The sequence below is a fragment of the Leucoraja erinacea genome, chromosome 5 (assembly GCF_028641065.1).
Source record: "Leucoraja erinacea ecotype New England chromosome 5, Leri_hhj_1, whole genome shotgun sequence".
Taxonomy (NCBI): Eukaryota; Metazoa; Chordata; class Chondrichthyes; order Rajiformes; family Rajidae; genus Leucoraja; species Leucoraja erinaceus.
The window spans coordinates 81,527,088-81,589,648 of NC_073381.1; the positions used below are offsets into that span (position 1 = coordinate 81,527,088).

Here is a 62,561-nt window from a genome sequence, read left to right on the forward strand (position 1 = left end):
AGCACAGGCAGGTGGGACTAGTGTAGCTGGGACATGTTGGCTGGTATAGACAAGTTGGGTTAAAGGGCCCGTGTCCACACTGTATCATTCTTTGAACCTGTGACTTGATTGTGATCATGTGTAGTCATTTCTTTGTGAATAGCACGCAACAAAAAGCTTTTCACTGTACTTCAGTACATGTGTCAATAATAACCAAACTAAACCTTGATGCCACATTGTCAAATGTTGCCTCGGACAACATTTACCATATTTTAGAATCATCTCTTTTGCTCCAATGCCAAATTGTAACATTAGCATAAAGCTTAGTGGAAATGTAATACCTCATTGTTTTAATTAGAGTATGAATATCTTAGCAATCAATTGACACCAATTTTTAAGAGATATACTGCACAAACCAGAGAATCTTTCTAATCAGGATTAGAATCTTTTGAAGCAAACGTGACAATAAATTGTAAACTTCACTAATGCTACATTCGTACTACAAACTTCAATGCTGATCACTGGTATTACTAGTTACTTAATTGAGGGAAAATGGAAGCTAAGTAGTTAGATCTAAATTTTAACAACTATTTAAACGTCTTCATGTCTCAAGGCATCAATTTTCATATAGCTCAAATTTTCCAATGACAGTCATATCTTTTCATAGTTCTTGCACAAGCAGATTAAAAGCAAGAGTTTCAAATTGAATAGCTGCACGAGGATAGAACTATTAACATCACAAAGAAGGCAACTACATTGATTGAAGTATAATGCATGTTCTTGCATTTTTTATTCGCATTTACAAATTAGGTAATGTACATTGGTAACAATTTCAGTTACCCAAATCACAGTTTATACTCAGAGCCAAGAGTTGCCATTAAAAAATAAAAAAAAAATACGAGCACATACATAGCTAGCATTGACCAATTTTAATAGATGGTATAGCTCAAAGGTATTTACAGGTTATCTTAACATAGTGTATAGTTTTTGGTGGGAAATGCATCAATGACTTCAATCTCAAAAAATAAATTCACCATAGAAGCATGAAATTTGTCTGAGCACACCTCAAATACCAAATGAATCAGATTAAGGCTCTAAAGCTTCAAATGTGAAAATGACACAGTGGGTCAGACTTTCCAACTTTGGCACTCGTGTTAAATTCTAACTGAACAAGATTGAAATACAATCTCTGGTAACCATCCATGAATGAGTTTGGATGGCTTCTCTTTAGCTCCAAGAATAGAAACTCTGCACAAAATTACTTTGAGTTCTCCACAGGTCACAGTGTAAAATATAAAAGGAACAGCAGGTGCAGGAGCAGCTTACCTTCCCAGATAATGAAATTGAGTACACTTTATTCAGGCTCAACCCCTCATCCTTACAAAGAGCATTTGCAAAGAGAACATTTGTTATTAGGTTATTTGCATCATGAATTATGTGTTTTCTAAAAATATTAGTTTGTAAATGCTGCATTCGTCCTTCCCCAGTGTAGATCAGCAGTCTTGTACACTGCTGCTACTACTACAGAGAGTAAACATTTACGACAAAATGCTATGATGTTACACACAACAGCTAGAGAAACACAAACACGTAACAGTAACCAGCACAAGCCAGTTTCTAAAGAACCATATCAATGTCCTATTGCTCTACATCTTCCTTTAGATACAAGATGCAAAGTCCCAGCCTTTTCTGGCTTGATCTGCATTTTTCCTTGCAGGAACACAACTTTTTTTCTGCTACAAACGCTGCTGGGATGGCTTCATAACAACAGATGCATCAAGATCACGGCCATTGTTATACTGCTCCCATAAAACCTAAAAAGGAATGAAAACAAGAGTTATGGACCTGTACTCGCTGGAGTTTAGAAGAATGAGAGGGAACCTCATTGAAATGTACAGAATAGTGAAAGGTTTGGATGGAGTGGACGTGGAGAGGATGTTTCCACTAGAATCTTGGACTAGGTCATAACCTCACAATTAAAGGGCGTCCTTTAGAAAGATCAGAAGGAATTTCTTTAGTTAGAAGGTGGTGAATCTGTGGAATTCTTTGCCACAGGCTGTGGAGGCTATCAATGGATATTTTTAAAGCAGAGATAGATACATTCTTGTTTAAGAAGGAACTGCAGATGCTGGAAAATCGAAGGTAGACAAAAATGCTGGAGAAATTCAGCGGGTGAGGCAGCATCTATGGAGCGAAGGAAATAGGCAACGTTTCGGGTCGAAACCCTTCTTTAGTTTGAAGGAGGGTTTCAACCCAAAACGTTGCCCATTTCCTTAGTTCCATAGATGATGCCTCACCCGCTGAGTTTCTCCAGCATTTTTGTCTACCATAGATACATTCTTAATTAGTACAGGTGTCAGGGGCTATAGGGAGAAGGCAGGAGAATGAGTTTAGGAGGGAGAGATAGATCAGCCAAGATTGAATGGTGGAGTAGACTTGATGGGCCGAATGGCATAACTCTACTCATATTACTTATGACCTTATGAGCAGCGTATTTTGAATACATTAAACCTCAATATGGCGAAACAGAATTAATTACATAGTTAATACATAATCTCTCTGAAAGCATACTGCATGCTATTATTTAGCAAAATAAAGGTTTTACAGTGATTCGGAGAAAGATTTGATAAATTACAAAGCAAGTATTCACAAATTCAATATATGCGATAAAAGAGAGGATATGACTTACTCTGGTTGCCCTTACGATGCTGTTTGGAGAATTCAAAGCTACCAACTGGCTTAAGACACGATGTACATCTTTTCTGGATTTCTCATTAGGTTCCATCACTGCACAAATTAAATACATATTTAATTGACATGTCCAATATGCAGACTCCGTTTAGCACCAATGATACATATTCCCCTTACTCTTAGAGTATATTTTAGTCTCCTCTTGAAAACTCGTCTTTTACATTTTGTGTGTCAACATCATTCAGTAGAAATGATTAATGGAATTATTCTAGTTAAATCGTTTCAAATGTGGAATTGGTTTGATGAGTTTCTGCAATTTGGGTTGACTTGCCAATTTAAAGTATTTATCAGTATTAATTTTTCCCAGAGACCAGATACCAAATTAAATGCTGCGTATGCTATATAACTGGGCCTGGTTTCTTCTTTTGACATATTAACAAAGAGACACATGCGTCAACAAAACATTGTCATTGAATGTATTCCCTTCTTTGGCCTATCATGCCTATTTATTTAGTTATTTATCTGTCAACTAGTTAACCACAGGCATCCTCTCAATTCCATTTAACTTCCCCTTTGAAGGTTAATACTGAATATTCACATTCTCAAATATTACATTTTAGACAATAACAACTCCGAAAGCAAAGATACTCTTAAAAAAAAACTTGAATCTGCATCCTTTGGTTATAGAACATGAAATTAAATTGACTTGTTGTAACTAATTGAGGATTGAGACTTACCTGGTTGTGGTTGAACTTGGAGATGTACATAACGATGATCGAGCAGCGCCGTAATTGATATTCTTTCCTTGGGATTCCGTGACAAGCATTTCTACTCAAATGAAACAATTTCAACTCATGGAGTTAGTAGGAGCCACACAATATATTTAGTCATATTAAGTACAATAATTTCTAGATTATAAACAAAGAGATGAAATGCAGACCGCAACTTTATGCAATAAGAAATTTGGTACAGAAAGTTCCTTCTCCCAACTAATTGACACAATTAGCCTGGATTATCAATACACTATAAGTGCAGATAATGTAGAGCACTGTATGTTATCTTCTAAAATACGTAACCGACATCAGACTCAAAGACAGCTAACTGTATCTTGAAAAGTTTGAGCTGTGAAGTTTATGTGACAGAAGGTACCCATTGTGCTGGTTATTCTCGACCAATTCAAAGTTAAACACAGGACTCCACACAATTGCTACAGCACAACACCTTCCTCTTGTTCATATAACTATGTTTCCCTTAAAAATGCAAGGATATCTGCTTTCACTCTACTCTATGCCAAATCATTCCAAATTCCAACACCACATTGCATCTCAACTTTTATCATCACATTTGATGACAATTTAAAATGGAGGAATTTACCAAAATACTGCTCCTCCAAAATCTACATAAATACTTTATTTAAAAAACCTAACATTTCCTCATTATCTCCTTTAGTTGAAAGGTCCTGACTCATGCACAGCCACTTGAATAAGCTTTTCAGCCGAAGTGTCATATTCATCTCACTATGCAACATGCTCTTCTCAGCATAGGTGTTCAATCAAACCAAATTTAAAAAACTGCCTCATCTAAGGAAATTGGAAATAAAATAGGATAACAAAGCAAATAATAGGATTAGGATTACTGTTTCAAAGGAGTATGAATAAGTAGTGAGGCAAATGATTCATGCGTGAAATTCAAAAAACGCATGCTTCTATATTTATGACAGGAAGGTTCAAGGTACAAAAGAAAATATTACAACATTATGTTCCAACATTAAAATGAAAATGCAGGAAATATAGTTTTAGATAGCATCTCTGGAGGAAGAAACAGACAACATTTTAGGCTGAAGACCCTTTGCCAGAATTGAGGAGAGCAAAAAAGCCTAAATTAAATTAGAGAAAGGAGGTGGAATGGAGAGGTCAAATAATTATTTCTGATATGGCAGGGCTAGAGTTGGCGTGGGAATAAAGTGTAAATCAGGTAATCCAGTTAAAAAGTGAAGGAGCAAAAACCAAAGTTGTGGCCTCCTCTACACTGGTGAAATCAAGAGTAGATTACGCAACCGTTTTGCAGACTATGTGCAGTCCACAATCGCCACTGTGAGACTCCAGGTGCATGGCTTTTTAACTGTCCTAGCCTCCCACATTTACCTGTCAGTACTCATTATTACAAAGAGTGTAAAACAGAAGAATAAGATTGCATATTATAAGGACATAATAACAGGAGCAGAATTAGGCCTTTTGGCCCATCGTCCGCCATTCAATCGTGGCGGAATAGGCGATGGGCCGACTCCACACTTTGCTACACTATATGCCATCTGTCACTTTTCTGCCACTCTCACAACCTGTCCTTCTACAGAGTCCCTGCTTTCTCTGCACTATCTGCCCTTCCACCTATTTTCGTATCATCTGCAAACTTGGCCACAAAGCCTTCAATCCCTTCATCCAAATCATTAATATACAACGGGAAGGGTAGTGGCCCCAGCACCGACAGAACTCCGCTAGTCACTGACAGCCAACCAGAAAAACCTTTAAATTCTACTTGGATAGCTTACCACCCATTGATATGAACACTGAATTTTCCAATTTCCAGTAAGCTACACACCCCAGCGTTTTTCTCCCACATCTTCAGGTGTCCTATGTTTTTTTGTTATTGATAGAAAATTACATACCTTCAGTACATCAAGCAGATCATTTTCTGCAATAGCAGGAAATTTAATTTCGTGGTTTAAGTCTGTGATAGCCTGTAGCTTGCTGATCTGGTTTGTAAGGTGCTGAAATGGAGTCTTTCCATAAGTCATGTAGTATAAGATGCAGCCTAGAGACCATACATCACTCTTTGGACTTATCTGCAATGAAGCACACAATGAAATTTGAATTATTCCACACATCACTTTTTGAAAGCAACATCTGAGATCTTGAATTTTATAATAATGTTCCACTACTTCACCAAATAAAGTAGCATGTGCACATCAGCACCAGACAGAAGTCAGTTTTACTCTCCATTCCCCCTCCATTGACAGTCAATAACCATCTGCATTACAAGAGAGTCCAACCACCTTTCTCTGATATTCAAAGACATTAATATCTCAGTCCCCTGCTATCAAAACCTTAGATGTCACCATTTATCAGAGACTCTACTGGACTAGTCAAATAAATACAACTACAAGAGCAGATCAGATGCTGAGTACACTGCAATAATTAATCATTGCCTGGCATCGCACGGTACTCAAATGCCATCAGCCCACTTGGCAGCTCTAAAGACCACCCGAAACTGCACACCACGGCTGCAGCGTGTACCCTCCACAAAATGTACTGCAGTTACTCACTTCAGTTACATCAGCAACATCGCCCAAATGAATTACCTCTAACAGCAAGGTCAAGAGTAACAGCTGCATGGGAACACCAGCCGTGCAGACTTCCCTCAAAGCTGCTTTTTTTTCAGACATGGAAATAGATTAATTCAAATCAACACGTCCAAATCCTAGAACATCTTACACAATTGTATTGCATGAAAACCTTTACTCAAATGATGACAGTGGTTCAAGAGAGTGAAGGCAGCTACCATTATTTTCACAGGGTAATTAGGAATGAGTAATAAAGAGTGATCTTACCAGGTTATGCCCGTATCTTGAAAAGTTGCAAATTTAGATTAGAATGTAAGAAACAGCAAAAGGCCTGGTACACTATACAACAAGATCATGGCTGAACTCAAGTTAAACTCTACTTCCTATAATGTTCCCCATTGATCTCAACTTCTGTCATAGACCAAAAATCTCTCAATATCATTCACAGCTCTCTGGGTTAAAATTTCCAAAGATTCACATTCTCAGAAGAAATCCTCCCTTTTTTGTCTTAAATGGGCAACTCCTTATTCTGAAAATGCATTCCCAAGTTCATAAAATCTCCTCGAGGTGAAACACCCTTTAAATCTATTTTTTCAGTCTACATTTGAAACTCTATATTCACACCTTTATAAAATGTATCATTTAAATCACTATTTTCAAATGGCTGTCGAAGAAAACCAGCTGAACCTGTAGAACGGTTTTGTGAGTGTGGTCTTATTTAAGGTCAGCCCTGCCTCCCAATATTTGTCCAAACAAACGCCACTTGTTTCTCGGCACTGCTCTCCAGTCTCAGATTTTATCTTATTCATATCACGATAACAGTGATCTACGTAGTCTGAAGAAGGGTTTCGGACTGAAATGTTGTCTATTTCCTTCGTTCCATAGATGCTGCTGCACCCGCTGAGTTTCTCCAGCATTTTTGTCTATCTACGTAGTCTCTAACCTGTTCAAGCTGTTCATTGCCATTTTCCCTTTTCTTCCCTTCCAATCTTCTGTAAATCCTTCACCTCTCACTCTGTCCTGCAAATCTCCCTTTCACAAATATCCCTCTCATTATATTTTCACCTTGTGCTACATTCTAGCCATTGGGGCTCACAAGTCCCAAACTTCATTTATCTCTCCTTATTCACCTATGAGATCAGATAATGTTTATTTCCTTTCCACTATTCCCAGATTATAAATTTATTGTAAATCAGCATTTTTTCTGATAGTATTAACTATAACACATGATAAATGGTGAAATATATATTCACATATATGGACCAAACCTATCCAAATACAGAATATACAGGAGATAGTTCTTACCTTTGACTTGTGCTTGGTTTCACCATTGGAGAACATATCCTTAATGGTTTCAGGTGCCATGAAATTTAGCGTGCCCACCTAAGAGATAATTAACATTAGTATTCTGAGAGAAGAAGAGGCAGCAGATGCTGACATCTGGAGCAATAAACAATTTGTTGGAGAAACTAAGTGGTTTGAGTATCACCTGTCAGGTGGGAAAGGGATTGTGGTCACTTTGGGTAGGGACTCTGCATCAGGACTGAGAATGGAGGGGGAAGATATCGAGCATAAAGAGAGGCGTGTCGAGAAAGGCCCAGTGGGTGATTGGTGAACAGAGCAGAGGCAAAGGAAGAGGGGCTGATGGAGTGAGGCAACGGTGGGTAAAAGAGTTGGGAGCCAGAGGCAGATGGAGCCAGAGAGGAATGGGAGGATGAAGGCAGAGATACCTATGTGGGTGATAAGCGGGAACACATAGGTTACAAACCTAATAAGTAAGGAAAGATGATAAAGGGAACACATTGTACAAAGATGTATAAACACTGAGTCGTTCAACTTCGTATTTAAGTTCTTTATTAGAAGAACACAGAGTGAATACACATACTGTTGTAGGTTCAAGCTCCAAGATGAATCTGAAAAATAATCGAACTGGCACAATAGATGACGTAGTAGAGGTGAAGGGAAGCTAAAACCAGAAACATATAGGAAGGAGATGAATGGCGGGACTGTCATATGCTGAGAGAATGGAGCGGCTGGGCTTGTATACTCTGGCATTTAGAAGGGTGAGAGTGGATCTTATTAAAACATAAGATTATTAAAGGTTTGGACACGCTGGAGGCAGGAAACATGTCCCAGATGTTGGGGGAGTCCAGAACCAGGGGCCACAGTTTAAGAATAAGGAGTAAGCCATTTAGAACAGAGACGAGGAAACACTTTTTCACACAGAGAGTGGTGAGTCTGTGGAATTCTCTGCCTATTGTTTATTGAGATGAATGGTGGATGAAATGTGTAGGTAGTAAATGGATGGAGCCAGGAGGGGGACAAAAAGGGAATGGCGGTGTGTGGTATAGGGGCATGGGAAAGACTACAGGAAAATATGGCAGGGAAGAAGATTAAAACAAATACTGGATGCTAGTTTGCTAAAATTGGAAAATTCAAACACGCACATGGACAATAGACAATAGGTGCAGGATTAGGCCATTCGGCCCTTTGAGCCAGCACCGCCAATCAATGTGATCATGGCTGATCATCCCCAATCAGTACCCCGTTCCTGCCTTCTCCCCATATCTCCCGATTCCACTATTTTTAAAGAGCCCTATCTAGCTCTCTTTTGAAAGCATCCAGAGAACCTGTCTCCACCTCCCTCTGAGGCAGAGAATTCCACAGACTCACCACTCTCTGTGAGAAAAAGTGTTTCCTCGTCTCCGTTCTAGATGGCTTACTCCTTATTCTTAAATCTTTGGATAGTAGTCAACTCAGGCAGAACATGAGGTTGTCCCTCTAGTATCTGTTGGGTCTTACCTTCGATGGAATATACCAATAATGATGGATAGGTTGGTGTGGGAATGAGTAGGGGGGTTGAAATGGCATGCAATTGGTATTCTGTGATTGGTTCACCAATCAGATTTTAAATCTACACTGTTATCTAATTGTGAATTCTATTTCTTTTCCTGTGAAATGTCTTCAAATGTTACTGTAGTTTTCAAAGAATGTGTACTTCATCAATTTGATAAACTTCCTTTTTTCCAATCAGCACTTGATGAGGTAGACATTTTTTCTTGATAATAAGAGATGAAAAATAACATTTTAATAAACTGATAAATGGCAAAATTTGAAAAAAGCCAAAACTGCACTAATACAATCACATAAGATGTGGATTCTTATTAAAAGTTAAAAACATACTTTTGGTTAAAAACACACAATCTGCATCTTCCTTCCAACAAAAGAGAAAATCTCTCATTCATTTAATCTCCTTTTGAGTCAATGGCGAATGAAATCCTATAGATTAGTTTAACCTCAAGCGAAAGAAACAAGTGCTCTAGTGCTGTGTCAGGGATAAATGTTCAATCTGCACAGGCAAATCTGGTACTGATTGACAACCCAGTCACGAGATTTGTGGGGCTATCAAGCTGTGCCACTGAGCCGTTCGTAGGGCAAGTAAATTGTGTTTCTTATAAATCATATATAGTTCTAATTGTGTGTTACAAACCACTTACAAAATTTGGGCCCAGTGAAGTCAATCAACACTTTGGAATTAGAATGTAATTACATTTTGCACAATTAGCAATTACAACCAAGGCTTTTTTTAAAATTATTATTAATGACAAGATATCAAATTCTTTGCAAAACTGTTACTCACCAAAGCATCTTTACTAATACTGGTCACATCCGGTTGTATCTCATTTGCAATGCCAAAATCTATCAACTTCAGCATTCCCTCGACCATCAGAAAATTAGCTGGTTTCAGGTCACTATGAATTATACCTAAATAATACGAGACATGGATGAATTTGTAGCAATTTTACACTACTCACAAATCATGCAGAATAAAATATAAACTCTGAGATTGAAGATGCTTAAATAGAAATGTTAACCAAGTGGCAAAAAAAATGAGGCATTTGTAGTAATAGAAATTTCCTGGAGATATTATTTACTTAATCCTGATATATGCCCAAATTGCAGAGCAAATGAAAGGAGTGCAAAGCAAATGAAAGGAGTGACAGAAAGGAAGTGGAAGATTTGTAAAGGGTACAGAAGTAGTTTGTCAGAAAACTGCCTGGATTACGGAGGTATGAGCTGCAAGTTGGACTTTTGTTTTTGGAATGGCAGATGTGGGAAATTTGATGGAAGAATATAAAATTATGAGAGACAGATAGGGTAGACAGTCAGAACCTTTTTCTCAGGATGGAAATATGAAAGATGATGAGTGCGGCAAAGTTTAAAAGAGATGCACAAGACATGACTTTTGTTGTAAGCACAGTGGTGGGTGCCTGGAATGATGGTGGAGCCAGATATGATACTGGTATTTAAGAGGCTTTCAGATAGGCACATGGATTATGCAGGGAATTGAGAGATTTGGATCACATGCAGGTAGAGATTAGTTTCACTTGGTATAATGTTTGTCATAGACACAGTAGGCCAAAGGGACTGTTCCTGTGCTCTATTGTTCCATGTCCATGTTATCAGATTAATTTCTGTGAAGGACAATTGTAAATTTAAACAGATATAAAATAGGAAACCAATAGCTTCAGTTAAGGAGAAGTGTTGTTTTTAAACAATCACAATAAATGTGTGGAAAAAGACAAATTACATTTTTGTTCAATAGTTTAAACCAGATATTTACCATGCTGATGAATTGTGTGAACAGCTTCCAACATGTTTCCCCAGTATAATTTCCGTTCCAGTGGATTGATGACCTTTTTCCTTCGCAGCAAAGTGTTCAAGTCTATATTACCACATTCCATTATCGTGTAGATATAATTATCCGTGATCTCACTGTGTTAAACAAATCAATTGAATGTTTTGAAAATACATTAAGGCAGTGTTAGACAGACATTTTTAAGGCAGAGATAGATAGAATCTTAATTAGTACGGGGATCAGGAACTATGGGTTGAAGGCAGGAGAATGGAGTTAGGAGGGAGAGATAGATCAGCCATCATTGAATGGCAGAATAGACCTGATGGGGCCAAATGGTCTAATTCTGCTCCTATCACTTACGACAGACAGTAGAGATAGGGGGAGGTGGGCGGAAGAAGGGGAGGGGATTAGTCTTAGCTTCAAGGCAAAAATTTTGAAACACATGGGTGGAGCTAAATATCATTGTTGGAAGCAATCTGTAGCTTCCTTACAGTTACCAAGCCAGAATATTAACCATCGATATAGTACAACTATAAGCTATGTCATATGTAAAATAGAGAACAAAATTTGACACTAAGTGACACCAGAATTTAACATGGCATACATGCAATGGTTTAGTAAAATAAAAACGTTTAGACAGGTTTTGGAAGGAAATGCAGACCACACGGCCTTGATGGTATTATCCACAGCCAATAAAAGTAAAACAAATGTATTTGGGAAGTTAAGATATTCATAGATTTTTAAAACAAATTTTGTGCATTTATCACTAATAGTTATATAAATTGACAGCTAAAATAGTTTGGAGAACAAATTAATTCTGTACTTGAGACTCACATATAATAATATGCCATGAAATAGACTGAGGAAATGGCATAGAGACTTAAATAAATATTATATTGAGGGGGCTTTGCAAATAAGGATTACAATATGATACACTGTGGCTTGGGATTCAAGAGGAGCACAAATGTAACTAGCGTTATAAACAAAGAAAACCACTTGGGTATGTAGAGCGAGTTGGGAAATCAAGAGATACAAGGATGGTTATGCAAAGGAAAGTACATAAAGTTTTTCACAATACAACTGAACAACAAAGTCTATGCATCTATGCGAAGCCTATTTCCTTCGCTCCATAGATGCTGCTGCACCCGCTGAGTTTCTCCAGCTTTTTTGTGTAACCTTCGATTCTCCAGCATCTGCAGTTCCCTCTTAAACAAAGTCTATGCATCTATTGTCTCAAGTTAATCAAGTTAAGAATAAAAGCTGTACAAAAAATATTTAAGAATTAACATTTCCAAGGATGAGATTAATAGAATTTGGACAACGAAAAACAAGAGATATGAAGAACTAGATGTAGACAGGCTTGAGGATTGTTCATAGCAAGTTTAAGGCGCCAACATGCCCATTCCCACAATTGGGCTTTTGTTTTTAAATGTGCTTCAGTGGCCGCCTGGACATTTCCTTGGCCCTAATCTATAAAACACACCATCTATGAACCCCTTGGCCTAGTTTTATCCTCCCATGCTTTGGAGTCTGCACTTGGCCAACCATGTTCGTGCATTGCTACTGGCCCATTTCTGTTTATTACATAATACACTGCCAAAATGCAACTCATGATACAATGTCATCAAGTTCAAAACAAAACTACTCACTAATCATAAAGCTTGATTATCTTGTCACTGTGTGGTTGTAGACGTTTCAAATATTCAATTTCATCTTTGTAACCAACTATTGACTGTTCATCTGCATCTTGCAGATTCACTTGCTTAATAGCATACAGTTGTTTCTTCTGATCTAGTACTTGGAACACCTGGTAGGAACAAAGCAGTATATTTTCCAGATAAATAATTTTTAATTATTATAATTTAAATATTCTCTATCTAGATTAAAAACTGAAATCTTAAACTAACCAAAAGCATTAGAATTGATTTGTTGGAATCGGGTGACCTTAAAAACAAGTTTGCAATACAGTCTGCTTAACATGCAAAAATACATTTTAAGACAGTCTTCGTGTTGTAAGGAAGCAACTAGTGTTCAGAGATAAAAAGGAAAAAGCCAAGATAGGATCAGGGGATTTAAGAGCTGGTGCCAAAAGCTGCTGAAAATGAAGAGTTTAATTAGAATTATTTTCAGTTCCGTTATAAATCTGGAAATTACTATTGGTCAACAAGTTGGGAGCAATAGGTAAAACAACCCTACAAAAAATGAAATACCGCTGCAATTGAAAAAAAAATAGCTGAAATCTACAGAGGGTGGAAAATGGTGATCTGGAGAAAATGACAGCAAGAAATAATTATGCTTGTGCTAGAAACAGTCAGAAGATCAGCTGAAAACTAAACAGGACAAGAGGATTAAACCTTCCTGTTTAAGACACACAATTGCACTGAAATCAGAAGCATACAGCATGAACTAGTGGGAGCCCATCCTTATTAATCCTAGTTTCCAGCACTAGGCATCTGGCCTTTATGGATGGGCAATTCATGTGCTAATGTAGACACATAAATGCTGTCAGTGACACTGCTTCAACTACTATCTCGGGCAATGTATTCCAGATACACATTGTTCTGGATGAAGATGGTCCTCTAAACCCACAGATAACCCTAAACCCTCAGATTCCCACCAAATATTTTACCTCATTCAAAATCTATGTCCTCTAGTTTAATCCACATCTGATATGGGAATAACTTCCTTCTGTCTACTCTATCTAAACCCCTCAATTTGAAATAGCCCAATGATGTCCCCTCTTAACCTCCTCTGCTCCAGGGAAAACAGACCCAGCCTCTACTCTTAATCCAAGCAACATTCTGGTGAATTTTCTCTTCTCTCTTCCAGCACTATCATATGGCGTGATAAGCAGAACTGCACGCAGTGCTCCAGCTGAAGTCTGACCTATATTTTATCAAGTTGGAACATAACGTATTCTAATCTACTCATTGCAGCCTCTGCACTTTCTTTTATCTGCACTTCCTCTAGTATTATAACACTGTATCTGCAGTTTCCTTTCTCCTTTCATCATAGCTGTTGTATTCATATATGATACGAGTTCCTGGATAGTATGCAAAACTAAGACTTTCACTGTATCTCAGTACAATAATGAACCAAAACCTGGGCTGCCACTTTCAAGAATATTTGAACCAGCCAACCAAGATCCCTCTGTCCTTCAATGTTTCCTACGATGCCATCATTCATGGTGCATATCATAGCCCCATTGCTAATCCATAAATGCACGACCCTAGAGTTATTTGGATTAAACTCGCTCTGCCATTTCTCAGTCTATTTCACCAACACAACATATCACCCTGTAGCCAAGACCACCCTCCACACGATCAACAACTCCAATTCCCATGTCATCTACAAAGTTTTTTTAACATGTCTCCTTTGTTAACATTATAATTTCTTCCTAGAGTTTAAATTCATATCTGACAAATAACCTGACAAATGGAGTGGATCAAAAGGAGGAATTAGGTATTAGAAACAGAAAATAGGTGCAGGAGTAGGCCATTCTGCCCTTCGAGCCACTCAATATGATCATGACTTGATCATCTAAAATCAGTACCCCGTTCTTGCTTCCCCCTCCGCCCCATATCCCTTGATTCCCTTAGCCTTTGAATCCCTTAGCCCCCCCTCCCCCTAACATCGAATATTGCATTCATCTAGCTTAAATTTACTACTTATTCAACCCAAGGCTATATTTTCGTACAGTTGTAACCATTTCATCCTTTTTAACGTGTAATCATTTAAAAAAGTAAGTTAATTGCTAGAGATTACCTTACTTGATCCTCCTGTTCCCAGTAATTTTATTATGGAGTAGATTTTTGTTTTAACAACAATACTTTCATTGGTGGAAAACGCCCCTGCAACCTAACCAAATAAAATAACAAGTGTTAAATTGAAGAATCAGTACAATTTAAGTTCATAATGATTCAATAATTAAAAAATGTGAAATATGGCATTACCCCCAACTGTGACAGAAATTGAGAAGATCCATATTGTTGAAACTGACCAGGTTGCTGTGGTGTTGCTAGAGTAGACGGGAAATTGGTATGATATTGTGAAACGGGTGTAAAATTGCTTGGAGTTGAAGCCCATGGCATTGCTGATCTGCTCACAATTGGTGTCTGAAAACTTGGAACAAAATCCAGAATGGTACACATTTGAGATTAAATGTAAAACAAGACACAGGGCTAGTTTTAAGCAGCAGTCGCATATATTATCAATTTAGCAGAAATGATTACCTGCTTGCATTGTGATGGGGCACTTCGGTGTTCGGTGTCTGACAAACAGACATTTTCGAAACAACAGTTTTGCCAGCACAACTAGTGGATGGAAATTTCTTTGGAGCAAGCACTACATCAGCTTTATTCAATGCTGCTTCAGTTGTCTGTGACTTTAAATCAAAAATTAATCAATAAATATAAAAATACCAACAGATCACTTCTTAATTTGTGTAGTCTCGCTTAATTAATGCTGTCATTTATAACTGTGTCTATTCACAAAACCAAATGTTAACAGAATGAAGGTTGCTCATCATTATAAAGTTAATTAATGGATCATATCATAATTATGATTGCTAATAGTTAACATCTGGACTTGATAGTTAAAGATGATCAATTATCGAATATAAAGCTTGACCTCCAATCTCAGTCTCTACATTTTGGATTTCAAAGATTAGAAAATTCTGTAAAAAAGGTTTGTGTTCTGGATTGATTAATAAAGGATAAACTCAAATGACTGGGAAAGTAAACAACCAAAAAGGTTTTTTGTTTTTTTAAAAGTGATTTTGAATGCAATGGATCAATTTATACCCAGGCGAAAGCACTTAGACATTTCTTCAAGATTAGAAAGCAACTCACAAAAGAAAAAGCCACTTACAACCATGAAGAAAAATAGAATATATTAAATTACATTTAAAATGAAAAGCATGCCAGGATTGGACATCAGAATGGCGAATAAAACCCCCCCAAATTAACTAAATAGTCTTAAGGGCAGAGATAAAGGAACCCTCTAATTATTGATACAAAGGTTGTAAAATGTACATTAAAGATAAAGGTTTAAGAAGGAACTGCAGATGCTGGAAAATCGAAGGTAGGCAAAAATGGTGGAGAAACTCAGCGGGTGAGGCAGCATATATGGAGCGAAGAAAATTGGCGATGTTTCGGGTCGAGACCCTTCTTCAGACTGATGTTGGGGTGGGGAACGACAAAGAAAGGAAGATGCGGAGATAGTGGGCTGTGGGAGAGGTGGGAAGGGGAGGGGAAAGGAGGAAAAAGCAGGGACTACCTAAAATTGGAGAAGTCAATGTTCATACCGCTGGGGTGTAAACTACCCAAGCAAAATATGAGGTGCTGCTCCTCCAATTTATGGTGGGCCTCACTCTGGCCATGGAGGAGGCCCAGGACAGAAAGGTCGGATTCGGAGTGGGAGGGGGAGTTGAAGTGCTGAGCCACCAGATCAGGTTGGTTATAGCGAACCGAGCGGAGGTGTTGGGCGAAGCGATCGCCAAGCCTACGCTTGGTCTCACCGATGTAGAGCACCGTAGGTGCGACAGAGGTTCACCTGCACGTCCTCCAACCTCATCTATTGCATCCGCTGCTCTAGGTGTCAGCTGCTCTACATCGGTGAGACCAAACATAGGCTTGGCGAAAGCTTCGCCCAACACCTCCGCTCGGTTAGCAATTGATAGTAATCATAAAAATCAACTTACCTTGTAATAGTTTAATTTAGAGATGCAGCATGGAAACAGGCCTTTTGGCCCACTGAATCCATGCCGACCATTGATTAGCCCATATTCTCATCCACTACCTACACAATTGGGACAATTTACAGTGGCTAATTAACCAACCTACAAACCCACACATCTTTGGGATGTGGGAGAAACCCAGGGCAATGAAAGTAATCAACAGTCACAAGGAAAATGTGCAAACTCCAAGTAAGCAGCATCCAAGGACAGGATTGAACTCGGGTCTCTGGCGCAGCGAGGCAGCGGTTCTACCAGCTGTGCCACTGTGCCGCCCAAGGCACCCGTTAATTGGCTGCAATTTTAAATGGCATTGACAAATGAAGGAACACATCGAAAAGTCTTTATTGCACCGAGTGAGATTCAATTCCACCAATCTCTCAAATAAAGCTTTAGTAAATTAATTTGAAATTAAGGAATAAAAATCAGGCATTAAAGTACACACACACACAGACAAATTCTTATACCTCAGGTGACAAGTGACTGAAATCAGTGCCCGATAACACTCTCCCCTTCGTGGCTTCCACAGAGCGGTCTTGTTTCTTTATCACATCAATACTGTGCAACTTGAATTCCTCCAACTCTTTCTCCTTAAGATTGTCAGATTTTACATCATATTCTTCCTTAATTTGATCAGGAACGGCTGGAAAAAAAATAATACTTATGCATTCAAGTCTAGGACATCAGAAAGTGAAATTAAAAACTGCAATATTAGTCTCACAGGAAGAGTCAACATCAATATTCTGAATATACATGTATGGCTATACTTGGAACAGGATACATTAATTTCCTGCAATGGAAACTGCAATGATTCTTAAAGGAATAAATGCATTTCCTGCCTTATTTCCTCTTCATTTTTTGTTCACGTGTTCACCATTTCACTTGTACAACTCACAGAAAAACAGTGTGCATTACTGGCAAGTTAAAAATCAATTGATTTAAAAACAGACACTCGGCACACTTAAAGGTAAAAGCAGAACATCAAAATGACGAAAGTCAATTAAAAGGTTTAACATTTTTAAAATGAATTATAAATACGTGGCATTGTGTAGTTCTTCCATGCCTATGCAACAGGCAATGCATTAAAGTTGGAGAATATGGACGGATGGAGCTTACAAATAATGAAACACAGGTGGACTTGCACACCAGCCCAAATAACTACACGAAGGAAGCAGGGCAGATTTGGAATGACCAGGAATATTTTAAGTACAGTGGACAGGCATTGCCAAATGTGAAGCAACAGGCAATTGGGCTGGCCATTTACCAAGAAAGATCTACACTAGGTTACAACGGGGACTGAAGACCTGGTACCAAATTGCAGATTAATTTATAAATCAGTCAGCCATTTCCAGTGGGTTAAATTTTAAGGACGGGAGGATTCATTCCCTCTGCTTTTATCTACAAGCAGTCGTGTACTTTTACCCTCATCCTCTTTGATTGATTTTGATTTGATAGAATTTATTGCCACACAACCAGGGTCGGTGGAATTTATTCCTTTAACACACAACCCCAATAAAAATGTAACATAAACATCCACCATAGCATTCATCGCTGTGGTGGAAGGCACAGAACTTGGCCAGTCCTCCATTTTCCCCCGTGGTCGGGACCTCCACCCTCCGCAGCCGTTGCTGCGGGCGTCCAGATGGTAAGGGACAAAGTCAAAGACACGGTAAGTCCAGGATCGGTTCTTCCCCACTGGAGACCGCGGCTTCAGGTTGGTGTAGGCCGCAGGCCGGCGGTCGAAGATTTAAGGTTCCCGCCGCGTCGCAGCCAGAAGCACCGCAGACCGCAGGGCCGGTGGTCGAAGCTCCCCTTCAGGGGTGATGGTAAGTCCATGCCGGACCCGCGGTAGAAGTTGGCCGCGGGCCAGCAGTGATGGCTTCTTCTCCCCCGGGTCCCCCACGAGGGATCCCGGGCCGCAGGCGCCGCGCCAGCTGGAGCTGTGCAGACGCGGCTTCAGGCTGCCGGCTGACCCGGGCCAGAGAAACGGAGCGCTTCCCTCCAGCGAGGGCTCACCCGCTCCACGCCGAGAGTCCACGCTTCGCCCGCCGCTGAAGCCCCGGGCGCGTCTCCGGGAAAGGCCGCGCCGATCCTTGCAGTTAGGCCACAGGGGAGGCGACCTGGAAAAAGTCGCCTCTCCTTGGAGGAGGCGGCCGAAACGGTTTCCCCCTTACCCCCCCACACCACGCCCCACACAAAACACACTAAGAAACATCAAAAACATACTTTAAAACATACTAAAAAAAATAGATCAACAGTATTGCTGTAGATCAAACAGTATTAAAATTAAAGTACTTGTTATGATATATAATGACTCTGTATCATAAGTACTTTGCACAGGGAGGTCATGGACTTTTAACAGATTTGCTTTTACTTCTCTATTGTGCCTCATTTTAAGTGGCTAACAAACCCATCACCAATGCTGCAAAGTTAAAAAAGTAGTCTTTGCCAATATACAAGTGTTTTACCAGGTCAATGAATAGTAAGAATAGGCCATTTCATCTCTCAACAACACAAGAAATCAGCAGGTGTCGGCACAAGGGCTTCAAGCCTACCTCGCTGTTCAATTTGTAGAAACAACAAACTGCAGATGTTGGTTACCTAGAAGCGCACAAAGTGCTGGAGTAATGCCCGTCCCACTTAGGAAACCTGAACGGAAACCTCTGGAGACTTTGCGCACCACCCAAAGTTTCCGTGCGGTTCCCGGAGCTTTGTGTCAGGTAAGACCTTCCACTACCTGCAGCCTCCGGCAACCAACTTCAACTAGCATCGCAACCGGTTTAGACTAAAAAATTACCGATTTTTTAAACGGCAACCTATTTTTAGTCGCCGCCAGTTTTGAATTTTTTGAAATAATCACCGGAACATAGAAGCGGAAACCACTTTCGACCTTTAGGGAGACTGACAAAAACCTCCGGGAACCGCACGGAAACCTTGGGTGGGGCGCAAAGTCTCCAGAGGTTTCCGTTCAGGTTTCCTAAGTGGGACAGGGACATAACACTGTTCTCCAGAAGGTACACAAAATTGCTGGAGAAACTCAGCGGGTGCAGCAGCATCTATGGAGTGAAGAAAATAGGCGACGTTTCGGGCCGAAACCCTTCTTCACACTATAGGAGTCTGATCTTCGATCTTACAGCATCTGCAGTTCCTTCTTGAACACTGTTCTCCAGAGATGCTGCCTGATTGTGCCACTGATAATCTATTCTAAACACCTGCTTATGAAAGCAATAATCTTTTGTTTTCAAACAAAAACATGTGGACATCTTTGCTCAATGTAATAAACTCATTCCATTTTTTTGTTGTAATCAGCTAACATAGATGACAGATGGAATGCTGCATGTTAAAATGCTTTCAAGTCAATATAAGGGCTGTTACCTTGAATTTAATCCTGAACACAATTGCCACATGCCAGAAAAATCAGAGAAATAAGACTGGCCAACTTTGCTGACATGCATTTTCCTCTCAGGATTTAAAACACGAACTGCCTCTTCTCTTCCTCTTCCATGGAAAATTCATGGAAGACGAAGAGGATTTAAGAACTGGTAGCTCTCAGATTGAGGCACACAATGATTAATATAGTATTAATCTTTCAATTTAAAAAGTAAAAAAATCCTTACAACGGTAGTTGTTAATAAACAATGAGGAACATGCAGGTTAATTAGGTTCAATCATAGGATTTTATTAAATACATACCTCTTTGCCTTTTTAAAGTAAATAATATGGAAGTATCATTTTCACTACCTTCTGTTGGACTTTGCAAATTTGGGAAATTGGCGCCACCTGAACTGTACTGAAAGTATAAAAAACATGAATTGATAATTTGTAATACCTGATTACCAGAACATAAATAGAAGTAGGCTATTCAACCCTTCCGCCTCCTCTACTTACAATAAGATCATGGCTGATGTTTTACCTCTTCGCATCATGACTTCTCCGCACTAACTCACTTTCCTATAAAAATCTATCGATCTGTCCTGAATATAGTCTGTGACGATGTGTCCAACCCCCACTCCAATACAGATTTCTGAAGACTTGCAATCCTCTGAGCAAGTCAGTTTCTCCTCAACTTCGCTGGAGAAATAGGCAGGGAAATGGCAGATGGAGTTTAATCTGACCAAGTACAAGGTGTTGCACTTTGGGAGGTCAGATACAAGTGGAAAATACAGTTAGTGACACTTAACAGCATTGATGTCCAGAGGGATCTTTGGATCCAACTCCATAACATCATCAATATGCGGAGGATTCAAGATGGAGTGGTGTTGACATTGTGTTGAATCATCATCTCAAGGAAGTTCATTTTGACAAAGCAACCTACAGAACCTACATAAAGGATTACATGAAAATCCTGAAAGAAAATATTCAACGAGACAACCCAGAAGCACTGGACGAATTTACCAAAAATGCTCAGACTGTTGTTAAAGACATTGTGAAAAAACAATTGAGTTTCAGTTTTTTACATGTGCGAGTATGAATCCTGATGCCATGGTTGGACTACTAAATTACCACAGTGATGATACTCCATATATGACTTTCTTCAAAAATGATTTGAATATTGAGAAATGTTAAATCTGCTGCCTACAATTCATCATGTTGAATTCATCAATTCAATGACCTAATGTTCATATTACCTGCAATAAACTCGGAACTGGTACTACAAGATGGCATTATCATAAAAGGCCACAAAGCTGTAGTTTCTGCCTCTCTACACAGCAAGTATTTTGATGCTGTCCATGCGGGCCACCCAGGCGCCGAAGCAGCAACTGTCCTGCGAGCAAACAACATGTTCGACTGGCCTGGCATGACTGATTACATTCATGACAATGTGGAAACCTGTGCAGTGTGCAACAGTTTGGCACCGCATCAACAAAAGCAACCACTTCTCTCAAATCCGATTCCTGCCCTTCCATGGTCCAGTGACAACTGACATATTTGAGTGGCAATGTAAACAATACCTGGTTCTTGTTGACTTGTATGCTAGTTGGTTTGATATCAATCTTCTTAGTAGCCCCACCTCTCACGGGCAAGTTCAGAAGCTGGCTCGCCATTTCTCCGTTGCTTTACCTCCCCCCTCGACTCAATTCAAGGACCCAACCAGTCGTTCCAGGTGAGACAGAGGTTCACCTGCATCTCCTCCAACCTCATCTATTGCATCCGCTGCTCTAGGTGTCAGCGGATCTACATCGGTGAGACCAAGCGTAGGCATAGCGATCGGTCCACATTAACCAACCTGATCTCCCTGTGGCTCAGCACCTCAACTCCCCCTCTCATTCCGAATCCAACCTTTCTGTCCTGGGCTTCCTCCATGGCCAGAGTGAACACCACCAGAAATTGGAGGAGCAGCACCTCATATTCCACTTGGGCAGTTTACACCCCAACGGTATGAACAGCTCTCCCTCAGCCCTCTGGCTCCTCCTCTTCCTTTCTTCTTCCCTCCCCCCCACATCAGTTTGAAGAAGTTTTTTCGGCCCGAAACGTTGCCTATTACCTTCGCTCCATAGATGCTGCCGCACCCGCTGAGTTTCTCCAGCACTTTTGTGCACCTTCGATTTTCCAGCATCTGCAGTTCCTTCTTAAACACCATGTCAACTACTATCTGATAATGGCAGTCAATTTACCAGCCAGAACTTCAAAGACTTTTGCTGCCAGCTGTGGTTTTCGTCACATCACCAGCAGCCCTGAATATCCTCAATCAAATGGGCTGGCTGAACGTACCGTGAGAAGTGCCAAACAATTAATGGAACGATCCCACAGAGCAAAATCAGATGTGTACCTGGACCTGCTTAACCTACGCAACATCTCCCACGACCCAATACTGGGTTCACCCGCGCAGCGTCTAATGTCAAGGCAGACCCGAGTCACACTGCCTGTGGTGAAGCAGGCACACATTCCGCAAGTGGCCTCGCCATCAGAAGTTCAGCCCAGGCTACAACAAAAGTGCGATATTCAGAAAGGGTGGTATGACAAAACGAGCAGACCGCTTCCACCACTAGCCAAGGGACAAGTGGTGCGTCTACAAACCGATAAAGGTCACAACCGCATCGGTGTAATTTCTGGAACTGCCTCCGAGCCATATTCATACTTGGTCAATGCCGATGGCGGCACCTACAGACGTAATAGGCAACATATCCTGCCTGTGAACGAGCCAGCACCACGTCCCTACTATCTTGACCACACAAGTACACTTCCATCCACATCCAGCGGCATCGGCTCGACTGCACCAGCACGACAACCTGTTTCTGATCTAGTTACTTTGCTGATGGCTACGCCACCTCCACCTGTGCCAAAGTCTCCTGTTTTGTCCCCGGGAATGCCGTTTCAATCTCCAACACTTATTTCACCACCGATTGTGTCCTCGGTGACGGGAGGAGATGGACTGTACCGTAGGCGTGCTGGTCGTTTGTAAGCCCACCGTAAAGTACCCGGCTATGTTTGAACTTCCTCCAGTTTATTGCCATATACTATGTGTGCTTTATAGTCAGCAGTATACATTTGCATTAAATTCTTTGTAGTACTCAGTAGTTTTGTATTTGCATTTAATTCTTTAAGAGGATGGAGATTAGTGTCACTCATACTATTGCTTCGCCCACAAGCTTATTAATGAGCTCTCTCTCTCTTGCTCGCTGGCAGATTGGTAGTATGCGTGCATAGATGATAGCACCTTGTGTTTCCTCTACAGAGTTGCTAATAAAAGACTATGAATTCTAATCACTATGTGTGAGTCTGATCATTTCCAACAGTTTCCTTGCCTTCATTCAGCAAGTCATGATGCAGCTTTATAGGACTTTGGTTAGACTGCATTTGGAGTGTTGCGTTCAGCTCTTTGGAGAGCATGCAAAAGAGATTCACCAGAATGATGCCTGGATTAGTGGGAATTAACTACAAATTGGATAGACTTGGATTGTTTTATCTGGAACACCGGAAGTTGAGGAAAGACCTGATAGAAGTATATAAAATTAATAGGTTGAGACAATGCTCCCTGTTCCCCAGGATGAAAAAATCAACAATTACACAGCAGAGCTTTAAGGTGAGAGGTGCAAAGTTTAAAGGAGACTTGACTAAGTGCAGACCCGTTGGGTCTGGTCCCCGAACGTGCTTCAGGCCCAGAGTAGAGGGGGGGGGGGGGTGTTGTTACCGAACTGAACTCACTGTGGAATGAAAAGTCAGTGAAAGCGGTGCGATTAGAGACTGTGAGGCCTCGTATCCTCGGCACTTCTGAGACGCCAGCTCTGTCGCGCTGGCTGTTCCCCCGCTGCTGGAAAAGCAGCGGTTGAAGATCCGATGCTTGGCTTGAGGCAGCGTGACAGAGCTGGGCCGGGCACCAGCGGTAGGGAAAAATGTCGGCGTCTTTGGAGCAGAGCCGGGCGTCAGCAGGTGTTATGGTCGCTGGCCAGCAGGAGGTGACAAAATGAGTGGGTGGGGTGGGTGGAGGATTTTATTTTTAAAAACGGGTACATAAAAAAGCCAAAATGTTTTGAGGAGTGAATCCGTGAATGTAAAAGAGAATTAAGTAGCGAAATGGAAAAAAATGTCGGAGATTCAGCGTGTGGTGCTGGCGGACCAAGGAATCAAAGGCCGAATCTGACATACACCCACCCACACACACAGTTTTAATATATAGATAGATGTGCAAGGCTAGGTTTTTTTTTTTAAACAGAGGATGGTGGATGCTTGGAATGCACTGCCAGGGGAGGTGGTGGAGGCAGATACAAAAGTTGCATTTAGGACACTTCTGGGTGGGAACATGGATCTGCAGGGAATGGAGGGGGAGTGTTTATTTGCAAGCAGATAATAGTTGGTCTTGGCATCATTGTGATCCAAAGGGCCTAATCCTATGCTTTACTATTATTTAATAATTTTATTTTTAAACACACTTCAACAGAGATTGGTGATCAAGAATAATTACACCAAATTATGCAAAAATAGTGCATCCATTCCTTCTACAAATTCCATCTTTTTTTCCCCTGGAGACACAAGGAACTGCAGACTATAAACTTGAGCTAACACACAGACTGGAGTGACTCAGCAGGCCAGGCAGCATATCGTGGATGAAATAGTTAGGCAACATTGTGTCGGGACCCGAAACTCAGACTTTTGCCACTCTGAAGGGTCCTGACCAAAAACTGCCTCTATCCGTTTCCTCCACAGATGCAGCCCGACCTGTTGAGTTACTCGACTATTATATATATGTTTTATTTTTTCTTGACTCCTTCGATTTTCCTATTATTTTCAACATTTTCTGTTTTTATTCCAAATTACATTACGTAAATTATTGAGGATAAAATTTGGAATAAAAACAGAAAATGTTGAAAATAATAGGAGCATCAATATCGGGATGCTGTCTTTCATCTATCCGGAGGTACTGTAAAACCTGCAAACTTTTTGACTTTATACTGCTTTATACACTTGTACTATAAAATAATTCAGGGTATTAGACGACATTATGGTTCAGACAAATTAAAAGGGTGGAGAATACATTGCTAATCTGAAATTTTACAAGTTATCAATCCCAAATGTGCGATTATTAGGAGCCACAATTGAACAACATATTTTACGCGAAGGAACCACTTTACAAAGAGCCGTCTCAGCATTAGCCTCCGTTAGCTACACCTCCAATTTAGATCCAAAAATAGCACTTCAAATGCAAAATAAGTTACCTTCCGGTCAAAGGCACACAGATCTGCTCGAGGAAATGTTGACAACTGAACACTTGTCGCTTTTCCTGGACAGGTTTGCCTGAAAATTAGAACACGTTGTCTAATTAAAGTACAGCCAATTACATTATAAAGCTTGGAGTAATTCTGCATACTTACTCTCCAAAGAAAAAAAAGTTCAAACCAGTGCTATGCTGCCACGAGTTATCATGCATCTAAATTATTTCATAATTTATTATATGGCAATGATCTTAAGATATTATTCAGGATTGAAGTTATCAACACATTGGAAAAAGGCACCTGCTAATGACCCATTTGCAAAACATGTTTAAATTTGCTGGTTAAATAATCATGTTTGTCTTTTAATATTTACTTCTTTGTGGAAGAAATCTCCATTGTCCTCGACCCACTCACTGTTTCATTTATTATTGGCTGAAAGGCGACACCATCTGCTTGCAAGATCTGCAAAAAAAAAAATCTGTACTGAGACAAGGACAACAGGGTTGAGATTTGCACTTGCTGTGCTCAGCCAATGTTCTATTTGCAATAAATTTACAATTAACCTAGGTTCAGTAACCATTCAAGTATTGGCAAAAGCAAAAAAAATTGCTAAAGTATTGATCTACTAATAACATAGAAAAATAGGTGCAGGAGTGGGCCATTTGGCTTCTTCAAGCCATATGGTCATAGCTGATCATCTAAAATCAGTACCCTATTCCTGCTTTTACCCCATATCCCTTTAGCCCTAAGAGCTAAATTTAACTCTCTTGAAAACATCCAGTGAATTTTGAAAGTCCAGATGCACCACATCCACTGGCTTCCCTTATCCATTCTACTTGTTACATCCTCAAAAAATTCCAAAAGAATAGTCAAGCATGATTTCTCCTATCATAAATCCATGCTGACTTTGGCCGATCCTGTCACTGCCTTCCAAATGCGCTGCTAAACCATCTTTAACAATCGACTCAAGCATCTTCCCCACTACCGATGCAAGGCTAACTGGTCTATAATTCAGTGTTCTCTCCCCCCCTCTTAAAAAGTGGGGTTACATTGGCTACTCTCCAGTCCCCAGGAACTGATCCAGAGTTGAGAAAACATTAGAAAATGATCACCAATGCATCCACGATTTCTAGGGCCGCCACCTTGAGTACTCTGGGATGCAGACCATCAGGCCTTGAGGATTTATCTGCCTTCAGTCCCAACAGTTTACCTAACACCATTGCCTGACTAATGTGCATTCCCCTCAGTTCCTCACTCCCACTAGGTCGTCGGTCCCCTGGCATTTTTGGGAGATTGGTACTGTCTTCAATAAGGAAGACACAAACAAAGTACTAATTTAACTTCCGCCATTTCCTTGTTTCCCCATTATAATTTCACCTGTCCCTGATTGTAAGAGACCTACAAGTGGAGAATTAAAAAAATGTACACATTTTTTAAATCGCAATTATTCCATTTACTGTACATGATTTATTCATTGTCTTTCAGAGTGCATCATCGATGAGGATTTTCCAATGTGACTGAAGATCCTTTATTGGCTCAGATATTCAAATACCACAGGTGTAGCAGGCTAATGCAACATGCAGCATGTGCAGACATAATGCTGAATTTGATCAAGTCTCTATGGAAAAACTCTGAGCAGCTCACAAGATGGTACCTCAATGGCAATCCCTCAATTTAAATATTATTCCTTGGGTCTCAAGATGTCGTTTGGAGCCAAATTCTGGAACTAGGTGGCCACCAACATAGGTATTTCCATCGAGCTACTGGCAGGGGTTCTTTCACTTTCCTTTCCCCTTTCTTACTTCTCCTCAAAGCAGGCCATTGTCAGATAAGGATGAAGGTGACCGCCTTGTTCCTCCCAGCTTGTGATTTCTACACCTTAATTCTTGAGATATACTCCCAGCAGTACCTTTGCAGCTTAACATCTAACCATAAAAGATCCCCAAATGTGTGATCAGGGTCACATTGTGATCTGATGACTGCAAAACAAACAGCCGGTGCTGTTACTTCACTGTTTGTCACAAAATCTAGGTCACTCACCCGTTGTGAAATCTTTTGCATCCGAATACATTCAACCAAAACGTTAGCATTAAAAAAAAAAATCAATAAATTTAACTTAAGCAGCAATGTTAAATTTCCAAATTTAACCATTTCAATCATTTTCCAAAATCTTAAAAATGATCGAACCTGGGACCAAACAGCAAAAAAAGCAACTAGTGAAACCGTAAGCAATTGATTGCAAGTATCGCATTTGTACTGTCACACTCCTGCTAATGTTATTTAGGTCATCCATCTTCTTCACTATTTATCATTAACCTTTTATCAATTTACTGAAGTGGCAATAGGCTATTAAAAAAAGGTATTTGAATGTTTGTTCACAGGTTGAATACCTACCAACCTGTCACCAGAGAATTCCAAACCTTGGTTTTAAAAGACTAAAGGCTTTAAGTAAAATCTTTAAAGAAAGCTATTGTAAGCAGATTGATACATGTAAATGCATCAATGAGAAATATCATGTTTTGAACTCTTAAGAAATAATAAACCACATTTTGGAAACTAGATTTTGTTCTCAGGACAAAATATATGGCCATCATTTGGTGAGAGAACATTGTTACTGTAAACTGTTAATTAACTTATAATACATAATCCAAAAATATGGTTCCATTTTGCAATAGAAATTCTTGGTAACCTGTCAAAAAGTATATGCGGGAAATCAAGATTCTTGATGGCTTAACAACGAGGGGAAGAAATAAATGCCACCAAAATATGCTGAATGCCTGCACCAAATTATATGATAAAATAATGTGACTAATACAATTAGGAAATATTATAATTAGATTTAAATGGTTAATGTGAGAAGACAGCGTACATGAATCTTAAATTCATATTAAATTTAAAAAATTGCAATTCCAACCATCAAATAGTAAAGCTTTCATACATTTGTAGAGGCAGGCTAAGAACTTGAATCTAGAATTTATAAAAAAATATCTGCATGAGAAACCAGGAAGAGAGGGACAGCACAAAGACAATAGGTGCAAGAGTAATATTGGAGCAAAGAGGTCCTTCTGCAGTTGTACAGAGCCCTAGTGAGACCACACCTGGAGTATCGTGTGCAGTTTTGGTCCCCTAATTTGAGGAAGGACATTCTTGCTATTTAGGGAGTGCAGCGTAGGTTTACAAGGTTAATTCACGGGATGGCGGGACTGTCAAATGTTGAGAGAATGGAGCAGCTGGGCTTGTACACTCTGGAGTTTAGAAGGAAGAGAGGGCATCTCATTGAAACATAAGATTGTTAAGGGTTTGGACACGCTAGAGGCAGGAAACATGTTCCAGATGTTGGGGTAGTCCAGAACCAGGGGTCACAGTTTAAGAATAACGAGTAAGCCATTTAGAATGGAGACGAGGAAACACGTTTTCTCACAGAGAGTGGTGAGTCTGTGGAATTCTCTGCCTCAGAGGGCGGTGGAGGCGGGTTCTCTGGATGCTTTCAAGAGAGCTACGTAGGGCTTTTAAAAATAGTGGAGTCAGGAGATATGGGGAGAAGGCAGGAACGGGGTACTGATTGGGGATGATCATCCATGACCACATTGAATGGCGGTGCTGGCTCGAAGGGCCGAAGAGCCTACTTCAGCAACTATTGTCTATTGACACAAGGGAATAACTTTTAGTGCATGATTAAGACAGTAAAGGCCAATCAAAGATAGCCCGAGGGTCTTCAATGAGGCAGATAGTTATTCAAAAATGCTCTAGTTGTGGTAGAATATTTCAGTTGCCTGATAACAGCTGGAAAGAATCTGTCCCTGAATTTTTTTACTGAGCTCAAAATGAATTTTACTGAATTTTTACTAAGCTCAATGACAACAGGAATTCCTAAAGAAAAAGGAGTGAAGTGAGGGAAGTAATTTTTGTCAATTAATGTGCAACATCCTTGCGCCCAGCTCTCACAGAACAGCATATTTTTTAAATATTATGAAATATAAAAAACGTGAGCAGTCTGTCAAACAATTTGAGCGCAAATGAAAAAGCAATCATATCAAGATCAATTTAAAGATAACATGACAATTATTTGCTAAAGATGAGGCAGTTTCATCAGGTTTTGTGAAATTTTCTACCTTGGAACCAGTGCCGCCTTTCAGCTGCTTGACTGTATTCAGCTCTAAGAGTGACATATCATTCTCTTTGACCAGGTTGCTGACATCACCCCTAATAGTGTAAAAAAGACAAAAAAATGTGAGTGCATGGTCATCCCTTAACCATATAACCATATAACAATTACAGCACGGAAACAGGCCATCTCGACCCTTCTAGTCCGTGCCGAACACATAATCTCCCCTAGTCCCATATACCTGCGCTCAGACCATAACCCTCCATTCCCTTCCCGTCCATATAACTATCCAATTTATTTTTAAATGATAAAAAAAAAAAATTGGATAGTTATATGGACGGGAAGGGAATGGAGGGTTATGGTCTGAGCGCAGGTATATGGGACTAGGACCCTGTTCAAAGAAAATAACCCAATAAGTGCAAGATAAGTAAAATTTTACAAGAGAGCTCAAATTTATTAATCCCATTGTACCAGTGGGTAACAGGAAAAGGTTGCATGGTGATATTTTTTGATAATTTTAGAATTCCATTCTTATCTCTTCGGGTAATGAAGCAACTCTTGACAAAGCAGCAAGATCTAGATTAAAGCCAGGGCTATGGGCATAGCATGGGCAGATGTGGGCTCATACATGCTGCAAGAAACATGTGCGCTTCAATGAACACCAGAGTTGAACCAGTTAGCCACTGACATTTCAAGCTGTTATTGGGCAAGTCTACATCAGGCGTGTTTATAGATCAGTTGATTGGAGTTCATCACCGCCGACATGGACACAGGATATGGATGGCGAGGCAAGGGAACCTTGGACAACCAGGTCTTTGAGTAATATAAAGCAAAACAGAAAAAAAAGCAAGCAATTACACGAACAAAAAGTGGCAAGGAAATGTCATTGGCAAATCAGATTAAAGAATATAACAAGGCTTTTTATAATACATTAAAAGCTAGAGGAAACTGGAGAGAAGGTAGGACTACCCAACAATAAGGAGAGATTTTAAGCCTGGTCAGAGGAAGTAGATGAGGTACTGAACAAGTACTTTGCGTCTGCATTCGCCAAGAGGAAGGACATGAAAGATTGTGAGATCAGTGCGTGGTATACTAATATGCTAGGGTAGTTTGAGATCAAGGAGGCAGTTGTATTGGGTCTTTTGAAAAGCATCATGGTGGATAAACCCCAAAGGCCTGATAGAATCTATCCCAGGTTATTGAGAGGGGTAAGGGAAGACTAGAGGCATTGACAAAGATCTTTGTATTCTCTCTTGCCACAGGTGAGGCCCAGAGGACTAGAGAAGAGGCACTGCTGTTTCTTTGTTTAATGGAAGCAGAGGTAATGCACAAATGAATAGGTCATTGAGTCTCATATCAGTGTAGGGAAGCAATTATAGATGATTCTTTAGAGTAGAATTTACTCACATATGGAACAGAATGGGATAATTAGGGGCAGTCAACATGGCTTTGTCTGTAGCATGTCATGGCTTACTAATTTGTGACGAAGATGATTGATGAGGGCATCTGCTGTCACCACCACCCTGGCAGCACATTTCAGATACCCACCACTCTATATAACCAAAAAGGTTGCCACACACATTACCTTTAAACCTGGGTCCCTTTGACTTTAAACAGTCCAGCCAAAATTCCTGCGAATATTTTTTGCAGTTTAGTCACGTTATTCCTTCCTATAGCGTGGATCCAGAAATCCACACAACCTTCCAGTCTAACAAATGATTTCTGCAACAGTAACATGACAGCCCAACTCCTATACTGGAATAACGTGAATTCGCCTGGGGCAACGATGGCAAACTTACCATATGCTTTTTTCACCACTCTGTTGCCTGAAAGTATCAACAAATGCAATAAGTAGCAATAAGGTCTTGCTGCTCAACAATAGACCTCAAGGCCCTGTCATAAACTATATCCTGCCGTTGTTTAATTTGCCCAGATGCATCATCTCATACTTGACCAAGTTAATTTCCAACAGCCATTCCCTTGGCCACTTTCTCAGTTGATCTAGATCCTATTGTGACCAGAGACAACCTTCTTTACTGTCCATTACATCACTAATTTTCATGCGATCGGCAAATTGACTAATCATTGCAGTTATTTTCTTCCAATAGCTAATAAAACACATGAGATCGATCTCCGTGACACCTACTAGTTACAGGCCTCCAATGGAAGAACCCCCCACTAACATCCTCTGCCTCCTATTATCATGCAGTTTTGTATCCAATTTGTTCTCACTTTGGAGCCAATATATTTATTTTTACATTCTAGACCAGCTTATAATGAGAGTTCTTAGGCCTTGCTAAAATGCTCGTTGGTAATGTCCACAATCCTGCCTTAGTCACCAATTCAAAATCACTCACATCAATTTGGTGAGACATGATCTCCCACAACTAAAACAATGCTGACTATTCTTAATCATCCTTGCATTTCCATTTTTAAATAAATCCTGTTCCTTAAAATCCCTCCAGTTCTTTCCCAGCATCCAAGGCTCACCAGCCTGTAGGTCTCTGGTCTGTTTGCACACCCATTCCGAAAAAAAGTCATTAGTGATGTTCATTTTGTTCAATTACCTCACCAATGGTCAACAAAAATAAATGCCTCAGCAATCACCTCCTTTGCTTCCCAAAATGAGATACAAAAGAGAGCAATATTTCCTTTAAGCAAACCTGATCTTATCTTTTATAAACTTTGACAAGAAAGGGAGCTGCCAATAGGTTTATATTAGAGATGTCACAATAATATTCTGAGCACAATATCAAATAAAAGCACCTTAAGGAACTCAGCAGGTCGAGCAGCATCTGTGAAGTGAAATGGACAGTAGGAACAGGATCCAGTGGGAGGAGTGCATGGGTGGTGGGTAGATGGAGAAAAGAGAAAGAATCACAGCAATAGAGGGCCTGGAAGGTATTGTGGGAAGACAAGGGAATGTGAATAACCAGGGTGTGAATATCCTGAAATTGTTCACGCTGTTGGGTTGTAGACTACACAAATGGAATAGGAGTTGCATTGGGCTTCAGCCTTGCAATGGAGGCAGAGGACAGACAAGTCAATGTGGGAATGCAAAGATGATAAATGGCTGGCAATCGGGAAACCGAGATGTCAGTGGATAGATCACAGGTCCTTAGCAAAGTCACGTATTCCTTTGGTGTCATCAACGCAGAGGTCACATCAATAACAACAAATGCAATAAACAAGATTGCGGTATTTCTCTCTCTCTCTCTCTGAAGGGTTGCTTAGGTCCCTGGATGAAAGCGAGGGAGGAGGTGTAGAGCCAAGTGTTACACGTCCTACAGTTGCAGAAGTGTTCGAGGAGAGGAAGTGTTGGGCAAACCAGAGAGTCACACAGTGACTGAGAGCAATCACTGCAGAAAGCAGAAATAGAAAGTCAGGGATAAAGATGCGATAGGTAAAAACAAAGAACTGGAGCTCAATGGTTCCGGCTCCATCATGAAAGGGCATACAGATCCTTCTTCAGATTGTTGGATAGAGTGGAGATTCCAGAATGATAGCCGAGTGTTTGGAGGAAAGCAGGCTGGCTAGGTTGATGTGAGAAATGGATGCTCACCAGGGTGTTACTTGAAATTGGGGAATTCACTGTTCATACCATTGGATTGTATGCTACCCTAGCAGAATGTAAGGTGCTGTTCTAATAATTTGTGTCTGGCTTCAATCTGACACTGGAAGAGACCCTAAGGTTGGTATGGGAAAGAGATGGGTGTTAATATGGTTAGCACCTGATGGGTAGTGGCAAGCATTTAGCAAAACAGACAGTTAATCAACAATTGGTCTTGCCAATGTAAAGGAGGCCAGACCAGGAGCACCAAATGCAGTACACTGGGTTGAAAACATTGCACATGAATCCTTGTCTCACCTGGAAAGGCTGCTGGGGTGCTTTTGTAGGAAATGACAGAAAGTGCAGGGACAGGTGTTACTTCTCCTGCAGTTATACAAAAAAAGTGTTTGAGATGGGGCAGAGGGTGCAGTCAGCACAGAAAGCAAAGAAGAGTGGGGACGGGAAGACATGACTGGCGGTAGGTCACATTGAGGGCGTGGAGATGTCAGAGAATGTGACGGATGAGGCTGGTGGAACGAAGGGCGAGGAGCAGGGGAACTTTATCCTTGTACCATTTGGGGAGAAGGGAAGCTTCCTTCTCATATCTATCACCTCGATTTACATCTCCTCTCCCAATTCTATCTGTCCATCATCAACACATCCTCCCATTGGAACTTCCCCCTCACCCCCTAGATATTCACATCTGCCACCATCCCTTATTCAGTTCTATTTTTCACCTTCCTTGCAGACTGTTAATTGCCAAACAACCCTTCCTCCGTGTCCACCTATCACTTGCTAGCTCGTTTCACCCCCATCCCCACCTCTTTATACTGACTACTTTCTTCTCTCCTCTTTCAGTCTAGATGAAGGGCCTCAACCCAAATTGTTGACGATTCATCTCCCTCTACAGATGTTGCCTGACCACATCGAATTCCTCCAGCAGCTCACCTGTTTCTTTGCTACGGATTCCAACTTCTGAAATCTCTTGTACCTGTAATATCGTAAATATTCTGTCCATTTACCAGCTTAATCCGCAGACCAGAAAAATTCCACTAGCATACTCAAGCCCAAAAATATCCTAACCAAATAATTTTAAAAGTAGAAATGAGACAGATATTCAACCTCAGTGATGAAATGGGATCGATGAGTAATTCTCCAGGGCTATCACCGTACATCTTGATCTTGGTAATTGCAACATTTCCCGCTGATAACAAGCTTGGAGTTGTTTTACTCACAGGTACTGTGAAGGGTAAAAAAGTACTTGTAAGATATATATACACATATTAAAAGTGGGGATTTCTACCCAAGACTTGCATAATTTACATTAGCTTTTAAAACAAGTTGTGCATCAACAGACATGGTTTTGTCTTACGAAAAGCAATGCTATATTCACATGCATGGGAAAAAAAGCATTTACTCTAAATTCTTCCTCAAAATAGTACGTATATTTTCTGTCACACTTGTTCAATAAAATATTATCTCTGCTGTGATTTTGATCACATTCTTGCAACATTTGAATCAAGAGGTGGAGAAAAATTGTGTAATTACAATATATCACATTCACACTTACGCATGATCCACAAAATACTCAAAACGTTTTGAAATACCAGAAAAGAGCATTGTGTCTTTTCATGTTGATTTACATTTCCTTTCTCTTGCATTCCCAAAATAATCAACACACCTGATATATTTTCTTTATCCCAATCATCAGATAATGCAAGTTGCACTTTCCCCTGATTTAAGTTTTGAACAGCAACTTCCAACAGCTCTAGTGGTTTTGCTTTGACATCCAGTGCTTTCTGAAGAATGCTTCTACACTTCCGTACAGAGCCTGACAAAAGACAATAACATGAGAACTTTCACTTCTCATAAAACTATAACACACTATTATTAACATATCTCAATAATAAAACTGGAATGAATACAGACCTTGATCTAGCTCAAATTGCGCATATGCTACATGCACAAAAGCAAACTTCTTGCAATTAATTCGAGCCAGATTGAACTGCTCCTGTGCTTCGTCCACATCCACAAAGCTGAAGGAGAGAAAGGAGAGTAGAATTTCTTAAGCACTTACATAAAAGACAGAAATAAAATTGAAATCAATCTTAATTCTTTTCTTAATTGATCTTAATCAATTTCCTAACTTTTATTTTCTGGAGGACACAAGATTAATGGCTATTTCCATTTCGACATTTTCATGCCTATTCAGTGCTCATTCTAAATACTTTTCATGACCATTCAGATTTTGATAGAAAAATAATATTTGTTATTACATAACAGAATATAAGGAACTTTATGATTGGGCAGATATTGGAGCTACAATGTGTTCCTCACTCCAAGAATGATCCACACACCTGTCACGTTTGAGTTTTAATGCACATTTTATTCAAATAGTCAATATATCCATGTACTCATGTACCCTATGGTAGTAAATCTAAGAATAGTTATGTGAATTCATATTTAAATATTATTTTTTCCCCTTCACCCAATTTTCATCTTTTGATGTGTAGGAAGGAACTGCAGAACTGCTGGTTTACACCAAAGATAGACACAAAAAGCTGGAGTAACTCAGTGGGACAGGCAGCATCTCTGGATAGAAGGAATGAGTAACGTTTTGGGTCCAGACCTTTCTTCAGACAGTCGGGGGAAAGGGAGACCCAGAGATATGGAAGGGTAAGGCATGAAAAGAGACACACCTGATATATTTTCTTTATCCCAATCATCAGATAATGCAAGTTGCACTTTCCCCTGATTTAACTTCAAGGAAAATGTAAAATAGATCATTGTTAGCTAGGGGAAGTTGACAATGAAGCATTCACAGATAACATTTTATAATGGGGACAGTCCGACTGGTCAGAGAGCAAGGATGAGGGAGGAATGGATAGAGGGAAAGCAAGGGTTTATTTGAAGTTCAAGTCAGTCAATTTTATTTGTCACATGCACATCACATTCAGTGAAAAGAATTTTTCAGCAGCGATACTTAAAAAGAACTCACAATACACAATAAAATGTAACACAAACATGCACCACGTCATTCTTCACCGTGATGGAAGGCAACAAAGTTCAGCCAGTCCTCCTGCTTTTTTCACCCGTTGTCAGGGCTATAGACCGTCTGTAGTCACCGATGTACTGGTGGCGGAACACACTGACACGGAACACCTGCGGCTTGGAGGTCCCGAATCGGCACTTTTCTACCGGATTCCGTGGCTTCAGGATGATACAGGCTGAAGTTCCGAGCCCAACTCCGGGAAAAGGCCGCTCCAATCCATGGTGTTAGGTCGAGAGGGAGGCAACATGGAAAAGGTCGCCTCTCCGTGGAGGAGGCGGCAAAATGCGGGTTCCCCCTTTCCCCTCCCCCCCACATAAGACATATCGAGAGACACCCAAACTAACACTAGACAAACCAAAACCCCCCAAAAAGTAGAAATAATGAGAACGCTGCTGGCAGGGCAGCCGTCTCACAGTGCCCACACCGATCTAGAGCAGTCAATATTCATACCGCTGGGTTGTAAGCCACCCAAACGAAACATGATGTGCTGTTCCTCCAAACTGCGTTGGGCCTCTCTCTGACACTGGAGGAGGCTCAGGACGGAAAGATCATTATGGGAATGGGAGTTAAAGTGTTTAGCAACCGGGAGATCATGTAGGTTTAGGCGGACTGAGTGGAGGTGATACACGAGTAAGTAAGTAAATTGTATTTATATAGCACGTTTAAATCAACTCGCGTTGAAACCAAAGTGCTTTACATAGAAGAAATAATTATGTTTCCATACATCCATAGAAAAATTTAAAAAAGAAAAATGACACAACACATTATAGAATTTAACATGAATGTCCCCCCACAGCAGAATCAGAATTTTCCACTGTGGGGAAAGGCATCAAAAAGTTCAGTCCTCTTCCTCTGTGATCACCCGAGGTCGGGGCCTATTTGTGGCCTCCGCAGTCAGTCCGATGTTTTCAGGACCTCTTACCGGATGATGGAGCTCCGGCATCGGGAGAAACACTCTCAGTGGCTTGGAATGCCTGAAACAGCCGTGGCTCCCGATGTCCACATGCCGCGCTGGTCGAAGCTCCGACTCTGGCGATCTCGGCGAGAGATCCCAGGTTCCGCGATGTTTTAAATCCAGCGCCGCCCGCAGCTGGACGCTCCGCAGACTGCAGCTCCTCGATGTTGGAGTCGGCGGTCACAGCACCCCTGAGCTTACCGCACGGCGACCCGGTAAGGCATCGCCCGCTCCGTGGCGGTGTTTCACGGTTTGGTGGAGATGCAAGTGAACCTCTGGGAAGATGTGACTGGTGATGGGATCCCATTGGACGTGGCAAAAATGTACTCAATGTCACTCAGTCAGAGATCTATATACAGCACAAAAGCAGGCCCTTTGGCCAATCTTGACCATTCCAACCAAGTTGTATGCCGTGCTATTCTAATTTCCTGGCATTTGGCCATAGTCCTCTAAATCTTTCCCATCCGTTGTGGTGGTGCCTGGGGAGTGGGCTACTCCCTGGTTCATCCCCCTCGGCACTTGATGGACTGGTCCGGGGGAGGCTCCCAGCTACGAAGATAAGAGCTGGGATTTTTGGCATGAGACCACCCTTCAGTCTCTCAATGAAGCGGAGAGTAGTGTGCTGTGCTCATTAAAGCCATTACAGAATTTGCCTGGCTCCTCGCCTTTATTCTCGGCTCTCTCACGCACCCGTTACACTGGTGACCCTGACGTTTCGCCACGGTTCGTTAAGGCCGCACGTTACTTCCGCCCCTTTGGTTTCCTGCATCGGGACGCACACCGGACGCCCCTTCAGCGGCCGTATGAAGGACTATTCAAGGCCCTCAAGTATGGCCCTTCCACTTTCGTTTTGGACATGGGGGGGGGGGTCATCGTGAGACGGTCTCTGTTGTGCAGCTGAAGTCGGCATACCGGGCGCCAACCAGGTTGCCCCGCGACCTCGCCCACGGGGTCGCCCTCCGTTCCGGCCCTTTCCCCAAGCGCCCGCGCCGCCACCCTCGCCTGGCAGTGTGTCACCGGTTCCTGCGCCTGCCGTGGTGCGCACACGGGCTGGTCGTGTCGTTCGTCCCCCTGTTCGTTTAGTGCCTCCGTTTTTTTTTTTGGGGGGGGGGGGGTCCTGCGGCAGTTCCGGGGGGTAAGGTGCCCAGCTACGAAGATAAGAGCTGGGATTTTTTGGCGCAAGACCAGTCTTCAATCTCTCACTGAAGAGTAGTGTGCTGTGCTCATTAAAGCCTTTGCAGAATTTGCCTGGCTCCTCGCCTTCATTCCGGGCTCTCTCACGCACCCGCTACACCGTATATATGGCCAAATGTCTTTTAAAAGTTATAATTATATCCACTTCTGGAGCTTCCTCTGGCAACTCATTCCATACATGGACTATCCAGAGTGAAAATGTTGCCCAATATCAAGGGAGACCGTACAAATTCTGTAGACAGCACCAGTAGTTAGGATGAAACCCTGCTCTCTGGCGCCGTAAGGTGGCACCTCTACCCCACCGCTACCCTGCTGCCCTTCAGCCGCCTATCAATTTTATTCATTGAAATTAAGCGACAGTTATCTATTCATATAATTCTTCTTATCTGTCGTCAACAGGCATGAGACAGGAAAATCTGAAAAAAGAGGAATAGAGATGGGGGTCCATGCAGAAACTTTTTAATCATTGTACCTGGATATGACACTGTTTTCTTGCCCGTTTACCCTTAATTTATAGGGGGTTTTTTAAATAATTCCTAAAATAACACATCTTACTTGATTGTCACCTTAATTTACACAGAAAATTTGTGATAATCATACCTTAAAATGACACCAACTCCTTGCTTAAGTCACAGTGAAAATATTTTATATTACACCTACACTTACTTGTAACATACCTGTTCCTTGTTTACTCTAATTAGAGAGAAGTATCCGTTACACAGGAAATTTTTGATAATTGTTTGATAATTATACCTTGAAATGACACAATTTCTTGCTTGTTTACCCTTAATTGATACTGTAATTTTTTTTAATTATACCTTACTATGACATTTTACCTGATTGAATCAGGTAAAAAATAAAACAGTGTAGTGTCTATGACATACAGACTCTTGAATGGAGTGTGAGCATTATGTACGTAACTCTGTGCTCCCCGCCCCAACCCCGGTAGGGTAGGCCTAGGGGACAGTGGAAAACCGATTCTCTTTGTGCGGAGCCGAGCACTAGCCGTAGAGATGCGCTTGCAAAGACGATTAGCCCGCACCCATGTACACGCTTTCCACTAAAATTGACAGCGGATTTCCACGTACTGAACCATCGGCACAGTGGCTCAGTCTTGCAGAAAGATTCAATTTGATTGTCACATGTACCAATTAAGGTACAGTGAAATTTGAGTTACCATAACATAAACATCCACCACTGTGGAGTCAATATTCCTCATTGTGATGGAAGGCAATAAAGTTCAGTCATCATCCTCCTTTGTTCACCCCTGGTGGGGGCCTTTCAACGGGGTCGTTGCTGATAGTCCGTTCAATCCCTCTCGTATTTTGATCCATCTCGATGCCGGAGTTTCGATCATTCCGACGAGAGGGCTTGAACAGAGCAGAATACTCCGCGGCATGGAGCTCCCGAGTCGGCCACTTCTTACCGGAGACCGCTGCTTCACGATGTTAAAGTCCACAGGCCCCGCGGTAGGAGCTCCTACAATGGTGATCCTCGGCAAAAGATCCCAGGCTCCGCGTAGGTAAATCCAGGTCGGATTTAGACAGATTTTTTAATTAAAAAAAAAAAAATAGAATTTCGAAATCCCCAGAGAAATCTCATGGGCACCAATCTATTCATTTAAGACTAAACAATCATGCATTAAATGATTTTGATGGCATAAAAAGGTCATGAGATTTATGTATTCCATTTTATTGAAATGCAATAAACAAAAGTACTTACCTTTTAAGTTTTGCAAAAGATATCAAGATGCGAGCATAACATTCATTTGTATGATGCTTCTCCACTGACAAGGCAGCAACCGCATCATCATACAACTCTATAAGCCTATTTAATAAGCTCTCATTCGTTTGTGGATCACCCATCTTTTCCACCTTCTGTAGATACGACAGCCAATCCTCTGGAAAGTTTCCATCAGCAATAATTCGTTTAATTGTGCCAGTGTGATCTGTTGCAAAGTAGAATGCAATATTCCATTATAACATATCGAAGATAGACACAAAGCTCAGGAGTAATTCAGCGGGACATGCAGCATCTCTAGAGAAAAAGGATGATTGACATTTTGGGTCAGAATCCTTCTTCTGACATAGATCGACAGTAAAGATTAAAAAATGTATGAAAAGATAATTTAAACATCAAAGACACTGTAATCATCTAAGCAAGAAGACTCAGACTGAGATTTTATGCTAGATGTTTTAGTATCACAGCACTGGAGAAACATTGAAATTATCTTGTCTAAATTGTCTCTGGCTGCATATACCTCTAACACAGGTTTTTCATAAGAATTGTAATATATCACAGGCTGATAAACAATTTAAATCCAAGTAAAGGCTTATCATTTATTGCACATTATCTATACAATGTTACAATTACAATACCGTTTCCACCAACCCTATCACTTTTCTTTCTTTAAATACTTCTTTAACTCAAGGTTTGAATGGAAAAACAAGACCAAGGCAAGGAGATATGATCGGAAGAATGATGTATTTGAATTTAAATTCATCTATCTGAGGTTTGGGAGCAGGGTCAGGTTCTATGTGTTGTTCCTTCTACCCGATTATAGACCACCACAAAAGCAATATGCAAGATGCTAACATGACAAGAAGGGGTCAGGGAATAACATTTTGTAGTTGGAATGTCAAGGGAATCAATGAACCAATTAAGAGAAGTAAAGTTTTGGCACACCTAAATCAAATCAAAACAGATATAATATTTCTTCAAGAGACACATCTTAAAAAGGAATCACAACACAGACTTAAAGCTAAGTGGATCGCTGAATCATATCATTCTTCTTTTTCCCACAAGTCAAGAGGAGTAGCAATAGTAATTCGTAAAGGAATTCCTTTTGCGACCTCCTCAATAATAGTGGATATGGATGGCAGATATATTATAGTGGTTGGAGAGTTAAATGGTGAAAAAGTGATCCTTCTAAATGTTTATGGGCCTAACTTCGATAACCCCACTTTTTTTAACAAAACATTTAATAAAATTCCTGAATTTGCACAATACAAATTAATAATTGGAGGAGACTTCAATTGCACATTAGACCCATACTTAGATAGATCAGCAAGGCAAAAAAAAATCAACATCCAACTCAAGTGTTTTTTTAAATTCATTTATTAATACCACTAATATTAAGGATATCTGGAGAATAGAAAACCCAACCGGACGGGAATATTCATTTTATTCACCAGTACACAAAACATACTCAAGAATAGATTACTTTTTAGTTGATTCTACGTTTATTCCATTTACTTATAATTCAAAATATCATAACATTATAATCTCAGATCACGCACCGGTAACATTCATGATTAAATTAAATGGAATGTCCGAGAAACAAACATATTGGAGACTTAACCCGCAAATCTTGAACGAAAGATCATGCCAGGAATATATTATTAAACAAATTCAAATATTTTTTGAGGTAAATGACAACCCTGACACACCTGCTTCTCTTATGTGGGAGACGTTCAAAGCGTATGTTCGAGGTACATTAATCTCTGCCCAAGCATTTTATAATAAAGAAAACAGGATTAAACAAAAAGCACTGGAAAGTGAAATTAAGCAACTAGATACAGAAAACGCGAGAACGCCATCTACGTTAAAACATAATAAAATTGCTGTACTGAAATATAAATTAAATAAAATGTACTCAGAACAAGTAATAAAACTTTATCAAAAAACCAAACAATTACAGTTTGAATTTGGAGACAAACCACAAAAATTATTAGCACGCCAGCTGCGAAAAATGGAAGGGGAAAAAATAATTCATAAAATTAGAACAGAGACAGGAGAATTATTAAAAATGCCCAAGGATATAAATGATAGATTTCTACAATACTATCATAACCTTTATTCAACTAAAACTGTAGCACAATCAGAAGGAATAGCAGATTTTTTAATAAAATGTAATTTAAAAGGTTTAGATTCAAAGGATAGAGAATTATTAGAAAGGGAAATTACGATAAAGGATATTGAGGAGTCTATTGGCTCTCTTAAAAATGGTAAGGCAGTAGGGCCAGATGGTCTAGGTTCAGAATTTTACAAGAAATTTCATGATTTGCTGTGCCCACGCTTGCAAAGACTATATGATTATATCTACACCCAACAGAAACTCCCAGATACCTTAAATGAATCTATAATAACGCTTATTCCTAAAGCTGATAAAGATCCGGAAGATCCGGGATCATACAGAGCAATTGCACTTCTGAATACAGACCAGAAAATACTAACTAAAATACTAGCACGTAGATTAAGTACAGTGATGAATAAATTAATACACCCTGACCAAACAGGCTTTATTCAGAAACGGTATTCATATTATAACCTAAGAAGATTATTTAATATTATATATACCAAGAGAATTATTAATGAAGATTTAGCAATAATCTCACTTGACGCTGAAAAAGCATTTGATCAGGTCGAATGGCCTTATTTATTTTCGGTGATGGAAAAAATGCAGCTAGGGGAGAAATTTTGCACATGGATAAAACTGCTATACACAAATCCTACGGCCAGAATACTTACCAACCAAAGACTGTCATCTAAATTCAGTCTATCTAGAGGGTGTAGACAAGGATGCCCGTTATCTCCATTACTATTTGCACTTGCAATTGAGCCACTTGCAGAAAGAATTAGGGGGCATCCGGAAATATATGGGTATAACAGTAAAGACACAGTGAATAAAATTTCTCTATATGCAGATGACGTATTAATTTACATCACAAAACCAGAAATTAGTATCCCAAACCTATTAAAACTAATAAACCAATTCGGTGCACTTTCAGGATACAGAATAAATTGGAATAAAAGTGAAATTATGCCAATAAGGGAACATAATAAACAGATAATACAACAATTCCCATTTAAAGTAGTAAATGAAAAATTTAAATATCTAGGTATCTATGTAACTAAGATACATACATCATTATTTAAAGCAAATTTCCCCCCATTATTGAATAAATTACATAAGAATATCCAATACTGGAAAACATTACCTATTTCAATGGTTGGTAAAATTAATGCCATAAAAATGATTTTTTTACCGCAAATATTATACCTTTTTCAGACGATTCCGATATACCTGGCAAAAAACTTCTTTAAAAAATTGGACTCTATTGTTAATGATTTTATCTGGGATTATAAGAATCATAGGATAAGCAAAAGACACCTGTGTAAATCAAAAAATAATGGAGGCTTGGTTTTACCTAACTTTTTGTTTTATTACTGGGCAGTTAATATTAAAAATATGAACTTCTGGTTGGGAGAAATAGACCAGCAACCAGACTGGTTAAAACTGGAAAGGGAAGATTGTATGCCTTATGATATTGGTTCGATATTATTTGCTACGTCTAAATTAAACAAGAAAATTTATAAGGAAAACCCTATAATATTTAGTGCTATAAAAATTTGGAAACAATTAAAAAAGACATTAAAATTAGATAACTTATCTCTTTTTCTTCCAATTGTGAATAACTCATTGTTTAAGCCTTCATGTTTAGACGGGGGTTTTACACAATGGAAGAATAATGGAATTAAAAATATAGGACACCTTTACAAAGAAGGCTCTTTTTTTGACATTTCAGGAGTTGCAACAGATTTATGGACTTCGAGGAAATGATTATTTCAGATATCTTCAACTCAGAGATTATGTTAAATCGAATTCTAAAAATTTTCGAAATAGAAACCCAGAGATTCTTGATGAATGTTGGAATAAGCATCCTAATACAGAAAAATTAATATCTTATATATATAATATCTTATTAGATAGTGACATTCCTTTGACGGACTTACACAGACAAGCATGGGAAAAAGAATTAAACCAGGTAATAACGAAAGACACTTGGGAAGAAAGTCTACAACACATACATCAATGTTCACTAAACGCGAGACATTCTCTAATACAATTTAAAGTAATACATAGGTTACACTACGCCAAAACAAAATTACATAAAATTTTTCAACATATCTCACCTATATGTGATAAATGTCAACATTTAGAAGCTACGTTATCGCACATGTTTACAAACTGTACAAAAATTAAAAAATTTTGGGTAAATATTTTTAGTATAATATCCAAAGTAATCAACACACAACTGGAACCAAACTCAAAATTAATAATATTCGGAATATTAGAATCAAATCAAACACTTAGAATAACACAAAGAAACTTTATCGATTACAGTTTAATAACAGGAAAAAAATTAATCCTAAAATTTTGGAAAGGCCCTACGGCCCCCACAATCAAAATGTGGATTATAGAAATGACGGAGACCTTAAACATGGAAAGAATCAGATTTTCCCTGTTGGATAAACAGGAATTATTCGTTGGAACATGGTCTCCTTTTATTGATTATTTAAAGGGTCAGAATAGTTCAGCACAGGAACCTGACTAGCACCCGGACTAAAGATTGGATGAAATGCTATACTTTGAAATGTACGAACATATCTCGAATGATGTTTTTAAACTTTAACAAATTTTTCCATTCTTCTTCAACTACCTCTTTCACTCCTTTTCCTTTTTTTATTTTTTATTTTAGTTTTCTTTTTCCTTCTTCCCTCTCTCTATTTCATCTATCCCTTTAGCCCTATCTAGTTATAAAAAAAAAATGAAGAAAAATGCAAAAAGTATTGGAGACAATGTAATAATAACTGACAATATTATCAATTTAAAAATGATGTAATAATGATGTAATAGATGTAATAGATCATGTACCTATCTCCAATAATAAAAAATTAAATACAAAAAAAAAAAAAAAAAAAAAAAAAAAAAAAAAAAAAAAAAAAAAAAAAAAAAAAAAACAATACCGTTTCTAATTTAAGTTCTATATGGATGAGGGTAACATGTGGAGGATATTCAGTTCATAATGCAGTTCGCTGTTTTTCCATTTATACAAAGTTAATACTTTCATAATTTAAAGAAGTGTGCTGCACTGTACCTGTAATTTCCAAATTAGATTTCAACTCTTCAGTTCTGTTTGCTTCCTCAAATTGTGTTCGAAGATATGCCAGTCGACTGTTAAGGCGAGCAAGTCGCATTCTTGAGTCATTCATTTCATCCTCCATCACTTCAAGCAAGGAAAGTGAGAAGCTTTAATGATTAGTTCGAAAGTAACAATGTTGCACGATAAGCATCTATTTAATAGTTATTCCAGAATACTCCAACAAATAGTCACTTATTAAAAAATATCATATATGCATCAATATTATCCTCTCTTGGGAGAAAATGCACATTGTAATGAGATGCACTAAAATCTCAATAATATAACATATCCTACTTTCTACCTGAATTATTTGTAATCTAGCATTCAATTATAATGAACAGACATCAAACATTTGAAGTTAAAAATAATGATAAAAGTTTCAACCGTTGGATCTTTTCTGCATTGCCACCATGAGATGATTATACGAACAAAGGAACAAATTTTCTCTTGCTGCACAAGAAAACATATATTCAACGTTGGTGAATGGTGCAAAGTACATATAACGTGTAACCTCAGATATCCAGAGTGGGGAAATGGAACAAGCAGCAATGAATCTCATAAAATAGGAGCAAGAAAACTTCAAAGGAAAAAAAAAAGAGGAATGTTACAGAAACTCTAATAAGCAAGATAACATTCACAAGGAAAAAAATGAACACGAGTACAAAATCTACATCAGCATTGTAAGGGAACTAGGGTTTGCAATACATCTAGTTATTAATCTATTGAATTATTACAATCATTCTGCTACTGTCAATTGTCCAGCACAGGCACACAAATGAAAAATTATAATTGTTGTTCTAATGCAATGTCATTCAAAAACCCATCAAAAAAAGTCAATTGACGGAAGAAAACCAGAGGGGGGAAATTCAATAAGGACAGAAAAGGGAAACATTTTCAACTACAAGAGCAGAAACAGGACTTAAATAGCTGGAGTAACAGATTGGAACCTCAATCGCAATACTGCCTGCATATCGCCTGGGGCCAGTGGAGCATTGGTGGAAGAGAAAGATTTCTGCAAATGGACCAATTGTAATAGGGAACATGAAAAAAATGTTTCACGTTCCCTATTACACGAGTAAAACAATTGAAATTATGTTTACGGTGTACAGAAACCTTAACAACTTCATGAACCAAAACGTGTGTCATGTTGCATTTTACAAAGAGCCAGCATGAAAGTAATTAATGTAGCTGAATGCAGGCAATATTAAATTCAAGCTGAACACAATGAATTAGCATATTACAAATTCTATAGGGTGATTTCACGAAAGGTCGCTGGATCATAGATCCTCACCCACGTGACCGCAAAATCCAACTGGTGTACAAGCGTCACTTCCGGTACATGTTATTGATGCTGAAAACGCGAACTTTCACACCCGTTAAAAACCGTGAAAACGGCCCGTTTTTGAGCTGTAAATAATTGTGCCAGTTGGGGTGACCGTGAGGCACAGTTACCTTACTTTACAGTCCAGAAGATAGATAAAAACGAAGGTAAATACGAGAGGGAGCTGAAGGGGCAACAACAGCGGAAGTGGTTAGCGGGCATTCGCCGTGGAGATATAAAGATCGAAAATATCGGGAATTATCGCGTTTGCTCGCTGCATTTCATCAAAATTAAGGCATTATTGACGTTTTATCTTTATTCATTTGTTATATGAAAAGTTGTAAAAGTGAAAAATCCGTCAGTAAAATAAATAAGTAGTTTGGGTGATTGTGCAGGCTTTAAACATGAAACATTGAGAAATATATTTTGGCAAATAATTAAATGTCCTGATTTTGTCTAATTAACAGCTGACAAATATCCCATTCCTTAGCTTGCACCCGAGTAAAATTTATTTCAAAACGCATTGATAGTTTACGATTATTTAAATGGTAAATGTAGCTTCAGAAGCGTTTTCATTTTGCATGTTAAAACCCACCTGAGAACCATGGGCGATTTTGCAATTTTACTGACGGATTTTTCACTTTTACAACTTTTCATATAACAAATGAATAAAGATAAAACGTCAATAATGCCTTACTTTTGATGAAATGCAGTGTACAAACACGATAATTCCCGATATTTTCAATATTTATATCTCCACGGCGAATGGCCGCTAACTACTTCCGCTGTTGTTGCCCCTTCAGCTCCCTCTTGTATTTACCTTTGTTTTTATCTATCCTCTGGACTGTAAAGTAAGATAACTGTGCCTCACGGTCACCCCGACTGGCACAGTTATTTACAGCTCAAAAACGGGCCGTTTTCGCGGTTTTTAACGGGTGTGAAAGTTCGCGTTTTCAGCATCAATAACATGTACCGGAAGTGACGCTTGTACCCCTGTTGGATTTTGCGGTCATGTGGGTGAGGATCTATGATCCAGTGACCTTTCGTGAAATCACCCTATTGAAGGGCCTCACATTAAGTTATAAGCCACCAAGGCGGCTTTACTACAAAGCTCTTACATCAAATCAGTGTAAAAAATGCTTTTAATCAAATTCAAAATGGGAAATTGACATCATCCAGATATTTTGGTTTCTACACCAGAAATATTATCCATAAATATTTTAGTTCATAAAAGCACATCCAAAATTAGTGTATAAGAAATTCAATGCACAAGAGCAGCACGCTTAAGCATCAGAAGCAAGATGGCACGAGGCTCAGTGTGGAGCCTTGGGGATTAACCAGACTAAAAGGATTTATATTTGAACAAAATCCCAAAGGTGATGACCTGCTTCTAAACAACCTGTCTCTCTCATGGGTTGTAGAATTGTCACAACTCATTTGATCACCCTATTGACACAACAGGAAAGTGAATTGCCACTTAGCTAACTTGGCCAGTTAGATGCACAAGATGCGGCAGATACAATAAAATCTGCTAGAGAAATGTATCCAGCACATCATACTTTGTCATTTCCGCCAGCTGCAACAAGATCCCACTACCAGTCACATCTTTTCCTAAACTCTCTCCGCCTTTTGAAGTGCCACTCCCTTCACAATTCGCCACTCTAATCATTCCTGTCTGCTGGAACTATATTTTGCAAGCATACTAGGTACAACACTTGGTCCAACACATCCTTCCTTACCACCATCCCGGGATCTAAATAGCAATTCCAAATAAAAGATTCACATCCACCTCCTCCACTGTATTCATTTCTCCCTTCATGAACTCCTCTACATTGGCGACGCCTGGATAACAATTTTGCACAGTGCCTATGCCCTGTCCTTAACCGCCCTCCCAAGCTACCTGTTGCATATTATTTTTCATCACTACACTGACCTGTTCATCTTCAGCCTCCTCAGGTGAGCCCAACACCTCATTTTATTATCTGCATTTTTTTCTGCAGCTGCAATAGTGCAATCTACACTTTATTTTTCTCTTTGCAATGCATGTTGTACTTGTGTATTATTTGATTGTACTGATGCATAGCATGATTTGCCCAGATAGCATGTAATTAAAGATTTTCCACTGTACCTAATTAAACTACAATATTAAACCAATATCAATAATGCAACCAAATAATCTACAACTCAATGGTACAAGCAAAGAATTATGCAATTCTTTTTTGGTAATCCTTCCCTCAGTTATGTCTGACTCTACCTTCCATTTCTCCCTGAACCCCGTTCCTACCCACTGCATCTCTCATATTCTTCTCCTCCCAGCTCCTGGATCCATCCGCCCACCACGCATAGCAAAAAATAATAATCTGCTGAAGGACTCAACAGCTCAGGCAACATTTGGGGGAAATGGACAGTCAACGTTTCCAGTCTTTTTTTCCTGAGAGGGGAAAGGGGTTCAACCTAAAACACTCACTGTTCATTTCCCTCCATACATGCTACCTCCAGCAGATTGTTCCTTGCTCCGATTCCAGTATCTGCACTCGTGTGTCACCATACACAGTTCACCTGCAGGCTTTGTCCCTTCTCCCCATCATTCGATTCTGGTCCCATCTGCCTTCACCTCTCCCTTATCACATTCTAGTACTGGTAGCCTTTGCATAATTCACCTGCACCTATATCCACCTTTATCCTGCACCTGCCTCACTTTTTCAATCTTCCATCATCTGTCATCCCCATCCCTCTGGCAACGTCATTGCTTCCTTCCACGGTCTGATCTCCCTGGCCACCATTCCTCCCTCTCCTCTCCCATCAATCACCTCTGATTCTTGTCTCACCTCTAGTCTTCTGCTCTTTATATTGACTAGCGCCCCTCTCAACCAGGGCAGGATTGTGGACCAAAATGTAGACGTCCTTCCCCAACTGTCCTGAACGTGCTGCTCAACCCAGTGATTACCTCCAACAGATCGTCAAATGCTTCTCGTTTTTCATAGCCTTTTACACAATTAGTTTCTAAACTGATAAATAGCAATAAAAGAAAACCTTCATAAGAGTGTTATCCAACAAGAATAACCTACAATGGAGACTGTGAGACTACAGATGCAAAAAACAAACTGCTAGAGGAAACCGTGGGGTCAGGAAACATCTGTGGAGAGAAATTAAAACCCTATATCAAGCTGTTAGTCATATATCTGAAATGCTGACTAAAAGGCATCAAATTATAAAACAAAACGCACCAGGGAAGCTTCTTCCCAGCTGTTATCAGACAACTGAAACATCCTACCACAACCCGAGAGCAGTGCTGAACTACTATCTACGTCTTTGATGACCCTCGGACTATCCTTGATCAAACTTGGTGGCTTTACCCTTACACTAAACATTATTCTATTATCATGTATCTATACACTGTTAACGGATCGATTGTAATCATGCATTCTCTTTCTGCTGGCTGGTTAGCACGCAACAAACAGTTTTTCACTGTAAACAAAACTGGACTGATCTTTTAAGGACAAGCGTTGGAAGCACATCTGCAGGCAAGTGGGTTTAGGTTTGGTCGATTGTTACGCATACACAGGTACAGTAAAAAAGCTTTGGTACTCCATGGTACAAAAACTAACAATGTGGCACAAAGACTAAAACAAAGCCTCAAGCTCTCAGTGCAATCATGGCCGTTTGTAGTTCCCTCCACTGATTCCCTGTATTATCCACATCCCCACCCTCCCACCCCGAGATGTCACCTGATCTGTCAAGTGACTCAAGCACTTTATTTTTCTTCTGTAAACCAGCTTCTACATCTCCTGACTGAGAACCAGAGGGCATAGGTTTTGGGCAAGGGGGGAAAGATTTGATAGGAATTTGAGGGGTGTATTTTTCCACACAAGAGATGGTAGGTATATGGGTATACGGAGGAGGTAGCTGAGGCAGGCACTATTGTAACATTTAAGAAACATTTAGACAGGTAAATGGAAAGGACAGGTTTAGAGGGATATGGGTCAAATGCATGCAGGTGGGACTAGTGTAGATGGGACATGTTGGTCGGTGTGGGCAAGTTGGGTCGAATGACTTGTTTCCACACTGTAAGACTCAAGTTATTAGTACAATCAATACAGTTTGTAGTTCCCCCCAGATCCCTTAGATTTTCCCCGATCCCGACCCGCAAAGCCGCCGCCTGATACTCCAGCACGTGTGTGTGTGAGTGTGGGTGTGTGTGTTTTTAAATTTCGTGATCTGCAGTTCCTTGCGTCTCCTGTGATGTGTAGGGAGGAACCGCGGACGCCGGTTCACACCGAGGGTAGACACAAACAATGTTGGGAGCAACTAAGGCAGAAGAGTCTCTGTAGAAAAATGAATAGGTTGACGTTTCTGGACAAGACCCTTCTTCAGATCTCTCCGAGATGGATCGCTTTGAATAACCGAAGGTGCAGGAGGCGGGGCAGGGCGGGGTCACACGTTATACGAGCAGACTCGGTATATATAATATACACGAGCCACTCGGCCCATCAAGTCTACCTCCATCAATCATGGCTGATCTATCGTTCCTTCTCAACCCTATTCTCCTTCCTTCTCCCCGTAACCTGACATCCTTACTGATCAAGAAATATGTCTATCTATCTCTGCTTTAAAAATACCCACTGACTTGGCCAAGTGAACTCGTACCCCGGTGATTCGGGTGCCTGAGCCCCTGGGCCTCGGCCCAGCTCAGCTCACACGCCGGTCGGCCGGCAAGCCTGCAGCCGGGTAGGCTGAATGAATGAATGAGCGAGCGGGCGAGCAGCCACGGTGGCGATGAGCGACTTACCGAGTGAGTGAGGGAGGAGGAGGAGGCGGCGGCGGCAACTCCGCCGTTGGTTCGCGGTCGGTCGGTCGGACAGACAACGACAAACCGCGCCACCAACCGCCCGCGTTCAAAATTACCGCACTTCGCAGCAACGCGCCCTCCCATTGGCTCCGGGCGCGGCCCACGGTGCCCATTGGCCCACGGTCGGCCTGTCCCCGCCCCCTCGCGGGCGGTGCGAGAAGGCGGAGAAGGGGAAAGAGGGGGAGGGAAAGGACAAGGATCGTGGGGAAGGGAGGGGAGGAAGAAGGGGAGAGAGAGAAGATAGGAAGGGGAGGGAGAGAGGAAAGATAGGAAGGGGAGGGAGAGAGGGAAGATAGGAGGGAGAGAGGGAAGATAGGAAGCAAAGATCTTTAATAGGAAGGGGAGAGAGGGAGGGAAAGGGGAGGGGGGGGAGGGAGGGAAAGGGGAGGGGGGAGGGAGGGAAAGGAGAGGGAGGGAAAGGGGGAGAGGGAGGGGAAGGGGAGAGGGAGGGGAAGGGGGAAGGGGGTGTGGGGGGGGAGGGAGGGGAAAGGGGGGAAGGAGAGGGGGAAAGGGGAGAGGGGGGGGGAGAGGGGGGGAGGGAGGGGGGGGAAAGGGGAGAGGGGGGGGGGAAAGGGGAGAGGGGGGGGGAAGGGGAAGGGGGAGAGGGGGGGGGAGAGGGGGGGGGAAGGGGAGAGGGGGAGAAAGGGGGGAAAGGGGGAAAGGGGAGAGGGGGGGGGAAAAGGGGGGAGGGGGGGGAGAGAGGGGGAAAGGGGAGAGGGGGGGAAAAGGGAGAGAGGGGGAAAGGGGAGGGAGAGGGGGAAGAAGGAGGGGGAGGGGGGGGAAAAGGGAGAGGGGGGAAGGGGGAGGGAGAGGGGGAAGGGGGAGGGGGGAGGGGGGGAAGGTGGGAAGTGGGGGGGGGGGGGGTGAGGCGGGGGGGTGGAGGGGAGTGGGGGGGGGGGGAGGGGGGGGGAAAGGGGGAGGGGGGGGGGAGGGGAGGGGAGAGGGGGGGGAGAGGGAGGGAAGGGAGGGGGGGGGGGGGAGAGGGGGGGGGGGGGGGGAGGGGGGGGGGAAAGGGGAGAGGGGGGGGGGGGAGGGGGGGGGGGGGGGGGGGGGGGGGGGGGGGGAGGGAGGGGGGGGGGGGGGGGGGGGGGGGGGAGGGGGGGGGGGGGGGGGGGGGGGGGGGGGGGGGGGGGGAAAGGGGGGAGAGAGGGGGGGGAAAGGGGAGAGAGGGGGGGAAAGGGGAGAGAGGGGGGGAAAGGGGGAGAGGGGGGAAAGGAGAGAGGGGGGGACAGGGGAGAGGGGGGGAAAGGGGAGAGGGGGGGGGGAAAGTGGAGAGCTACCAACTCCCACGCGTTGAGCGTGAGAATCACTCATTTCGCGAAATTCTCACGCTGATCACAGGATTTCTCACACTCGTGAGAAATTCTGTGATCAACGAGAAATTCAAAACTAATATCAACTGCATGGGCCACGGGTGTTGGAGGGAGGGATGGAGCGGCGGCGGCTGGCGAGTGTTTGAGGGGCTGGCGAGTCGCTCGCTGCAGCTCCGGCCATGGAGCAGTCAGTGCAAGAGTCCCTGCCGTTCGTCGGAAGCATTGTGCCACTGCCGTGAGTCTCTGTGCCGAATTCACCCTGGTGATGGGCATTAACCGGGCTGTGGCTCGGTGCATCCTGGAGGACAACCAGTGGCTGCTGGAAGTAAGTACCAAGCACTGGGTACAGGGCCGGATTTAGATGAAGAGAGGCCCTAAGCTATTTCACTTGTGAGCCCCTCCCAATCCCCCACCCCCACGACTAGTCAAGTCAAGTTTATTCGTCACATACGCATACGAAATGTGCAGTGAAATGAAAAGTGGCAATGCTTGCGGATTGTGCAAAAAAAAACTACAAAACAGAATGGAACAAAATCACAAAATTAACATATTACAAATTTGTGGGAGGAAAAAAGAGAAAAAAACAGCAATTTTAAAAAGACGCCACACAACAGTAAATTGGTACAGTAAGTTATTCCCTGGTGAGATTGGAGTTTACAGTCCTAATGGCCTGTGGGAAGAAGCTCCTTCTCATCCTCTCCGTTTTCACAGCATGGCAACCGAGGTGTTTGCCTGACCGTAGCAGCTGGAACAGTCTGTTGCTGTCGGAACGGCTGTTGAATGTTATTGAATGTTATTAGAGGGTTAAATTGTTCATGACATGTATTTTAACTTTAATTGCTATTTATTTTGTAACGAAAACTGAATGGACACTGGTCGAGAAACGTTTTTTTGTTTCCTCTGAGTATGCGAATACTCAGGAAATGACAATAAAGATTTACAATTACAATTACAATTACAATTGCTGAGGAGGAAGAGGTCCCCATGATCTTGTTGGCCCTGGATTTGCACCTTCTGATGTATAGTTCCTGCAGGGAGGCGAGTGAAATTCCGATAGTGCGTTCGGGCCGAACACACTACTCTCTGCAGAGCCTTCTTGTCCTGAGCAGAGCAGTTTCAAAACCAAATTGTGATGTTTCCGGACAAGATGCTTTCAACAGCCACTGAGTAGAAGCACTGGAGGATCCTCAGAGACACTCTGAGTTTCCTCAATTGTCTGAGTTGGTAAAGGCGCTGCCTTGCCTTACTCACCACTGCGGTGTGATGTCCATGTCAGATCCTCTGACTTGTGGACTCCCAGATATTTAAAGCAGCTCACCCTATCCATAGTATTCCCATTTATCTTCAATGGTGTGTACATCCTCGGATGTTGTGCCCTCCTAAAGTCCACGATCAGCTCCTTAGTTTTTTTGACATTCAATAGGAGGCTGTTTTCTTGACACCAGAATGCCAGATCAGCCACCTCCTCCCGGTAGGCCTTCTCATCGTTATCGGAGATCAGGCCCACCATCACAGTGTCATCAGCAAACTTGATTATAGAGTTGGAGCGGAACCTAGCCACACAGTCATGTGTGTACAGGGAGTACAGTAGGGGGCTGAGGACGCAACCCTGGGGGTATCCTGTGCTAAGGGTGAGGGACTTTGATGTATTTCCTCCCATCTTGACTACTGGGGCCTGACGGTGAGAAAGTCCAGGCACACAGGGGGGTGTTGAGCCCTATTCCAGCAGCTTCTCACCAATTCTGGTGGGGACTATCGTGTTGAAGGCTGAACTGAAGTCTATGAACAGCATCCTCACATACCCCCCTTCAAGCTGTCAAGGTGAGAGAGAGCGGTGTGCACAACCTGGTAGACCGCATCGTCCGTGGATCTGTTTGGACGGTATGCGAATTGTAGCAGGTCCATGTTGTGAGGGAGGAAGGCGCAGATGTGTTTTTTGAACAGCCTCTCAAAGCATTTCATGGCTACCGAGGTGAGGGCCACTGAACGGTAGTCATTCAGACAAGCTGGGGAGGCATTTTTTGGTACAGGTACAATGATGAATGTTTTGAAGCAGGCAGGGACCACGGACCTGGCCAGGGAGAGGTTGAATATTGTAGTGAGCACCAGAACTAGCTGCGTAGCACAACTTAAGTACTTGCTCCGAGATGCCATCTGGGCCTACAGCTTTTCTCGTGTTCACCTGTGACAGGGCCCTTCTCACGTCGTGCTGGGACTACAAGAATGTGTGCACATCCCCAGCGATGGACCTCCCTTTAGCTTTGTTAGCCAGCACGCTGGCAGTGTTGTCATTAGCCGGCAAACCTGGGGTGATGTTGCCCGACTTGAAACGAGCGTAGGAGTTTAGGTCATCAGCTAGGGAGGTGCCAGCACTTCCGGTTGAGGGGGGGCTGCTCCAGTAGTTGGTTACAGTCCGTAGCCCCTGCCACAGGCGTCTGGTGTCCTGCTGCTCCATCTGTGACTCCATCTGAGGACCATGGCTACCGGACAGTGACAATGTGACACTTATAGATCCAACTGTATGTTGTCACTGCACATCTCGTATGTGTATGTGACAAAAAAAACTTGACTTGACTTGACTTAAACAGTTGGTTTTAAAATACATATTGGATTCATCGCAGAGCGGGTGATGACTTACCTCGATCGCCGTTTGAAGCTCTGGAGTGTTGGGCCTGCTGCTTCAACATCATGGAACTGTGGTTTGCAGAGCTCCCAGCCTTGGGCAGCGCTGATTTCAATATCGCGGAGCCCTGAGATCCCTTTGCCGAGGGCCACCAGCATGAATCTCCGCCCAGCTCAGCCTGTGGACTTCGGGAGTCGCGATCTCCGGTAGGAAGTGGCCGATTCAGAAGTCCAAGCCGCTGAGAATGTTCTTCCGTTCCGACGTCAGATGGTGACCCCCAAATTTCATTGTACCAATGGCCATGAGGGGGCCCAAGAGGAGGGGATCCGTTGGAGATAGGAAAAGGGATCATCAATGGGGGCGAGGTCTCCTTCCCATAGAAGAACGGTGTGAGGTGGAGGCGATGGAAGAAGAGCTCCAAATCGCGGCGGGCATGGAACTCATTGAGGTGGGGACGGAGGGGGACAAAGGTGAGGTCTCTACTGAGGACAGACCGTTTGGTATCTGAGAGGGGGAGATCAGGGGGGATGGTGAACACACGGCAGGGATGGGGGTTGGGGCCAGAGAAAGGCAGGTAAGTGGACTGAGGCCGAGGCGATGTCTGGGGGGGGGGGGGTATGAGGACTGTAGTGTGGGTGGGGGAAAAGTTGGGGTCACATGGTTTCAGGAGAATGGGGAAGACCCAGTGGAACAGCCACAGGTTATCAGGGTTAAGGGGACTAGCACTAGGACCCAGTGCAGTCAAACTCAGGAGCCGGTTATCCTGGCAGCGTCACAAGATCATACGTGATAGGAGCAGAATTAGGCCATTTGGCCCATTAAGTCTATTCCACCATTCAATCATGGCTGATCTATCTCTCCCGCCTAACCCCATTCTCCTGCCTTCTCCCCATAACCTGTACTAATCAAAGACAATTTTCAGGTTCCAAACACAGTGTTGGTTGAGGTCTGCAAATGAATGCTCTAGCATTGAGTTTCGAGAGTGATGGTTTCCTTATCCAATATTGAAAGACAGCCCCACTCCTGGATGCTGCCATGACTCGAGGGTCTGAGCTATAGTTATTATGGCTGATATATAATGATCTGCCATGATCACATTGAATGGCGGTGCTGGCTTAATGGCCTACTCCTGCAGCTATTGCCTATTGAGAGATTGGGCAGGGTAGGAGTGGAGTGCAGGAGGATGTAGGATGATCTTACAGAGGTGTACAAAATCATGAGCGGAATAGATCAGGTAGATACACAGAGTCTCTTGCCCAGTTCTCTTAGCTTGGTCCAGAGGTACAGTGAAAAGCTTTAGGAGTAAGGGTGTCAAGAACCAGAGGATAGTGGTTTAAGCTGAGGGTGGAATGATTTTATAGGAACCTGAGGGCTAACTTTTCGCACAGAAGGTGGTGGTTATGAGCTGGGACTCAATACCTATTTTCTGATTATTAAGTATAGAAGTTGGGCGGTCATGTTGCCGTTATATATGATGTTGGTGAGGCCGCATTTGGAGTATTGCGTTCAGTTCTTGGCACCATGTTATAGGAAAGATGTTGTTAAGTTGGAAGGAGTGCAGATTTACAAGGATGTTGGCAGGACTCAATGGTCTGAGCTATACGGAGAAGATGAGCAGGCTGGATTCTGGTAGACAAAAGTGCTGGAGAAACTCAGCGGTGCGGCAGGATCTATGGAGCAAAGGAAATAGGCAACGTTTTGGGCCGAATCCCTTCTTCAGACGTCTGGCTGGACTATTCCCTGGAGAGCAGGTGGATGTGCAGTGATCTTATAGAGGTGCACAAACTCATGAGAAAAGTAAATCGGGTAGATGCATGGGCCATGGAGTATCTTGCCCCGTGTAATGGGGAATTGAGAACAAGAGGACATAATGGGTTTAAGGTGAGGGGGGGAAAGATTTAATTGGAACCTGAGGGGTGACTTTTCCACACAAAGGGTGATGGGTGCATTGAACCAGCTGCCGGAGGAGGTAGTTGAGTCAGGTAAGATAGCAAAATTTAACAAACATTTAGACAGGTACATGGATATAACAGGTTTAGAGGGATATGGGCCAAACGCAGGCAGGTTGTACTGGTCAGCGTGGGCAAGTTGGACCGAAGTTGACACTCTGCGATGCAGAATTTTAGTTTAGTTTAGAGATACAGCATGGAAACAGGTCCTTCGGCCCACTGAGTCCACACCGACCATTAATCGCACGTTCATACTAGTTCTAATATGCCACTTTAGCATTCTGCACATTAGGGACAATTTACAGAGGGCCAATTAACCTACAAAACCAGCAGATCTTTGGGACGTGGGAGGAAACCAGAGGATTTGGAGGAAATCCATGAGGTCACAGGGAGAATGTGCAAACTCCACGCTGACAGCACCCTAGGTCAGGATCGAACCCGGGTCTCTGTTGTGAGTCTCCTCCATGCATGGTTCATTCCACTATTCTCTTTAAGCCACCATTATGTATGAGCCATTGCCTGCACACTAATGCCCCTGTCCCACTTAGGAAACCTGAACGGAAATCTCTGGAGACTTTGCGCCCCACCCAAGGTTGCCGGAGGTTGCAGGTAGTGGAAGCATGTAGAGAGACTGACAAAAACCTCTGGGAACCGCACGGAAACCTTGGGTGGGGCGTCTCCAAAGTCTTCAGGTTTCCTAAGTGGGACAGGGGCATTAGGGCAATTTAGAGAAGTCAATTGACCTACAAACCAAAGCACCTGGAGGAATCCTCTTTGGTCACAGGCAAAACGTACAAACACCATGCAGACAGCATCCATTGTCAAGATCGAACCCGGGTCTCTGACGCCATTAAATACAAAATATATATAATTAAAAGCATGTCTGTCTGTAGGGGGATATGGGGTGAAGGCAGGAACGGGGTACTGATTGAGGATGATCAGCCATGATCACATTGAATGGGGGTGCTGGCTCGAAGGGCCGAATGGCCTACTCCTGCACCTGTTGTCTATTGTTCAATATCTTAACTATTCACTGATGTAACCTTTCGGTTTTTCGCAATTGATGGTCCTCCAAGTTTTGGTTTGATTTCTGTTGCAAGAAAGCTGGGAGAAAAATGGTGAGGACATTAAATATCAATATTTTTTCCCCCCCCAATTAATTTGAAGATTTTTTTAGCAGTGTTTTTGTTTGCTTGTAACTTGTAAGTCAAAACCTATTTGACTAGAAATTAGTTGGAAACACAAGATCAAGTGTTGGTCGCCTTAGAAACAAAGAATTGCAGATACTGGTTTAAATCAAAGATAGACACAAGGTGCTGGAATAACTCAGCGTGTCAGGCAGCATCTTTGACTGAAAAAGGGTCCTAACGCAAAACATCACCCATCCTTTTTCTCCAGAGATGCTGCCTGACCCACTGAGTTACTCCAGCACTTTGTGTCTATCTGTTGGTAATCTTAGTTGGATTGTATAATTTAACAAGTGGAGAATGGTTTATAGATTAAATAATATGATAACTGGAATGTATCACTGATAAGAAACAATAGCTTTGTTGAATAATAGCTTTCAGATGATCTCCACAAGAGCAATTGAAAATGTTAATAGGATTGTTAGGAATTTTTCACGAGTTAAAGAATTATGTGGTAGGCATTAATTCAAAGAAGAACCAGTCTTCAGAGTATCTGTTCAAATGTAAATTGCAAACAAAAATCAGTTTGACATTAAAAGTAAACAACAGTACCAGAATGAGGCCAAACGCAAATTGGAGGAACAACATCTCATACTTAGCTTGGGCAGATTAAAACCCAGTGGTATGAATATTGATTTCTATAACTTCAATGAAACCTTGCATCCCCTCTCTCTCCATCCTTCCCCCACCCTAGTTGTCATACTAGTTTATCTTGTCTGTGGAATTCTCTGCCTCAGAGGGCGGTGGAGGCAGGTTCTCTAGATGCTTTCAAGAGAGAACTAGATGGGGCTCTTAAAAATAGCGGAGTCAGGGGTTATGGGGAGAAGGCAGGAACGGGGTACTGATTGGGAATGATCAGTCATGATCACATTGAATGGCGGTGCTGGCTCGAAGGGCCAAATGGCCTATCCTGCATCTATTGTCTATTGTCATCCTTTTGAGCGTCACTGTCTGTATAACTCGTTATCACCTAGCCCACAGACAACAATGGACCATTGTGGGCTCTGCCTTTATTTGATCATCATTACTCAGTAATATTTTGAAATTGTGTTTCACCATCTGAAATTAATTCAGAAATAATGATTTTGGAACTTTAAAAAAATTGCGTTAAAATGGCTGACATGCAGGAAAGGACAAAATCACTGAAGCCTGTTTCTTCAGGCCAAGTTGGAAGGGTTGGTGTAAGACTTATTCTTGGAACAAAGGCCAAAACTACAATTACACTGGAGCTATAGTTTTTGTGCATATTTTAATGCCCACTCTCTTGTCAGCATCAGTGAACAAGCCAAAAATATATTGGGTTTGAACCTATGAACACACACGTACTTAACCATTATCTGTCTGTAGAAGGGTCTCGATCTGAAACGTCACCCATTCCTTCTCTGGAGATGTTGCATGTCCCCCTGAGTTACTCAAGCTTTTTGTGTCTGTCTTCGGTTTAAACCAGCATCTGCAGTTCCTTCATAAATATTATCTGTGTGCTGCAGCTCGACAATTGAGATTGGGTCGACCTTGTTTTTGAAGTGTGGTACCCAGAAACGACACCTAACTGTTGTCAAACTAGTGTCTTAGAAAGATTTATCATGACTTATGTGCTCTTGCTGTCCATGTCTTAGGTCTGCAAGATCCTACCTCTCTTGCAGGGAAGAATTTCTATGGGGTGCTATGCCTGGTTTTCAGGGCTGCCAAAATTGGGTGAGAGTTGGGAGTGAGAAATTGCAAGAGAGCAAGCCTGAGGGAACGTAGCGACCAAGGGGTGGGGGGTTATGGGAGTGGTGTGTGTCCCCCTCCCATTGATACGGAGCTTTCACATTTTCAGCTTGAAATTGTGCATACTGTGCAATCTGGTGCATACTGTAGCGAGTCTTTTAACTTACACTTGAATGCAATACTTATGCTTTCAATTGGATTAGCTATGAACAAGGTTAGGCTAAATTACATTCCTAATTACATTCCACAGTAGAGCCAGGCTCTGATCAACAAGTGCAGCACATGAATGATCTTAACATATTCATGTATGGAAATCAGATTATAATCAAACACTTGGCCCATGTTGACCAACCTGGGACTCGCTGCACACCTGGTACTACTCCTGACCCTGACTCCAGTTGCATACTTTCCCTCATTCCTGACCCTGAGTCCAGCCTTACACCTGGCCCCCTATACTACCCTGATCATAGCTGCTTACCTGCTTAGGTTCCCAGCGCTGAACACTCCCATTGTCCCAGCTTTGACTGCACACTAGTACTATTCCAGACCTTGACTCTGGACGCACACCTGGCCTTGCTCCTAGCTCCTCTGCACTGACAATATATCTGCCCCACACATAAAGCCCTATATCTGACCCCCTGGACTTAACCTATTACGTCCAAGTCCCCAGGTGCTTATCTAATGCAGTAATCTTTTATGGGGCACTTCACAGACTAGATTTTGTGTAACAAAATTTGCCACATCCATTGGCTTCCTTGTTATCTAACATGCTAGTTACTTTGTCAAAGAAGTCATCAATTGGTTTAACACAATTTCTCATCCATAAAATTATCTTCACTCAGCTCTATAAGTATTCTGTTACCATTTCCTTCATTTTCCTAACAAACTGTCCTGAAGTCATTTTCACCCCTAATATTTTCAGTATTTTGCTGTCTTCCTCTCAGCTGGGAGTTTTCCAAAATGCAAAGTCCAATAACAATATATTTAAGCAATATTATTCTATTAAATGTGACCTTGAGAGTACATTATATTTTCTGTAGTATTCATAACACAACAATGATAAAACAATCTTTGTTTTGATTGCACCTACCAACATGCATACATTATTATATTACAGTTAATTTGTACCAAGGGCAAATTTTTGTTCCAATGCTCCCCATTCCCAATAACTTTTACACTCTATGACTACATTATACCTCCACCATGCATGCTTCAAAATCAAGTGGTCGAGTTTTATTCAAAATCAAGTGGTCGAGTTTTATTGCCATATACTCAAGCATAGAAACATAGAAAATAGGTGCAAGAATAGGCCATTCAGCCCTTCGAGCCAGCACTGCCATTCAATATGATCATGGCTGTTCATCCAAAATCAGTACCTCTTTCCTGTTTTTTACCCATATCCCTTGATTTCGTTAGCCCCAAGAGTTAAATGTAACTCTGTTGAAAACATCCTGTGAATTGGCAGAGAATTCCACAGATTCACAACTTTCTGCGTGAAGAAAGTTTGTCCTCATCTTTGTCCTAACTGCCCTACCCTTTATTTTTAAACTGTGACCCCTGGTTCTGAACTCCCCCAACATCGGGAACATTTTTCCTGCAGTTACAGTAAATTAAAATCTAGCAAGCAGGATGCTTTCTCCAACCACCCCCATTTGAAGGTCACTATCTTCCACCGCTTCTACAGATACTTACTTCTGGTTCGAGCCGCAGCCTGATCCATGTCAGTAACCTGGGCGAATTCGGCAGAGACTCTCACGGCAGCGGCGCAATGTTTCCGACGCCTCTGACGGCCCGGGACTCTTGAACTGAGGCTGCTCCATGGCCGGAGTGCAAGCCTCCGACGGGCCTGAGGCTTGCACTGAGGTTGCTCCATGGCCGGAGCTGCAGCGAGTGACTCGCCAACACTCGCCAGCTCCGGCTCCTCGTCCGCATCTGTCCCCACCGCTGTTTCTGCTTCTGCTTCCATCCCTCCCTCAGCCCCGGCTCTCCAACACCCACGGCTCATGCAGTTTTGAAATTTGCGTTGATCACAGAATTTCTCACGACAGAGCGTAAGAAATTTGTGAGTAGCGTGAGGATTTGGCCAAATGCGTGATTCTCATGCTCAATGCGTGAGAGTTGGCAGCCCTGGGTTTTGGGACAAAATCTATCCCTCGATCAACAACAATAATCATTATTGCAAGAGTTTGAAATATGCAAATAGCCTACTGTTGTGGTTAGAACTATAAAAATGAAATACTTAATTGGATCTAGAACACTTTGGAGTCATGAGATGTGCTATGTTAATGCTATTTCTTTTCTCCAGAGATGCTGCCTGACCCGCTGAGTTAATCCAGCATTGTGTAAACCAGCCTCTAGCTGTGTCTCCGTCAAACATGACGCTTCTATCTAATGATGGTGTTGCAGATGTTATTACACTGAGAAAATCAGAATCACACGAGAGCGGACACAAATCTCCCTCTCGCACCCTCATTCTGTTCTCAGTTTGTACATTTTGGTTCTCATTGTATGCCAGAGCATTATACTTTTGATCAATTTCTGGGTTTTGTTTTTGATTGTTGTTGTATAGCTACCTGACCCAATCACATTGTGTTCAAAACTGTGTAGGACGGAACTGCAGATGCTGATTTAAAGCGAAGATCGACACAACATGCTGGAGTAACTCAGCGGGACAGGCAGCATCTCTGCAGAGAAGGAATTGGTGACTTTTCGGGTCGAGACCCTTCTTCAAAC

General features: G+C 41.7%; 1 protein-coding gene across 1 annotated transcript; it reads right to left on the bottom strand.

Annotated features, from left to right (window-relative positions):
- Positions 1-739: 739 nt before the first annotated feature.
- Positions 740-51,126, bottom strand: ttk (ttk protein kinase). Its single transcript, XM_055636079.1, has 22 exons — positions 50,987-51,126; positions 44,832-44,960; positions 39,613-39,838; positions 34,619-34,725; positions 34,371-34,520; positions 33,812-33,929; positions 29,147-29,237; positions 25,408-25,496; positions 25,038-25,116; positions 20,077-20,173; positions 16,851-17,026; positions 14,882-15,033; positions 14,603-14,771; positions 14,415-14,507; positions 12,299-12,456; positions 10,635-10,786; positions 9,651-9,775; positions 7,316-7,393; positions 5,336-5,512; positions 3,408-3,498; positions 2,669-2,766; positions 740-1,793 (listed from the first exon to the last, which is right to left on the bottom strand). Exons 2-22 carry the CDS (start codon positions 44,956-44,958, stop codon positions 1,716-1,718), a joined length of 2,631 nt encoding a protein of 876 aa, XP_055492054.1. The 5' UTR covers positions 44,959-44,960; positions 50,987-51,126; the 3' UTR covers positions 740-1,715.
- Between the last annotated feature and the right edge of the window lie 11,435 nt (positions 51,127-62,561).

Coding starts and splice junctions, on each gene's coding strand:
- ttk (XM_055636079.1), bottom strand. CDS start 44,958: ATGGAGGATGAAATGAATGACTCAAGAATGCGACTTGCTCGCCTTAAC. Junction 25,117..25,407: donor GAGATTTCTTCCACAAAGAA/GTAAATATTAAA, acceptor TCTAATTTTCAG/GCAAACCTGTCCAGGAAAAG. Junction 20,174..25,037: donor TGTGTGCCTTTGACCGGAAG/GTAACTTATTTT, acceptor TTATACTTTCAG/TACAGTTCAGGTGGCGCCAA.